This window comes from Phaethon aethereus (assembly GCF_964289735.1).
Source record: "Phaethon aethereus genome assembly, chromosome: 4".
Taxonomy (NCBI): domain Eukaryota; kingdom Metazoa; phylum Chordata; class Aves; order Phaethontiformes; family Phaethontidae; genus Phaethon; species Phaethon aethereus.
In genome coordinates, this window is record NC_138578.1 from 57,274,295 (window position 1) to 57,346,383 (window position 72,089).

General features: G+C 39.0%; 2 protein-coding genes across 2 annotated transcripts; one reads left to right on the forward strand and one right to left on the reverse strand.

Moving 5' to 3' along the window:
* Positions 1-23,312: 23,312 nt before the first annotated feature.
* Positions 23,313-28,798, forward strand: GNPDA2 (glucosamine-6-phosphate deaminase 2; the record flags this gene model as incomplete). The annotated part of the gene is made up of 6 exons (XM_081999731.1): positions 23,313-23,440; positions 23,746-23,843; positions 24,348-24,530; positions 24,859-25,043; positions 25,139-25,313; positions 28,740-28,798. The coding sequence occupies 6 exons, from the start codon at positions 23,313-23,315 to the stop codon at positions 28,796-28,798; spliced, it is 828 nt and encodes a 275-aa protein (XP_081855857.1).
* A 4,822-nt stretch (positions 28,799-33,620) lies between these two features.
* On the reverse strand, positions 33,621-58,245 carry GUF1 (GTP binding elongation factor GUF1; the record flags this gene model as incomplete). The annotated part of the gene is made up of 17 exons (XM_081999573.1): positions 33,621-33,758; positions 35,442-35,478; positions 36,388-36,507; positions 40,119-40,220; positions 41,653-41,786; positions 42,811-42,954; positions 44,492-44,624; positions 44,988-45,111; positions 46,264-46,403; positions 47,952-48,155; positions 49,126-49,190; positions 49,689-49,772; positions 52,852-52,929; positions 54,968-55,048; positions 55,252-55,400; positions 56,951-57,062; positions 58,108-58,245. 17 exons carry the CDS (start codon positions 58,243-58,245, stop codon positions 33,621-33,623), a joined length of 1,983 nt encoding a protein of 660 aa, XP_081855699.1.
* Positions 58,246-72,089: the final 13,844 nt, after the last annotated feature.

A 72,089-nucleotide genomic window follows, 5' to 3' on the forward strand; every position in this document is an offset into this window, starting at 1 on the left:
GGTGTGTGTGTCTGCACATTTTAAGATAATCTGGGCCTGGGAGCTGAGGAGACTGGACCTGAGCTCTGGATCACCCTTTGGGTTGTTCACCCTCCATGCAAGCAGCTGCTACCCCTCAGCTGCAACCACTGCCAAGTCCCCTCTCCTGCTCCTGTCACAGGCAGGCAGGAGGTAGGAGGATGGGCCAACAGCTGCTGCCCAAACCAAGCCCATCCCCAAAAAGACTAGGCAGAGAGGCTCCACATCAACCCTGCTTTTCTCAGTGACCAACAGTAGAGAAGACAGCACCAGGATCACCCCACCACAACCGCTCCTAGCTCCCCATCAGGCTTGAACTCACATCCACGTATCACACCCCTACACCAGGATGTCACCTCACCTACCACGCCAGCCACACACACCTGGAGAAAAGGACCTATATACATTTCTTCATTACTTTCCCCAACTGTGACAGCAGCTTTTACAGAAGGCTGTTCCTTACTCAGCAAAATAGCATATACTCTTCTTTGCTCAGAAGCGTGTGAAAAATCTTATTCATGATATCTGTGATTTTTCTCAGATGGCCTAAGAAAAATGAAGGCCTCCTCACAAAGTCTAAGAAACTGACATCAAATTATTTCCTAAAATTACTACTGCAAGGACTTAGGGTGTCACAATCATGGGAACAACAGGAAAAGCAGGACTGAGTAACTTGTCATTCTGAAAGTGGTGAGAGGGAAATTGGATCACTAGGCTGAGCAAAGCAGGAGAGCATGCTGCAGCTCCCATGGGAAAGGGGAGACTGAAAAAGCAAAGAAAGAGAAGTTTTGGGTTTGTTTGGTTTTTTTTTTTTAGGGAAAGAGACACCTTCTTTCTTCCCGTTTGTTCAGTGAGGCAAATAACATTGCACCAAGACATGCATAGGAAGATAAATCCATATTCAGTACATAGTACTGTACATACAGTACATAGGTCCATCAGGTTTGCACCAGCAGCATGTATATATATATATATATATGTATATAGCTGCTTTTAAGTCTCCTTTATGCCCAGGGTAAAAGCAGAACCTGTCTTCCCACCATGGGAAAGCAGTCCTGCCTCCTGTGAGAGGCAGCCTGCAGCAGGGATTATAAAGCCAGCTCTACAACGCTTGATAGGTCAAAGTAATGTTTATAGCTTCGGGTGTCAGTGTATCTCCTTGACACAATTTGTTGGGATACACTATTTCTCCAGACTCATTTCAAACTGTTCTAGCCCTGCCTGTTTTAACCTAGCCTCAGACAATGTTATTCAGGGCTCTAGTTTCAAAACAGCATAGAATACTATAAGCAAATCCAGCTACTTCATGTCTAATTTTCCTTGGGGCTCCTTCCCATCTAGTCAATTTGCAGAGACTTAAAACTAGTATTTCCTCAAGGCAGATTCTCTTTTTATCACAAATAGCCGTGGTGATGGAATAATCTATTATTACAGGGCCTTTAGCCTCTCTATCTCGCTCTTCTATAGAACCAAGATACATTTTATCTGGATTTTGTGGTTGGTTTGTTTGTTTTCTGCAGGACTGACTCTTAGTCCCTCCCTATCAGTTTGCATGTACCATTATTTGGGAGGAAAATCTGGCATACTTCTATACTGAGTCAAGAAACCCTTAAGAATCCTATCTCCCAGGACATGGTTACTTTCTTTTTACTTACATCTTTAACTATGGTAAGCAAAGAATTCTTTTAAATCACTTTTGCTACACAAGTGAAGAGATAAATTTTAACAGTTCAGGTTTTGATATTCTGCTACAGTATATACATTAAGCTACTGCACTTTTAAAACCCTAGCCTTGTGTTTTCAATGTTATTAACTTTAAGAATTACTTTAAAATTTGGTTTAGGCAGAGAAAATGAAAATTCAATATTCAATACTAAAAATGAATACAAAATTAAGACATTTATTTCAGGCAGTGTAATCTTGAGTATTTGCTGTCTCATACCCTTCACCCACACTCAGAAATGAACACCCACAAGAAGACTATTATTTCAAAAGATGTAAAAAAGATATATCTCTTTTTCTTACTTCCAGCACATGCTACATCTCTTCCATCCTGCAGTCTTTCTCAGTCACCTGAGGATCTGAGTTTCTATCCACACAGACAGCTACCACACACAGCTGCTCTCCCCACTTAGGAAATTTCAAGGGACAGGTGCTTTGAATTAATTTGGCTTGCAATGAAAGACAACTGTACTAACTCAAATCACTTGTTAAAGTGTAAGAGCAATGGCAAGTTTACCACAGATCAGTCTGCTTTTAAATACTCTGTTGGCATGCCTTAAGACTTGAAATAAAGGCTTTTCTTTAAACCATAGGTATTGAGAGTCAGGATGATTGTTTAAGTTAAAAATTGTAACTGTAGGTCAAGCCAGAGCTTAGTAATTCATGATCCTTGAAAAAGGAGGAGATAAGGCTGACTACAACCCAGTATTTCTCTATAGGGTAATGGCTATACTAACACCTGCTTGCTTTTTTTTCTTTTAATAATTCAGACTCTGAGAAAGAACAGATTTCCCCTCCTTATATGCCAAAGTTCTTCCCTATTGTTTTTCAAAGATACTTCTGCAAATACTATTTTGGTCAGTTTAATGACACTTGGTTGATCTTTCTACAAACTGGCTTGAAAATAATTATCCATGCCTGTGTCTGTTTTACAGTCTTTGTGCCCCATCTTGGTGACCAAGTGATACCATGACCAACTGTCATTGGACCTGGTTTCCAGAGACAGCCGGGATATGGATCGCTGACACCTCCCTACAGCCAGTTTACAGTAACAAGGGAGAGAAGGGCAATAGACAAGGGACCCTGATGTGCACCACTTTACAGACTTTATTCCACTAGTGGGGCTTCCAGGTGTACCAACACGAAAGAAAATGCTGGGAAGAGGGGAAGGTGAGTGTAGAACTTCTCCCGAATAAACCTGGGAAGTGGGGGATGCAAACTCAGGAAGTCAGGGAACATGGAGCAGAGAAGTGGGGATAGAAGGTGAAAGACAAGCAATGTGATGAAATCCTGTCTGTCTTCAAAGTGTGCAAGACTGCAACAAGCTCAAGGCTCTGGACTGTATGAAGATCTAAGGTGAATTTTCTGGATGTCCAATTTCTTTAGGAAGAGGATGTTCCACTATTTCTATGGCTGGATTAGCATAAAAGTGCTGATAAGAAAAGGAACTTTTCTCAGATCGACAGATAATGGGAAAAGGGGTAGAAGCTTTTCTGCACAAACCGTTTCTCTCTAGACCCGATTTATCTTAGTGTTTACCATATTTAAGAAATTAAAACCATAGTGCAACTACACTGTATTTTTAGTGCAATGGTATCTACTTACTAAGCTTATCCAAATTGTACTGATGTTTTCCCTGAAAAAGATCTCCCATTGCCTGCACACAAATCCACGTTCCTCTCACTTCTAAAAGACTTCAAGTACAGTGTGATCAACCTGTATTTCCTTGACAAGAAGTTACACTTCCAGTGATCCTCTTGGGATTACCTATTTTCACGTACTGAAAGTCTGCTGTCTTACTGACGTAAGACCCTTCTCTGCAACATACCAGAACTGCTTCCTGAAGCAAAGACCTAACAGACATATGTCTAAAGCCTTGTCTTCTAAGGACAATTTCCACACCAAAACTCATGCTCCATATTACTGTTTTCTCAGCATTAGACCCAGGGTAAGATCCTTTTTCCCCATCACTCATTCCTGACTTTGGTAGCAGATGTAGCATTTTTTATGGGAATGATTCTGTGGCAGTATTGTTAATGAAATCTGCTAAAAGAGCCACATATAACAGGTTGGGGGAGCCAGGAAGAAGGACTTCTGTTTTTTTCATTTTTAAATTGATCATTTAACAATCTGGCTACACACAAAATGCTGAATTGGCCCAACTGAGGGGACTAATAACACCTCGGAAGTGATGATGGGGAAGGGTTTGGAACTTCTTAAACCCAGTTGGTCACCAAAAGAACCATAACATGGATCTACAGTTTCTTTCACACTTTTGTAATATAGAAAGAAACTATATGGATACATTTGTAATTTATATTCATAGGTTTTTATTATGTCTCTGTAGATGTGTGTCAGTCACTCACTGATCCCTGTAAACTACATTTCAAAAAGCAGTTGGGCATGCAAATAGGATCTCTAACGGGAGCTAGTAGCACAGCTTACAGATGGCACAAGGTGAAGCAAGCAAGCAAGATATTATTAAAGAAATCATTACTTTTTTAATGTAACATTATCCACCTCTACAAACAAAGATAATGTGGTAGATTGCTGTGGCTGAGAGCTGCTCAAAATGAAAAAAAGCAAATTGAATACTTACTATTTTGAGATTTAATCATATATATTCATGTAGCAAAATGATGGCTTTTCCCAAAAGTCTGTGAATATCTATTTATTGCACTGTGTGTACCATGGGATTAACCTGAACAATCCCATAAAAAACCACTAACATGCACTTAGTTCCTGCTAAAGGTCAGTGTTAGCAACAGATATTGGTGCAGAGTTGCCCCTCTGCACATCCCAGGTGATGAGGAGACAGCTGCCTTAACACAGGCAGCTAGAGCTGGCTCGAACATTCATCCCCTCACCTTGCTGCTACCCCGTTAGCACCTGTACCTGGCAGTGTAGATTCCTTCCAATCATATATCACAGTTCTCTCCTTCACCCATAGAACATGTACGTTGTGTATAACCTGTGAGTAATAGTTCAGAGCCACCTTTATCCCTGACATTACTGTTTACAGGCCATTATTTCCAGGTAAGCCCAGATCACAATTCGGCTGCTGAAAGAGCTCAGAAAGCCAAGTTCTGGATGTGGCACAGCACTGCTCACCCTGTATTGTAAAAGCATGACCTTCACATAGCAATAACCCTAAAAGACCTCATTACATAGCAAGCTGCTCCCCAAAGGTCTTTCATAATGCAAAATATTTGTACACCGTACTCTTCATCAGAATGTGATGAAACAAAGTAGGAATGCCTGACGAGACTTGTGAGTTGAACTCAGATGTTTGGCTTAGAAATATACTTTTTACAAGTGCCAGAAAGTCCATGAAATCTACAGAGGAAGAATCCCAGCAATTGTATGAATCATTTTGTACTGAAACCTCAAACTAAGTAATGTCCAACGGCATTTACAGTATGCTCTCTCCAGCAGGTGAGAGTTAGTTATTAAGGCCTGAAGTCAAGATTTAAATTGAGTGACTGTGGGGAGAGTGTTGTGAGTGTGTGCAGTGCTTCTCAATGCTAGCTGAAATATAATTTAGCAATAGGCATAGTTGAAGAGCAGGATGGGAAGGCATAACAGCCGCTATATACCACTTTTCTTAGCATCTCACTTGTATGCAGTCCCCATAAGTAAAAAAAAATTTAAAAAATCAGATTTATCTTTTGTCTTGATCACTTCATTCTCTTTCTCTGAAATTTTCTGAGGTCTTCTCTCGCCACCCTTTCAGTCCTAAAATGCTGCTGTTATGTATGTGCTGCACTGGGGCCAGACTTTCAAAGCTGTTTCCTACATCCCTCATCCCACTTGTTTATTTGTTCTCTTCCCTGTTTTTTTCAAACCACCTTCCACATTATGTATTTTTCCATTCTTTAGTTTTGCTCTCTCCCTGATGGGATGTCTTCATCCTGCATGTTTCTAAATAATTAAAACTTCAGTACATGTAGCACTTTGTAATATATTTTTCATTCTTGCACCATTCCAGGAACTTCATTAGCATAATGGTAGGATAAATGCATATTGAACTAGAAGTTGATTTAGTACAGTGCTCTCAGTTCCTATTGTAAGGTCACAACTGGATTTCATTAGAGACTAAGAATAAAGCTGCTGGCATACACTGTCATTGTTTGGTTCTTATTTAATTCTTTGAAAACAAAAATTAGCATTTAAAATACTGAGAAGAGTAAATTACTAAGTCTCGAGGCACCAGAGATATTCACCTAGCAGGATTCAAGGTAGGTCAAGTCCCCCAGCTATACTGGTTTACCCTGGATTACCTTGGTGTCTGCACTAGGGACATACCATGCAGCAGGATTCTTTTCAGACGCAACTTTGTCGACACTGGCAGGCAACTGGTGTGTGCTTTTGCGCACCAGTGGGGCACTCAGATTGGATTCCCTCCAGCCAGAACCTGGCCTGGCACTGAACCACTACCACATAATCGCAGATTAATCCCAAAGCCATTCATGAAGAAACCTCTGTTCAACACATTAGTGCAACCCCATACCTAGAGATGATGACACACCAGTGCTGAATCTCCCCCTGGCCTCAGGAGCTTTGGATTTACTTTGCTTTACTTGTTTCTTTCAGGGCACAGTTTTTTGCCTGGTAGAAATGTAATAAAAAGAGTGACCAAGTAAAGATTTCTGGCTGTTAATTCAGATGACAGAATTAAGCTTTAATGTTGTTCAGTTACTTATTCAGTGGCTTCGACTTACGGCAAAGTGACGGATAAAATGTCTCAACAGAGTATAAGGTGATGGTTATGATAGATCATGATCAGGTAGTAGCTCATTAACTTTTTAAAACAAAACAGGGATGTGATTAATTTAAAGAAGTCCTCGACATGTTAGTGAATCTGGTTTTATCTTTGAAACAACCCTGTGGCAGTGGAAAGGTGGCACACGAGTGAAATCTTTCTTTCTCTTTCTGAGAAACCTGTGTATCATGTCACATACTGTTAGACCCCAGTGGGAACCATGACCAAGCTGTAGCAGTTGGCTGCATGTACAGACTCTACAGAAGATGGCAGTGCCCCAGCCTAGCTACAATCTTTCACCAGTTTCTTTGTACAGGACACAAGAGGCTCCAAAATGCATAGAACACTTTCAGTGCTGGCATCTCAATGATCTTCAGGTATATCCACCTTGCTGATAGCTTGACAAGTGCATGCTCCATCTTGCAGCATCAGAATGATGTCAAACTGTTGTCATCAGTCTGTCACTGTCCAGGTGTACCTTCATTATCCACCACGGAAGTGGATATGCAGGTTCTGCCATGGTGCAGACTGTCATCATGACAACATGTATTGTCCTCTCATTCTGAATTCTGGAGCTGGTGCTCCACCCCCCCTGCCCTAAGCACCACACAGACTGACAGGTTTTGCTGTTCACATGAGATGAAGCAAGCTGTATAGCCATATATTCAAACCGTGTGGAACCCTTGCTCCAAGACACACATTTGCAATAAAACTGTTAAGACTTACTCAACTTTGATTGAAAAGTCTTGCCAGTCTTCCCAAAACAGAATACTGAGCCGCAAGGACTAGAATCAATCAGACCATTGATCTCTGTAACCACAGCACTGTCCTGAGTACATGGTAGCAATTAAAGGTCTGCATAGTAAGATCAAAGAGGGGAAGACAGAGAAGGTGAGTTTTCCTAATTCTCAAGAGAATGAACAGACTGCAGAACAGACCAAGAGACAAGAAAGTTTTGGCTACAGAGACACACATCAGGGGCTGGCTGCCTCTGAGAGAGGCACACAGATGACTGCTTTGCATTGCCTGCTAGGTGGGAACACATGGTGTGCACCCAGGGCCAGCTGCTGGCACGCGCTTCACTGCTGGAAAACGCGTAAGGAGGATATAAAGTCCTCAGATCAAAAGAGTTCTCATGAAATTGAGCACAGGTCACTCCCTTCACTGCCTAATGTTCAGGCACCCTCTGTGATATACTGTCAACTGTTCAATCAGTACGCTACTCTTACTTTAAATACTGGATCTTTGGATTATTTTTAAACAGATAGGACTCCACTAGACATAACAGCTGAAGTACATACAGCAGAAGTAACACAAATTTCATCCAGTACAGCTTGCACACATCCATCATCTCTAGGGCACAGAAAAGTTTATTTTTCAACCTCTTTATTTAGATAGGCAAGCCGAGTGAAAAGGATCGGTAGATTTCTTGTAGCAAAGGTTTCCAGTCTCTCCTTTGGAGCAGCACAGTTGATGAAAAGGCAGTCTTTCACATATCCCTGTGGAAATAAAATATTCATCCCATCTTTTCAGTACTTAATCTTGATCATTTTCATCTTCACTGCTGGGGAAGGGAAATGGGTTGTGCTTCCTTTCTGACAGTGCAGGTGAGTGATTTCATCTTAACTGAGCATCACCGATTACTTTCCTTAGCTTTGTAGCTATCCTGAATCATTTCCTTCTATTCTGTGCTTTCACTGGAATTAGAGAAACTGAAATGCTTTGAAGGATCAAACTCAAAGACACTTGCACTGATGCTTACAGTTACAAAGGTTAGAAAAACAAGTGTACTAACTATTTGGTACTCATGAAAAATTCTTTGCGGCAGGAAGTGACACTAAGGTTTCTTTCCCTTCCTTCCCTCCTGCTCTGGCTTTATTGTCTTTCTGACATTTTTATTAACTCTTCAGCAGTTTGAGAGGAAGAAAAAACATTGTGGTTTTCCATCACAAAATCAAAAGCAGTATTTTTCTCTTATTTTTTATAATAGGTTTGAAAGCAACTTTTTGTAGCTGTAACCTTCTGTACTTTAACCATAATTCTCTTGCAGAAATGTTGCAAGAACCAGATGGGTCTTTAAAAAAACCACAGAAGATAGGAGAGGGATGGGAGGGAGAACCATTTCAGTGGTGAGGCAGAAGCTTCCTGCTTCTGAGATATCCCATGCACTTTTCACTTCACACACAACTCCTCCTTAGGCATTAAACTAAACTCTACATTCAAAGTTTGCATGTCCTTCTTTCTTCTCCTATGATTTTGGAGCAGCTTCTGCCTCTATCCCATCTTTGTTAGGTGGGTCTCAGGCCCACTCAGAAAGTTATGCCAAATGGCTATTGAACAGAAAAGGTGAAACATGCTTCATATTCTCAACATGAAGCTAGCCAGAGAAACAGGAAAAGAAAGCTGGTTTTCTTCTTTTACACAGAAGCAAGGAGAAAAAAATCTTATCATCGAGACTGAAAGACTGAGGGCTATTTTGTCTAGGGATGGGAGAACTGAGAGGAAATATCACCGTGGTCTTCAAACAGAAGAAAGGCTTCTGCAGTGACAAAAGGAATCCTTGATGCCATGACCTTTATGTAAGGAGCAAACGTAAATTGTATCAAATTACACAAAGTGGAAATTTAGGTTAGACATCAGAACAGACATTAAATAGCAAGGATAATTGAGCACTAGAGGAGACTATGAAATATCCATCAGAGAGAGGTTTAAAAAACAGGCTAGACAAGGTACAGTCTGGAAACACACGGGTACACCTGAAGCTGAGTAATGGACTAAATGTTCCCTTAAGGTCCCTCCCAGTCCAATACTTTTTAATGACTCTGTGATTCTAAATAGACTTATGGCCTATTCATCCTGAATTAATTCCTGGAAGTAAAACTAAACACCCAGAATTATTTAATCTGTATTCTATAAAAAACCCCATATACTGCAATTTTTCCTCCCGATTAAAACCACAAATGGGAAACTTTGATCCACGTTTTGTACCTGGAGGTACCAGCAAGTACCTTTCCTCTTGCTGCTCACCTGCAGCACCTGCAGTGTGCTACACAGTTCACTGCATTTTTTGGCCCTAAGATCTACCACCACATTTTCCAGAAGGTCTCATTTAGCCCCAAGTGGTCCAAATTTGTTCCTGGTATGCAACATGAGGTGACAGAGACAGCAGCAGAATGGTCAACAATTTAGCCATTTTATTAATGACTATGAGTGTTTTACCTCATATATTATGCAACTGTACTTAGACTGCATAGCTTCAACAACACCAGAAGAGAAAGGACAGCACAACACAATGGCAAAAGAAGGAAAACATGCACTTCCTTGAAACATGATCAAAAGATCTTGATTTCATGGTTGGGTTGCTGTTGTCTGAAGGCATCCTTATCATACAGCAAGTTATGTAAGCCAGCACTGGCAGCAGAAAACAGCGGACTAAAAAAGTACTCTCAAAGACAGATGCATAGCTTTCACACACTGAGTTTGCACAAAAAGTCCACATAAAATTTTTAGGTAGAAAAAGTGTTTAGAGAAAACAGACACCCCTATGTTCACAATAACAACCCAGAAAATCTCTGCCATTCTTGCCTCGGTTCTTGAAAACTGCAGAACACAGCTTTCTAATGTCCTGGTGTTCGTTTTCTGGCTGGAGCTGTTTGTAAGCCAGAAAGTCAGCCTTCAGATGCTAAATCTTCTAAGCGCCCAGTCTGCTGGGCACTTGCATTGCTGCCGGTCTCTTGATTGGCATTAACACATACAGAAAAAGCCCAACTATCCACTTTTGGGACTGACCACAAACTGATTATCTGTGATAAAGGTGGTATAATTTTACCCTGCTGTAGAAAGGAGCCTAGGATATTAATGACAGATCATCCCAGAACATGTGTTACTGGGAGATGGAGGGATCTGGGCACAACAGATCAAATCTTGGTGAAAACCCCAAGCTGCCTTGCACAGACCACTTATGTCCACATGGGTTTGAGAGGAACCGCCCACAGTCGCCTCTGTAATTTCCTTTGCAGTGATTTTGCCATTTTCCAAGGATATTACTTTCATCAATGAAAGGTCAGAGCTTCTCTTGGACGTTCTGCTGCATCTCCAACACATGGCCAAGAAACACCAGTGTAAACTTGTTGTAGCTTCAAGGAGTCTCAATAAGTTCCTGTAAGAAATAACCCTCCAGCCACAGAGTATCTGGAATGCTTTTGTCCTCCTACCTGCAAAGCAGCAGGAGAAGTGGTGTGAGATTGTGTGACTGTTTTCACTAGCCTGTGGCCTTCACAGCTAGGAGCATATGTAAACACAGACAAAAGGCCAAAGCCTGCGTCAATATGCTGACGGTCTCGCATGACTCTCATGTACGACGTGTATGATCCGCAATTGGGTCAGGAAGAGAGTTAGACGCTCATTGTCCAGTATGTGGTTTCCACAGAAGTTCTCAGCTGGCCATTTTTCTCTCCCACAGCTGTGGAAAAAAAAAAACAAAACAAACCCTCACCCCTTTTCTTTTTAAATATCACACTTTTTTTTTTTTTTTTTACTTCAGAAATATCCTCCTAGGATGATGCGAGCACCCCACTTTTAGCCAATGTCTGTGCCATAACAACATCTCTGTGACACAGCATTTATTGAAAATGACAGCCTGACAGATGGCAGGGCAAACCCTTTAATCCTAGTTCTCAACAGCGTAGTGCATTGCACATCTGATGCCAAAGAATGTTTTCCTCATGCACACAAAGCCACGTGCTCTCTGAAGCCTTCAATCTCCTAAAACTACAATGGAGGTGTCTCAGTTGTTGTAAAAAATATTATGCACCCCCAGATACAACATCTTTAGTATGACATATATGGCACAAGGGTATTATTGTGACAGGGTATAAGCGGAAGAGAACAACAATGATGGACTTTTGAGGAGAAATTGTCAAAAAGTTCGTTCCATGCAACTGCCAGGAAACAGCAGCCTACTGCTATAAGAGGCCACAGGAGACAAAATGGCCTTTCCTGGAACATCATTCAGGTCACCAGCTGCCAAAATTAGGAAATCAGAAAAATGAGATGCACAGGCAGTTTGTATAAATTATTCACTGCAAAGAAAAATGCACATTTTTCCCAGATAACAATAATTAGGCCCAAGGGGAAAAAAAAACAAACAACCAAAACCAAAGCAAAACCCAGTGACAATAATTTCTCAGTTTTTCTGCTTATCTCCATATGAATAACATAGATAAATTCAAAACGTAGTCTTGGAAATGCAGATTACAAACGATTTGACAAGCCTTTCTCTGAATCAGAATTTTACTTTACAATTACTGTCCAAATTAAAATTCCAGAATTTTAAATAGCATGGCATAAAATGTCTTTGTGATTCTCTGCACTGGAAGATCGCCAGAGGTACTTCCAAGGCAGAAGTTTGGGGTCTCCCAACTTGGGAGACAGGCAGGAAAGATGTACACTTCAAGCAAGTGCCGTGCCATTCAGAACAACCTCGGGGACCATGTGGCGAAATGTGTAATTGTTTAGTTGCCGCTTGCCCTAAACACATTGCTTTACCAGGGTGTCAGCAGCTGTGACTCAAGTGAGGAGTACCAGATTTGAAGGGTCTCTTGCCCAGTCCATTACCTCTCACTGAAGTGAGGGACATACATAGCTTGTTGTGTACATCCATTGCCCCCAAAACCACTATGGTCATGCAGAGAGCTGCTCTGTGAATTGGGGGAGAGGTGGAGCTAGGAGGCACTTGAACTGAATTAGAGAAGAGAAGGAAAACATTACATTTGGGCTTTGATGAGGAAACAGAAGGGTGAACTGGAAAAAGAGGTCAGGCAATCTCTCTTGGGAAAGTTCACTGGATAAGGTGGGTTAGTACAAGAAGCATGATGAAACTTGGACAGGTAAAAGGCTTTGCAAATTAAATGCATACACATGGCTGAAAACCTGTAAGAGTCCACCATGTAACTTAAACACTGATACAAACTTCTTTTCGGGCCATTGTTCACAGAGATGACACCCAACCACACATGATGGGTTCTCTGTTCTGGAAGCAGTGCAACCATTCTTCTTCTCCATATCACCTCCTCTCTCCAGTGGTTATATCCCGCAAGCCCATCTTCACTTTTTTCTTAGGGTCTCTCCAGCTTACACTGTTTTTCCACAGCATTGACCAACAGGATGTTCTTCTCTGCTGGCTTCTGCTGCATTAGGAATGCTTCCCAACTGTAGATGTTTGCAAGACAGCAAATTTTAATTTCTTTTTTATAAGAATGCAAGAACAGCTGTACCAGGTCAAACACCTAGTCCGGAAGAAGGTTTTATAATGGGAAAAGGAATTCAGCATTGTGTGTGCCATTTGTTTTTGAATTGGAAGTGGCTGAAAGGATGGAGGTAACTGTCCCTTATTCTTAGTCAAAGAGCATTTGACATAGCTCCAGAATGAACACAGGTGGTCTTCATTAAGCAAGAGTGGTCATCTGTATGCAAAAACAGTCCATGTGATTTGTTCTCAGTACATTCTTACTATACACCAGTGAATCAGTTAAGAGCTGACTTCTTCCAACCGTTTGTGGCTTCTTGTTTGTGGATTCATGCCTTGCCTAAATTGAAATCAGCAGGAGCATCTACTCCTAAACATAATCTGGCTGTGTCAGTTGCCAACAGCAATTACGGAAACTCATGGGGAACATTGGCTGCAGGTTACCGAAACAGATGTCAGTTGTAGCAACACAGGCATGAGACTGAATTTCAAAGTACAAGCAGCCCGATGTGCCACGTGTAAGTTCCATCAGCTCTGTCCACAAATCTGACCGACAGCTAAAAATCACAATTTGCAATCATCATTCACATTCAGAGCCTTCCCTACTTTCATTTGCCTCGTGGAATCACATACATATCTCAGTATTAAAATGCTTTTTTATTTCCTGGTAAAGTTTTGAAACCTTACCAGAAGTATGCAAAGCAGATAGGTGGAGATGTAACAACAAGCAATTAAAAACACAGGCTCATTCCTATTAGAGTAGGACAGTCATTCTAGGAATAAGGCTAATAAAATTTAGAGATGAATCGTACTGGCAGATTTTTTTTTTTTAATTTACTGAATTTTAAAGCACAAGGCAAGAAGTGTTTCTGCAAGTTTTGTGTTGTCATCACTCACAAATGTGCACCCTTTTTAATTCACATCTCTGCTTCTGCATAGGTGAAAAGAGGAAAACATTTTGAAAATGCTGAATACACTAATCAAAATAATGAGTACAAGTATGTCTACCTCAGGTTAAGGTCTGGCCTGAGTCTGCTCCTCCTTGTTCTCTATTCACAATCTTATTGTCACAAGCACGGTCTCCTGTCCTTCCAAGCTAAAAGCCCTAAGGAGACAACAGGATCAACACAGCAGAATGAGTTTTACCACAGCTTTGTATGCAGCACAAGTCAGGCCCAGGATCTACAAATTCTTCACTTTACAAACCCGCAGGTCACCCCAACTCTCTCAAAGTACCCCTTGTCCCTCAAAGAAAGCTACAGGAGGTAATATGCAGCCTGTTTTCTGCATTACCTAAACATCCTGCTAGAGCAGCCTGAAGAAAACAGCTCCCCACATACTAGCTGTTGCCCCACTAAACATAGGCAGCAACCAAGGTGAAACTTCTAAAATGAGTTCAGCACAAAGCTCAAGTTTTCCACTAACAAGCAAAACATCCCTATCACTGATCACATAAAAAGTAACGGATATGGGGCACTGTCGTAAACATTGCCTAACAATGAAAATAACCTGATGCCAACAAAGAGTGTGACAGCTCCAGAAGTCTGTGACTAGTTTTATATGGAACTAGACAAATTAGCCGCTGAAAACTGTCTTTGGTGGTTGCCTACATAGTTCAAAACAACACTAAGAGAGGCCCTATCCTTCCTGCCAAAGAAGGACGTCAAGCACGGTAAAGCCTCAGCAGAGGAAGGCTGTGAGAGGAAGGTGGAATAAGAATGAATGTAATTTTTAAGGATGGCACACTGATCATGGAGAGGCACACTCATATAAAGTCTTGTGTGCAAACTCCTAACCAAAGACCAGCGACATACCATAAGTCCCTGCTTGGATGAACCTTTGGCCATGCCTAAGCCACCCTTACATCCATGCTCACAGAGATGTTTCTCTTTTTGTCAAATAGTCTGTGGGTGCAACTCCAGGTGTCGAGAGCTCAGCAAACTGTAGCCATCCTAAATATTTGCCCATGCTTTCCTGCCTTTCCTGCTTTGTGACTTTGTGATTTGCCTCCCTCTGCTCCTAGAAGATGCAGGAGATGCTGGAGTGGCGGATTCTCTCTGCCTGCTCTGCCTACATAAGCCAGACCCTGGCATAGTTTCAAGCCTCCCTGAGTGGCTGTGAAAAACAACATTTAAAGCCAAAGGTAACATCAACCACAAACATATTTCCCTTCCCACTAACCTTGAGGTGAATTAAGGCATGCACATTTTTTCATATTCTCTCCTTTGTGCCAGGTATTATCCCACCTGTAGAATATGAATAGATTTTATATGTTTTGAAGTAAATGGGTTGCATTCTCTGTATTTTTAGATCTTCAAAAAAGAATATGTATTTGGAAAGCCTGCCTCTACAAGGACTTTGTTAAAGAAAGAAAGGATGCAGTGTTAGACAGTCAGGGACAATTCTGGCCTCAGGTCGTTCAACTCCTCTGCCTGCTGATCACCATCCCCTTAGCTTGAGAGGTGGCAATAGAAATCAGACAAGTCAAATAAAATAATGAGCTATTTCTGTTTGGCACAATAAAAGATACTTTCTGGAGGCATTGTCATGTCCAAATATCCTCTCTCATCCCATGTTTCATCACATGACCACTCAAACCAAACAGACTAAGGAAGCTTTAGGACATATAAACAGATTTCTTAAGGGAATTTTTAACTTTGTAATAATTTATATAGCTCAAAGTTCAAAATTATACTAACAAGTTGATGAGAACGATCAGTACTTTCCAGTGCCACAGTCTGAAAGAAGTTTTGACTGGTCCCAGGATGGGGGCAGGATGGGTAGGAACCACTCAGCCACACACCTCCATTCCCATAGGAGATCCCTGGGTCCTCATATGAGAACAAAAATACCAGAAAAAAAAAGTCACAGAATCATTAAGGTTGGAAAAGACCTTTAAGATCATCAAGTCCAACCATCAACCCAACACCACCATGCCCCCTAAACCATGTCCCGAAGTGCCACATCTACACGTTTTTTTGAACACTTCCAGTGATGGTGACTCCACCCCCTCCCTGGGCAGCCTGTTCCAATGCTTGACCACTCTTTCAGTAAAGAAATTTTTCCTGATATCTAGTCAGAACCTCCCCTGGCGCAGCTTGAGGCCATTTCCTCTCGTCCTAGCGCAGTTACTTGGGAGAAGAGACCAACACCCACCTCGCCACAAGCCCCTTTCAGGGCTCTGTAGAGGGCGATGAGGTCTCCCCGCAGCCTCCGCGCGGCGGCGGCCGGTCTGCGGCCCTCTGCTGCCACCTGGCGGTGCCGGCGCGCCTCCCTCTCGCAGGGGGACTGGGCGGCTCATTGCGCAAAAAGTCCGTCTGCTGAAGTAATGGCGTTTTAAGGGAGGAAACAAACAAACAAACAAAAAATCTTAGGGGAAAAAAAATACCGAGGATGATATTTGAAAGGTTTATTCAGTAAAGAGGAGAGATAATAATTCCAAACTACATTTCCTGAAGCAGCCTTACAACTCTGGTCTTTCCAAGCTTTTCTAAAAAAAAGGCAAAGTCGATTTAAAAAAAAGGAGCAATATTAAATGGGATGCAACATTTTCTCCTTACGAGTACTAATTAAAAACACTGGACATGATTTTTCCAGTTATCTCCCATCATCTTCGAAAGCCCAACATGAAACTTTAAATCCTGGTTTAGTTTTGTGCAAACACTGTCAAAGGAGAACACTTTCATTAGCACCAGGGACTTACAGAGTTTCTCGACACTCATGAATTACATATACCCAGAAACATTCCCAAGCACTGAGCTGACTGGCACAGGATGGCCTGTGTGTCAGCTAGTAAAAAATTTGCTGGCTGCAAAACAGGGAACCTATTTCCTATGTGCGTAGCTGGAACAGGATGGAATATTAAACATATCCAGCATATTTTTGCACCCAACCTCATTAATATCTCTACAGAAACACCTACCACCTCTGCTGCTTTCTCACTGGCTTTGTGCAGCACATAGCAATATGCCATTCTAGATGGAGCCGTCAACATCGGGGTCAGGCCCTCCCGTTCCTCTGTACTTTACCGTGGCCTCCCTATCCTCTCAAAACATGATGGCAGAGGAGGCAGAGAAGTGCAAGCAGCTGTCTATTTGCCTGACAGTATACTGCAACACAGGACTGCAGATACACCGTGTGCTTGCATTGTGACTTCCTGAGAGAAGATAATCAGAATATTGATATTCCCATCATGCGTGCAGTTAAAATTGAAAGTCTATTCATGTAAGAATCTGAAATGAACGATTCTAGCTAAGTTTTGAAACACTGCCACCTGGGCTGCAATTCATCTGACTCCATATTCATGTATTCACTCCATATGAATTTCCATATTCAGGCTATTCACATTTTTCTGAAGAAGATTCTTAAGATCAGCTAGAATTCAACCACCCAAGATTCTTATTCCCCCTCCATCACTCAGCGAACCACATTCTGGCGGCAGCCCTGTAGATGGTGTGAATCAGCCCACACATGCTTTAGTCAGGCTGCCAAACTGGGCAGACAAGTGTCGGCACACTGAGCAAACCCCTTGTCATTCACTCTTGCTCCTTAACAGCTATCACAGTACCCCTTGCAAAAACACCTCAAAAAATGACCAGTCTTCTTGACTTATAACACTTCCATGAAGCACTATACTGAACAGAGATTATCTGTAAAGAAAAAAAAAAAAGTGCCTTCCCTCCATCACAAGAAATTGAAATAGGGGCAACACTTTTGTCTTAAGCCTGCAAAGGACCCTGTGCTTCGTACCCTTTATTTCTACCTTAAGAAACAGCTTCAGTTCATAAAAGACACCATACGAGTCAAGCAGTCTACTTGTTGCGTGCATTTCAGCCCAGTCATACGCCTGGAAGGGCTCACTTGTTCAGCCCAGCAGTGGAAGAGCAGATAAGAAGAGAGGAGATAAGAAAGGACAGGAATGATAAACATCTAAACTGCCCACTCTGAAAGGGACAGGCTTAATCAACAGCTGAGAGCACTGTCAGAGATTTCTCTCAGCACCATCCCTGCCTACATCAAGAATGGTCCCCACTACAGGGGCGCAGCCAACCATCGATTTATGCGCTCATACATATGGGGCAGCTGACACTCAGATCAGTAAAGAGGGAAAGATCTGATCTGGAGGGGATACAGCAGACAGCTCTGCTTGTTGGTTCAGGCCAAGATGCTTGAAAGAGATACTTGTGGAGAAATATCCAAGCATTACAGCCACACACAGGAAAAAGATCAGCATCCACTCTCTCTACCTGGCCAAATGAAGTAGCACTGAGCAGCAAACTCCAGCACTGAACCCCTGTTCTGAAAAACTGAAGAGTTTACCCTCAATAAGGTAACAGGGTGATGGGACAATACTTAAGTCACATGCCTCTCCCCTCATCACATTTATTGCTTACTCTGTAGTGATCAGCTCTTGGGTACTGATATATTTATGTACTTTCTGGAAGGTTATTGATTACATGATTAGTTTAACTTTTAAAGATTTCTTTAGCCTACAACTATGTGATTATGTTTAACAGCCTACTCTCATAGTCCTTAGGCTATACTTGCCTCAGTGCTAACATTTCAGCTATGTGTAAAGTTAATCACAAGAAATGCATGCGTATAGAACCAAGAGGCCTCATTAAATTAAAACAAAACGTTAAGGAGTCAAGGACTGAGAGATTAATGAGTACAGAGAAGATATCTTAACCTTGAGAATAGAAACATCCTAGCAGGAGTGCTCAAACAGGATAAGAAAGAATCACTTGGCTGTACAACAGAAGGGGCAAACATCCAAGCAGAAGAAACTATGTTCAGGAGACCCATGACCATAAGAGGGAAAAAGGAGTAGGGGGCTAACTCCCCAAACGACCACTGATGACCACCTGAGACCCCCGTGCATGCATAGTGTAGTTTTGCAACGCCAGCATTATGTAAACGTAGTAGATAGGCAGGAAGGAGGAGATTTCTTGGAAAATGTGTGAATATTCATGTCTTTAAGGTATATAAAGGATGAACTTTTGTTTCATGGCACGCACGTTAGGTGGAACGATCCCCTGTGCATCTAGCGCTGCAATAAAGAATGCCTGCCTTCTAAAACCTCAAACTAAGTGTTAGATGGTTTTCTTATTGACTTTTTTTGGTAACAGTACAGAACCAGCTGATACTGGGTAACTGTCTGTTTTGGTATAGATTCCACTAGAATCCATGTAGGAAGCATGAACACATGGCAAGTAAGAACAGAAACAAAAAACAAAGGCGTGGGGTGCCTATTTGTTACTGTGTATAGCTTCACAAACTGACTCAAAGCCTTGCCTATGAGAATTAAGATGGTGCTAAATTCTAGCTAGATGCTTCACTTGTGTCTCTGTTGGCATATTCATGGCATCACGGAATCCAATGTTTCCTATTTCACTGGAAAATGGAATTGTTGCATAAAACATAAAACAAAAAGATATCCCATGCCATGTACTCCCTGGCATATAGAAACGTGGTGAGATCTAACCAAGGAAGCTTTGAAGAAAGCTGTGGACAAGTACAGTGATGCATGAGCATGCAGCCTTTGCGAGCAGTAAGCAAAGCTGCCAAGTGGATTCAGTCCCCTCAGGCTTGTATCCAGAAGTTACCAGAAATTCAGTATGCTTTACTCACAGGAAAACAGAAGGCTATTGACTCTGTGGCATTAAATGGAGAACCAGGGGTAACTATCACTCTCTTCACATTCTTTCAGAGCTCTGAAAATTAAAAAAAAAAAAAATCTTCTCTCCACTGCAGTTTTCCTCCTTCCCATACAGTTATCACTTTCAAAAACATTTCAGTTGCTATGTTATTTTGTATCCTTATTCTTGATTTGCACACCTGTTACACAGCAGAGTTTAATTCAGCAAGAGGTAATCTATTTTTTAAGTCTTTTCATCAATTACTTGTTTCTCAACCTCTACATTCAATGCCTTGGAAAATACCTTCATTGCATACATACAAGCTGGCAAATCTAAGGATGCAAAGAAAGCGAATAGACAATCCTAGCAGGATAGCAGGGAGCTAATGAAGACAGAAGCACAGACAGATACTTGACCATGAGAAAATAGTTAATTAATCTCTCACATTGAGCTTACATTTCTGAGAATGAGGCTCATCAGGGGAAGAAAAGGACCTCCTCTACAATTCTGAGAATGTAATTTCAGGCCTACTGGTATCCCTACACACCTAGGTACTTAAGACACATGTTAACTAGTCTGGGATACACAGAAGTAGTTTACCACTGAAGTGTTACACATGGTCCATACAGGTAGAAAAGAATGGAAATATAGAGGCACAACCTCGATTGTTACATAGGATCTGAAAATCACAACCTCCACTGCAGCATACTCTGAAACAATGAGAGCAGAAGAGATTCAGAGTGTGACTCAAGAAATGGTGCAAAAGAAGAGAATATCCTAGTAAAATTTCTTTTCCTATAAGGACTTTATAGGAAGAACAAGCATGAGCTAAATCAAGCTGCTGATATTTGAAAGTTAAATTAAAAAGAGGCAGGTTTTGAAACAAAGGGTATTTATATACAAAGGATATATATATTACCAAAATTATCAGAGGGATGGCACACCTCTCTTACAAAGACAGGCTGAGAGAGTTGGGGTTGTTCAGCCTGGAGAAAAAAAAAAGACTCTAGGGAGACCTTATTGAAGCTTTCCAGTACTTGAAGAGTGAAAGTATAAGATACAAGATAATGTAAGAAAGCTGGAGAAGGAATTTTTAGCAGGGCTTGTTGCAATAGGACAAAGGGTAATGGCTTTAAACTGAGAAAGAGTAGATTTAGATTAGGTACAAGGAAGAAATTCTTTACTATGTGGGTGGTGAAGCACTGGAACAGATTACCCAGAGAAGTTATGGATGCCCCATCCCTGGAAGTGTTCAAGGTCAGGTTGGATGGGGCTTCAAGCAACCTGGTCTGGTTGAAGATGCCCCTGCTCATTGCAGAGGCATTGGCCTAGATGACCTTTAAAGGTCCCTTCCAACCCAAATCATTCTATCATTCTATATTGGTTGTCTGCTAAATCCCAGAGACTCCAGCAAGATTTCTTTTTCCCTCACATGTTTGCAAAGGTACCTTTCATGCCCTTGGCAAAGCATTATTCAATCTTTCTAAACTACCATGCAGTAGTTCTAGTCAGATTACCAGAAAACAGATTACTGTTTTCATGTGAGTATGACTACTGATATCTAAGAAATTTTTTCCCCTTTTTATTAGCTTCTCTTCCATTCGCCTTCAATCATTACGTTTTTCCTCAGTCACTCCTGCCCAGAAAACAGCTTTATCCTGTTTTTCTAATATGGTAAGATCTCAGTGAAGCCTACAGCATGTACATACGCATATACTCAGAACGACAGAGCTCGCTCTTACTTCCCCACTCCCCACAGTTTTGAAGAAGCACCTTTTTCTAAAGCAAAAAGAAGTTGATGCTTTACAATTATTTCTGCAATAACTACGAACAGCATCTTTCATAGCCACTTCAAGCAGATACTTAAGTTAGAGAGGAACTTTTCTCCTGAAGATCTCAGTGTGCCACCTGCTCCCCCCAAAACAGGGGCTCCCAGGAAAGGCCTCACATAAAAGCACTACCCTGTTTTAGTCTATGAAGCAGGTCAGTATTTTCGCAGCAGTCTCTATCCACCCCGAGCCACCGGCAGCTTCCCAGGCCGTCCTCTGAGGGCAGGCATCTCCCACCGTTCCTGCCCTGCTCCCTGTCCCTGCAACGGGCGCCAGGAGAGACCCGAGAGCGCCCCAACACCCTCCCAGGGCACAGCCCTGTGAGCTCCAAACACCCGCCTTTAGGAGGCCGCTACACCGCGCATGCGCGGCACCGCCCACCCGTGAGGCTATTTCCGGTTCTCGGCAGGTGCTTCCGGGTTACGCGCCGGGTTCCAGTGGCGGGGCGCTCCGGCGGGTGGCGGATCCCCTCCTGCCTCCTGGTGCCGCTCTGCGCCGCCCGGGTTCTGCTTGTAAGTGCTGCGGGCTCTGCTGGGGGTGAGTAGGGCCGGGTGGGGCTCCGCCGCCGGCCGTGCGGGGTGCAGCGGTGCCCGCAGGCCCCTGGGCGGTGGGAAGGGGGAGGCCGCTGTGCCCGGGGCCGCCCAGGGGTGGTGGGGAGAAGCGCCGCGCTGGCGGGGCGGAGACTGTCCGGCAGTAGGTCTCTTCCTCTAACAATGCAGACTCATCAGCTGCCCGCCCAAGTACCACCAGCCGAAAATCCGCGGTCGTTATGGCCCCTGTTCGCGAGTCGTGCCTCTGCCTCTTGGAGGGCATCACCATGTTCTCTGGGTAGAGGCGTTAAAGCTTTATGAGGCTGCCCTAAAGCCGCGGGATCTCCTTCTGGTGGCCTGTTTTTCTGTCCTCCTCGAGGAAATGTGTTAACCTTTTCGGTACCTGTGGAATAGCATTTCCCCTGCAAAGGTAAGTTTGACTTGTCATAGTTTTTCTGTCCGAGGAGAGGAAGCAGTATAATCAGAAAAAGGTAGTGTTACCCTGTTAAGCACTGTTACAGTTTAATTCGTATTTATTCTAAAACTGATCTCTCATTTTGGGTCAACTAAGAGTAGCGTGTGCTCATGGTGGTTTGGCACGTAGCTGGCCTTAGGCTTCTGACAGCTATATTGCTTTCTGGCACGCTCAGACCTGGGAAGAAAAGAATAATACAGTGCAAACTGGCTAAACAGCCTCAGTCTTTATGATAATTACCTCATTCTGTTAAGCAGAAGGTTATAGAAGAATGAGTTTTACTTAAATGCAAGAGATGCTTACGTACTTTTAACAGCCAAACTTGTCTTCTAGATATTAATCTTAATTGTTGATATAGTTGTACTCAAAATCAGAGCCTTTAAAGAGTGACTGACTGACCTCTGTTTAAAGTTATGTTGAAAAGAAAAAATGTGACCTAATAGGTATTTTTCCTGTGAATTGTAAAGATTTCAAAGATCTCTAATGCTTCAGCATTTTTTTGCAGATTAATAAGCTTATGGGAGCATGGTTATGGAGCTAAAATGAGAGTGAAAGGAGTTTTAATTGTTTACTTCCAAGTATGTATTTTAAATATAGAAGCATGCAGTTATTCTGGGCTTTGCTTTTGAAATTTTAGGCATTCAGCTGGTCATAAGAAACAGGAGTTACTCTGTTTACTTGTTTGCTTTTATTTCAAGCTGAGTATTTTCTTCTTTCTAAGAGTAACAACTAATTACAAGATTGAACTGCAAAATGGCTCGTTCTCATTTTATTTCAGCTTTTTTCTACAAGTTACTTTAAATTAGTTTGTGAACTTTAAGTACTTTGACTGTAATCTATCAGTTGGATTCTGTAGCTTTTTCTGATTATCTCAGCAGTCCAGCTTGAACTAGGACTGCAAGAGTGTGATATGCTTATGCAAGTAAAATACCCTTTATTTAGCACTATATATTATCAGCATGAAAAAGTAATTTTTTATCTCTTCTGTAATATAAGAGTTTTACAGCTATTCATATGGTGCTTATTTTTAAAACTTTGATATTTTCTCCAGGTTTAAGTTTATTTTATCATACAAGTTCCTCACTGCCATAATGAGGCTAGTAATTCTTGAAGATTATGATCAGGCTAGTGAATGGGCAGCAAAATACATCTGTAATCGTATTATCCAATTCAAGCCAAGTCAAGGAAGATATTTCACGCTTGGTCTACCAACAGGCAAGTTTTATTCAAAGCCTATGTAAATTACTAAACCTGGAACTATGTTTGTATCATTGCTAATAGATACAGTATTTAAAAGAATATAAATATATTTTGGTAATACTCCAACATATGTCTATTTAAGTAGAAATTTTGTGTACAAAGTTGTGATAAAGTTTGAGAAGCTGAGAAATACTGACTGAGAAGTAACAGATTTCTTTTATGCTGAAAAGCACTGTAGCAAAATCTGACTGTCAAGAGATTTCAATACACTGAAAATGCTGTGCAGATACATAGAACAGTAAAAAAACTTTATTTAACAGGGAGTACACCGTTGGGATGCTACAAAAAGCTGATAGAGTATCACAAGAATGGAGATCTGTCATTCAAGTATGTAAAGACTTTCAACATGGATGAATATGTAGGTAAGGTGTGCTAATTGAGAACATGATACTGATAATTTTTTTCGTTTATTAAAACTGTTAAATATTTGACAAAGCACAAGATCAGTCTAGTATGTTTGTACTTCTAAGGTAGACTTATGTACATGGAGTCGTCTTAAGCATTTTTCTCTATTCCTTTATCCACAAAAATGCAAATAATAAACTAGTCCAGGTGGATCCTGGGCTAAACTCAGTGCTTGTAAATTAATTTACTTCTGTAGAAAGCATGTTGTCACATAGTGTTGTGACTGCGTTTCTTTTGAAGACTTTACACTCCCTGTGATAGGATGTATGTGAAGGAAATGTAAACCATTTACCTTGTGCATGCCAACAGGGATTTTTTTCTTAAAATAATTTCAAATACGGCTTTATCTGACTTCTTTCTTAGGCTTGTCTTGCATGCCCTACATTGGTTATACATAGACTAGAATTAAGGCAGTTTGCTTAAATATTGTAATATGTTAATTTCCCTCTAAATGATTTCAGGGCTTCCCAGAAATCATCCAGAAAGCTATCATTCCTATATGTGGAATAACTTCTTTAAACATATTGACATAGATCCAAATAATGCTCATATCCTTGATGGGAATGCTCCAGACTTACAGGCGGAATGTGATGCATTTGAAAAGAAAATTGAAGAAGCAGGGGGGATTGATCTGTTTGTTGGAGGTATGAGGAAATTCTCTGTGGTTAGTTATGATTCAAACAAATATACTGACTCTTTAATCACTATTTTCACAACTTGCCTAACCCACTTGCTTTTTCAATTATGATGTAAGAAAGTTCTGTGACTGTCAAAGAATCAGTATCAAAACAGAATGGTTGGTGTCCAAGCTTCTAGTAACTTAATTTCAAGTAAGTTTTGAATGCATTTTATTGAAAATGGGGAACCAAGATGAAAGAATGAGTCCTAAAACTTTTTTATTGATTTAAAATGTTTGAGGATATCTGTTAACTCGCAGGTCTGGAATGATTTACTTTTTTTAACTTTGAAAAGGCATTGGTCCAGATGGCCACATTGCATTCAATGAACCCGGATCAAGTTTGTCTTCAAGAACAAGATTAAAGACTTTAGCAATGGACACCATTCTGGCAAATGCTAAATACTTTGATGGAGACTTATCTAAAGTACCAACTATGGCGCTAACAGTTGGTGTGGGTACAGTGATGGATGCTAGAGAAGTAAGAACTCATTTAGTTCTAGTTGCATGTGTCTGTCTTCAAGACTAGTTGGTACTGATACTGGGGTTGAAAGTAAAGAGACCTTTCTTTTGCAGGTGATGATTCTTATAACAGGTGCACATAAGGCTTTTGCATTGTACAAAGCAATCGAAGAAGGAGTCAATCATATGTGGACAGTTTCTGCTTTCCAGCAACACCCTCGTACTATCTTTGTGTGTGATGAAGATGCTACTTTAGAACTGAGAGTTAAAACTGTGAAGTACTTTAAAGGTGAGCACTGAATCAGAGGTTACACATAGTTAAAAAACCACAAATTTTAAATGATACTGATTAAAGTCTGAGCCTTCCAACACCTTACAGTAGCCATTGTATAATGTTATCGATTCAAACTACTTAATGTTAACATTATTTCTTGTGAATGGAAAAGTGCTAGGAGGCATAACTTGTGTTTGTCACATTCCTGACAAATCTACTTTGGAAAAATACTTCCTCTGCTTCCAATTTGAAATGATGGTTTAGTAATTTTCATCTGTATGTAAAAGCAGCAGTCAGGTGTTCCAGAATACTTGTCTTAAATATACTGGAAAGTTTCACTTAAACTTGATACATCTATTAATCCTCATATTTTCATGCTGCTTTTGCTATGTGCTGTAATGTGCTGTCTAGTAAACTTGAAATGTGTGATACAGACTTTGAAGCCACCTGAGGACATTTTTCATACAGTGCAATTAGCATAACAATCTATACTGACCTTTATTACCTGCAGCCTTTTACTGAGCTTTTCATATTTGTAGTAGGTGTACTGAGGCAACCTTAAACGGGGGTTTTTTGATTGTCATTGAGAGTTCCTAGATGTGAATTCTGTTTCACTGAAACGGTAGAAGCTGAGAAAAGTAGTTTTCTAACTATTGCACAGAATAGAAAACTATTGTTTTCTCCTTACTGTTTGCACAGCAAATGCAATTGTGTAAATTAGTCACCTTTCTTCCTAGCATGGATATTTGTAGTAGTGAGGCATCTGAGATCAAGATTGTAATTTATGAAATTACTTTTTTAGAGCATTATACTACCAGTGTCCATATATGTGTTAGACTGAAATTCTGGCATTAATGTGATATTTATCCTGATACCATGTGTGACCACATTGTTAATTTTAGATTTTTTTCGGTATGCTGGTCTCTGCTGTGTATTGAGGGGGTGGAGTGTGTTAGTCTTTTTCCGTATCACACTGCTAGGTAGTACATACTGTTGTTTTCAAAGATTAACGGCTTGGAGAAATTTTAAACTTTATCCTGTATTTCATATAAACAAAAGCTTTGCTTAGGAAAGATGTAAGCCCAATGTAGAATTCCTGGGTATGAATGACACTGAACATTGCTTTAAAAAAGCAAGGGCTGCAGTATATGAGTGTGTGCTGTTGTGTCACAACTGTATTTAATTACCCTGTAATACAGAGCAATAGAATTCTTAAAGATTGCTTACTTCAAACTTGCTTTACTTTACCTATTCTCAAATCAGATTTTCCCCTTTTAAGATGGAGAAGAAATCAATGTTGGTCAAATTTGGCATGATTTCTGAATCTTGATCTGCAGGTTAGACTTCTTTGGAAGCTGGGTAGTTCTTAATGACTGCTAATTACGGCAGCTATTTACTGCCATTTTTCACCATTTAAAAAAATCTCAAGGTACTATATGAAACTTCAAATCTTGTTGATAATCAAGTACCACAGTGGCTGGTAACTAGAATAACCCTTACTCCCCTTCACTTTTTCTAACTTCCTGAAAATCTATTAGAGGTTAAAAATACCAAGTGTACTTAAATATTCTAATTGAAAAAGGGAAGGGTAACTTGCAGAATAAAGCAGAAAATGACTTTGGAATTTATGAATTAATCTGCAGATAAGTTACTTCAGGATAGTTTTTCCATACTTGTGCATGTTCTTAAAACTCTATGCAGAAATCTGTTTATTCAAAGTGTACTTGAATATACAGTGAGACTTTCCTTTGAAATAATTGTTTTGGCATCTATCAAGAAAGGACTCTGCATAGCTTTAAAAAAAAAAGCTTTTGTTTCTGTTTTTCCTGAAGTCATTTCACTGACAGGATTTAAATATCCTTCATTAAATATGGCAGAGGCAATACTTCGTAAGCATTTTTCATGCCTTTAGGAAATCAGTAATTACCTCCTTTTCATTTCCTTTTTTTGGAAGAAAAAAACATTGGTAGGAAGTGAAATGCTTTAAAGTTCAAAACATGGTTCTGGTTTAAGTAGTGTGCACAGCTGTTAGTCTTGCAGTACAAATGGCTTTGGTATCAAATGTGTACTTAATATTTTGTCACTTGCTGTTAAACTCATGAAAAATATTAGATTTGCTCTTTGCTATGTACATCAGCCCAATAGTTATCTTCCATGAAATCTAAAACTCTTCTTTTAGTTATGTTGCCTTCTAAGGTATTGGGGGTTTTTTGCACAAATATCTGAAGCTAAGTCATTACCTCTAGAGGTAGAATGAGCTGGGTTCTTGAGCCAGTTATAGGTGTGTTGGCTGTTCAGTATGGCTGAATGTGTCACTAAGTGGAGAAGGAAGTAGTAACATCTGCATTTTATATTAAATAATCACACCCTGATTAGAAATAGATGCTGCATAAAATGCCTTTTGTTGTGGTTGCCTACAGTAATAGCATCAGATTGTATAGTTACTCAAGTTTGATGTTGCTGTGGTGACACTAAGTTTGCCACCAGATGCATTATGTAGCAAAGGTATCTGAATATTCTTTGCCATAGATAATCACTAAAACGTGCACTACTGTCAGGCTTCTTCCATGGTTTTTACTTTTAATGTTGCATATTACTTAAGTTTGTAATTTTCAAAGTTAGTATTTAGTTTGGTGCTAAAATGGACTTTTACTTTGCAGATTGTGAACACGGATCAGTTACTCTTAGTCCTTAAGGTGAAATGAGGTTAAAAACATACCAGTGACAATGTCATACAGAGCTAGATGTAGGTAACAGTTTTACTGAGTTGTAACAAAGCAAGCAGTGCCTTTTTTTTTTATTGTTCTTCTCAGCACTTTTGAAAATTAAAAGTATCTGAATAGGAAAAAAATACTTCTCTAATCACAAGTGTGGATGACTTGTATATGACCGAAAAAAGCCCAGCTAGAATAGAAAACAGTTGAACTAATGTTCTGAATCTGCATTAACAGTCTGGATACTTTTAGTTTGGTTTTGCCTGTCTAGGACCACAAGTACGCTATTAATTACAAAGACAGTAATACCACAATACTAAACATTGCAATGCAAGCATCTGATTTTTATGACAAAATTGTGGTATGAAGGAATTTTATGTTGCTGTTATGCAGCTTTTAATACAAAGGAAGGATGGGTGGTTCTCATGCATTTAGTTCATTTGGAAGTATTCCAGATAGACTTTTTGCTGGGTCTGTTATCAGGGAACTGTCTCATCCCTCTCACTTTATACTAAAGATGTCAATAGTATTCAAGTGATACAGGAATATATATGCTGATTTTAACTTCTAACTTCTGATTTTAAACTACTTTAAATAGCAATTATTCTCTTCAGTGAACTATTTAAAATGTATACTTTGATGCAAACTCCAAATAAAAATGTGGAAAGAAAGACACGTTGAAAAAGTATAACTAATGTAAAGCTGGCATTATTGCTTTCCCCCCAAGGTTTAATGCATGTGCACAATAAGCTTGTGGACCCACTGTACAGTATGAAAGAAAACTGAAAGAAGAATTGAAGAGGAACTCCATGTGGGTCAACAGCAAGAGTTTTAGGTAGCAGATGAGTTCACTGCTATGCAATATGCTGAAAACTGTTTCAAATGGGGAATCCTAGGTACTGTATTTTTTAAAAGGTCCAATATCTGTACATTCACATTCCATTTGTTTGCTGTGTTGTGCATTTTGCTTTAACATTTGGAGCTCTGTTTTTGGCTGGTACATAACTAAATAGAACAGAACAAACCTGTGGGAGACTGCATGTTATGTAGGGGGGGAAAAGCAGAGCACTTATTCTAGCACAGCAATGTAATGCATCTGCCTTGGGTTAGAGAAAATATTTTATTTCCAGGAATTTGTAGGTTTTGGCTTGATTAGCGTAACTACATCTTGCATTTGTGTCTCTAGGCAGAATGGTTTTCGTCTTTGTCAATACTATGGACTTGTAATAGTTTGTACAATTTCTACTATGAAATATTCTGTTTACATATATCTAATGTACACTGAGCTTTTGCACTTGGTTGCCTTAAATTTATCTTAAACAGTTTTTGGGCATCTCAAGTCCTGCTGTACAATTCAGGCAAATAAAAATACAAAAACAGTGCCTAAAAATGCACCAAATTCTTGAAAGTTGTAACTTATTCCACAGATAAAAATATTAAACTTCTGCCATAGCACTTTTTCCTCTCATGTATTTCAAATTACTTTAGGATTTTTATATTTTTGGTAATTGAGCTTTATACATAAGGAAAAATCTAAATGTTCCTTTCTGGAGGTACCTGTTTAATTGTACCATTGATGTTACTATTAAATGCCTGAAAAGAAGTTAACTTACAGGAATACGATGTCTGCAAGTTTAATCCATGATCATTTGAAGTCAACTGTTAATTACTTTGCAATAGTTACCTCTCATTGTATCATTATAAACATTGAGCTGTTACAAGGAATGTTATTTCCTACTTTGAATATAAGTAAAACTTAAATATAAATCTGTAATTTCAAAATCATCTTGTTTCTAATATAAATACTTAAGCGTTTCATTGAGAGGTTAGGTATTTTGTGCTGCCTTCCACCTAAGGAGGAAATTAAGAGCTTATTTAGAATGTTGGGGGGATTTTTGGGGGGGTGGGTTGGGGAGAACTGTGCTGCTGTGTAAAATAGTCACTGGGAGAAAGTGCAACAAAGTAGAACTTCTACAATTTAACTTTTCACCTACATAGATGATGGCCAGGTAGCTGCATCCACAGGGGCATTACTAGCAGAGATAATGTGATTATGCTAGTTGGTGCTTGTCAGGCTGCACCTGGAGTACTGTGTCCAGTTCTGGTCCCCACAATTCAAGAAGGATGTGGACAGACTGGACAGGGCCCAAAGGAGGGCCATAAAGATGATCAAAGAGCTGGAGAACCTGCTGTATGAGGAGTTAGGTCTTTTCTCCCTGGAGAAAGCTTGGGGGGACCTCATCACAATATTCCAGTATTTAAAGGGTGACTACAAAGAGGATGGAGACTCTCTTTTCACAGGGAACCATGTGGAGAAAGCAAGGGGCAACAGATATGAGTTATACTGGGAAAGGTTTCATTGCAATATAAGAAATGATTTTTTTTTAATTGTAAGAATCATTCACTAGAACAACCACCCCAAGGGATGTGGTAGAGTCCCCCTATTGCTGGAGGTTTTCAAGATGTGCTTGGACAAGGCGCTCAGCTCACCTTTCCAATAAAAAGAGTTGGACGAGGTGGTCTTTTAAGGTCCTTTCAAACATGGACTGTTTATACCCTTCTATGAAATCAGAAAAGGATGGAAGAGTCTGTCTGAAGCAGTGTAGGAAGACAGGCCTAGTGTTCTAGTTCTTAACAGCTTGAACAAGCACAGATTTAAAACAGGCTCTCAGGTTTAATACTCAACTGTTGCACTTGTGTTTTTGAAGCATAATGCAACATTGAAGGGGGAAAGTTTAAATGACTGCTTCAGGAGAATGCTATTACAAATAGCATATGACCCACAAAATGCAGTTAGGCTTGCCATCCTTAGTCATCACAGCTAAGTAAAAGCTTTGCTTTATAAAATAAACACTTATATTACAAAAACTGTCAGACTAAAAATAATCTTGAATTTAGGTTACTATTGTAGCAATTCAACCATGTTTTTATCTTAATGATCATGATAGATCTTGTGGCAAAATTGGGAATTCTATTGAAACAATAGAGTTGAATTTCAAGAATGAGTGGAAATCCATAGCTTCTTTATCTACTTCTAAAAGCTTTTCTTCTTTGCAACTCATTTTTTTCTTCATTCCACAGCACCTTTCAGTCCTCTGCTTCTCTTGCCAACCTCACCAACTCAAGCCTTCTCTTGTGTTCTTTCAAGACATCTGAGACCACAGAATTAGCATTTCTTCTCCCTTTACAACCATTGGAACTCCTGTGAAACATAGGCCAGTTTGGTACAGTAGTACCAGTACTTGTCTGAGTGGGTGTAAGACTGTTTCTGCCCCTTTTCATGAATAGTCTTCAGTTGTTCTCTGAGTAGCTTCTGTTGTTTAAAGTTTTTTCTAAGTTACAGATTCTACTGGATGTAGAATTCTACTCTAGGCCTTGTAAATTCCTTACTTTTTTTATACTACTACTGTTTCTACCATTTTAGTCCTTAAGATACTTCCAATTACTTATGAAATACCAATTCTTCAATGACATTACCTTCCAAAATGGTCAGCTACTAAAACCCTGTAAGTTCATTAAGCTTTAACTGTTACCCTCCACTCTCTTATTAAAATCAAAATGGCAAGGCAAGCATTTTCAAGTTCAGCAAGTCTTAACTTATGGGTTCCTGGGTAAATGAGTAATTTCAAACTTAGCCTGGCACATCATCTAGCATTTTGTTCTCCTTTTTCTCAGGAAGATTTTAAAATAAGTTTCAAAGGGAGGGGGGAAGGGAAGAAGAAAAAAGTAGTATGTAACTAGAAAGAATCAAGTAATTTTGTGTCTAAAACTACTATTTCATTTACTGTTCTAACAGTAACAGTACTAACAGTTCATTTAGAGCAAGGACTTTCAAAACTGAGATTGTGTATATGTACTCTCAGAAGGACAAATTTGTATTTTTTTCTGCTTCAGATGACTATAATAAGGGTAAAAGACTGAGTTGTTCTAGTCTCATTCTCAAGGCACCTTTATTCCTGCATGTAACTTTAATTAGGTAACATATTTGATGTGCCATCATCAGCACCTTCATGAAAGACTTACTACTTGGATAAGCTCTGGCTTACCTTTAGCTTCTGCCTTATTCCTCAGTAGAGAGCCAGTACTTTCTCTTTTAGGTCTATTTAACAGGGAAAAAAAATAATCTTGCTTTAGTTCCTTTGCTTTTAGCACATTATTGTATCTGTACTTTCTTAAAGGTATCTCTGTACTTCCTTAAATGCTATCCTTCACGATGGCATTCCTGCTAGGTTTTTTTATGGGAGGAATAATAATGATGCTAATGATAGAGAGCCTTTATCCACAGCATTTTTCCTTTGTTTTCTCAGTACAGCTGAAACAGCTTCAAATAATTAAAAAATAAACAAAAAAACCCACAAAGCAACCCACAAAGCACTGAAGTATCAGAATTCCCTCCCTCCTTTTTCTGTAGACTCTGAGAGCAATATAGGTTGAAAGGGACCTCTGAAAGTACCCAGTTCAATTCCATGCCTGAAAGGATTTTCCCAATTCATCCTTGTACTCATCTTGTGGTAAAAGAAAGAACTAACTAACTTATGATTAATCAATCTCAAATTGTAGTTACAAGCCTAAATTTAAGAGCAGCCCTTCCTGGTGTTTGAGTACTTCAGTAGGTATTACTAAATATATTTTAGAGAATAAATTGTTAGTACCAAGAAATGAAGAGCCAAGTTAGTTCCTGAAGATCTAAAAAATAAAAGCAGCTTAAAAGCTTTTGGAGGTAGGCAGGCAGTTATGAACACAGTATATAGCATGGTCATTAGCTTGTGTTAATGATTGCTTTGTAATACTCTTCCAAAAGTAACAGCTTTCATTAAGCACACTTAACTACAGCTTTCAAGTGAGAACTCACTGACAAACTTTAGGATGTGAACAATATAAATAAAAGTTCAGCAAGTACACCAAGACATGTTCTAACCCCACCTTCATGCCAGAGGAATTCTTTAAGGCCTGAATTGGTCTTACTGGTGGAAGAGATACATATCTTGAGTTTTAATATATTAAAACTTAGGATTTCTTTGGAGATTAGCAAAGCTAGGCTGTATTCATGGTAGATGACACACTTTAACAAGTTTAAAATAAATGACATTAAAAAAAATCATGAATGGTTTTTCTTGATGTGATTTCCCAATATCATCATGATTTCCTAACAACAGCAACTTTAGAAAGTAAAACAGGAAGTAGCTTGATATTTTTATGGCAACAGTTCAGACTTTTTTTTTAAAGTATTGTTTTTCTATATATACCTTTCAGTCATTTTTATAAACTTTTGGCCACGTTGTTCCTGTTCTCTCACACAAAGACTTGCAAAGCAAAAATAAAGCATAATTATTTGAAATTTTAAGTGTTAAAAGTATGGAAACAATTAAATACAATGAAAACCAATACAATGAAAACTTTTACATTCAAATTAAATAACTTTAATTTCATAATCACAAGTGTCTGTACATTTTAAGTAAATAGTCCTTTCAAGTTATGTTCCCACATATATTTAATTTATATCATTTGAAGTCAAATGTTCCCCCTCACAGTGATAAATTATACATTAGCTCATTATGCTACTGTCTACAAAAAGTTGAGAGAAGAATCAGCTGCATGTCACTGATCTCTATTTGTCAGTTTGTCTCTTTAAAACACGTATAAAGGCATCTCTTGGTACTTCCACATTTCCAATTTTTCTCATCAACTTCTTCCCTTCTGCCTGCCTCTTTAAAAGCTTCATTCTTCTTGTAATGTCTCCACCATACTATGAAAATGAAAAATATTTTGGTAAGCTTAAATGCAACTATTGTACATTTCAGAAACATTAAACTCAAGGGCTTAAAAATAGTCAGAAAGGCTAGTTCTATTATGACAAAAGATTATTTTATACCCCAAATAGTATCCCAAAAGGCCACTAGTTAAAAAGAGCAAGCGAGCAAGTAAGCATGTTCATTGGTACAGCTGAGGGTTGAACAATGTGTGGCAGTGTGCGCTTGCAGCCCAGAAGGCCAACCGTATCCTTGGCTGCATGATAAGCAGCATGGTCAGACTGAGAGAGGTGATTCTGCCCCTCTGCTCTGGTGAGACCCCACCTGGAGTCCTGCATCCAGCTCTGGAGCCCAAAGCACAGGAAAGACATGGACCTGTTGGAGCAGGTCCAGAAGAGGGTCACAAAAATGATCAGAGGCATGGAACAGCTCTCCTCTGAGGACAGGCTGAGAGAGTTGGGGTTATTCAGCCTGGAGAAGAGAAGGCTCCAGTGAGACCTTACAGCAGCCTTCCAGTACCTGAATGGGGCCTACAGGAAAGCTGGAGACAGACTTTTTAGGACAAGGACAAGATAGGACAAGGGGTAATGGTTTTAAACTAAAAGAGGGTAGATTTAGATTGGACATAAGGAAGAAATTCTTCACTTAAGAGGGTGGCGAAACACTGGAACAGGTTGCCCAGAGAGGTGGTAAATGCCCCATCGCTGGAAGTGTTCAAGGCCAGGTTGGATGGGGCTTTGAGAAACCTGCTCTAGTGGAGGTGTCCCTGTCCATGGCAGGGGGCTTGTAACTAGATGATCTTTAAGGTCCCTTCCAACCCAAACCATTCTATGAATTCAGTTACCTAAATACATACATTCACGTAAGCCTGGCTGACATTAGACACAACCTATAGGATTTCCAAATCCCCTTGCAACAGCAGCAGGATGCCAGCTCAGATACACTGGGGCATCTTGACTAGCACCAGCTGCTTATGTCTAGATAAATTAACCAAACCCTTATACAATGTTAAAGAAACACTATCCTGTGTATGTGCCTAGCCAGAAAATTCTGTAATAGTTGTGAGAAAGGGATACTTCCTTAATTTTTTCCTACATGTTCACTTCAGAGAGCTAAAGACAAGATAAGTAAGAGGGATCCTGGGGTTTTTTTATAGGTTTGTCCAGTCTTGTTGCTAGTCAATTATCACATATTTAAGGCCTTGACATGATACATTACTGAAAACTCAAGTAAAAGTCTAATCACACTCAGTCTCTAAAGAAGCACTTCCATAGTTTCTTATATCACCTGGAAAAACGATTTAGGAAACGTACGAAGTTACATGTATGTGTGTGTATACATACACATACATTTACTATATGTCTACAACTATTAGAAAATGGTGAGAAGAGAGGAGTGAAGTCACACTCAGTTGAGTTCGCTCTAAGTGTGTAATTTTGAAGAAGCCATTAATCTTTCTGATCCACTCTTACTACACGCTGCAACTAGAGGTTACGTGAGTTGAATTTTAAAATAAAAGCCTAGAAGTATCTGTTAATATTCCACTGACACTTAGGAGCACAAGCAGAACATGTCTTTGTTGGGTTTCTAGGAAAAGACAGGCCTTTAGTCCTGTCCAATAGCAGGACTCTTAGGTTTTCATGCATCAGAAACATCAGAAAATGAAAAAAAATACCTACACATTTTGCTACAACATTTTTTCTGTAAGCTTTCAGCCTGTAAAATAACATAACATATATACATTAACACATTAGAACATCTCCTATATGTGAAACTAAATACCAACTTGTCAAAATGCTAAGAGTTGTTTTTCTACTAGTTTAGTAAGATGCACTGGAATCATGACATTTTCATATTTCGTATACAGAAGACAAAGTTTTAAACAGAAGATTTAATTCACATTTCTCAATTCTAGAAATACCGTTTAGGGTGTATAATATGTACATAAAAATTACAATCTTGCCTTTTTATCTACAATTTCTGCTATGATTCACAGTGTTACGTATATGCATATATAGACAGGTACACACAAATTCTCACAGTGCCTCTGCTTAGATACCTACCTTTAAATTCTTTTATCACAATTTAAATCCTATTTAAACAGCAACAGCAAAAATGTGACAAGAAACACAACATCAAGGAAACATTTTGCTCTTAAAGAAGTGAGCGCTGCTAAGAAATAGTTGTATATTCAGCTTGCAACATACTTCCTTTGGAATACCACAGTTCAGTTCTTTTTTTTGCTGACTCTCCCAGAGATTAAATTATTCCACAATTAGCTAGCTTTTTTCAGTAGTAAGAAACTTTTTCCACTGCCAAAGAGGAAGTGGCACATGGGTGTTACAAGTTACACTGCACACTAAGTGCAATGCTGGCCACAAGCAATTTCAAATAAAAATACATTTTCTCAATTACATTTATACAAAGTCCTTGGTTATAGTCACAGCTCAAATGTATTTTTTTTTCCCCAAGAAGTCCAGCAGCATATACAAGAAAAATATGACTTAACAGTAAAATCAAAGTACTGTAATGTATAAAACTAGGTAAGGCATTAAAAGGCCATATGTTAAGTAGCTTGAAATAAGGGGAAAAAAAAAAGAAGGGAAATAGAAGAGCTTCACTTACGTTTCTCTTGCAATGATCTTCTTGCCAATAGCAGCCTGAATGGCTATTTCAAACAATTGTCTAGGTATAGCATCTTTTAAACGTTCACACAGGAATTTGCCAGTAGCATATGCCTTATCACTGAGAAAGAAAGTCACCAGTGTTTTCAGAAAGAGCAATATAATCCCAAAAATATATTCATACACTAAACTGTTTGATAAAGAGCTTTTCCTCTTTTTAACCAAAAGATAAGCTGAACAGATCATAATTTTACATTTAATGAGTGGTCACTGTACGTTACTACCCGCTTCATAAAAACAGGTAATAAGATTGTATTAAAAGAAGGTCTTCAAATAAATGTAAAATATTTATAATAAAATTCCTGATTATCTACTACACAGAAGCTATTTGGAATACTGTCACAGCTTCAAATGCAATTTTAAACTAGAAGGACGAAGAGGATTTTCATTGATTGTAGGCTCAAAAGGTCAAAAGATCTACATATTACAGAAATATTTTTAAAACATCTGTTTTTATATAGCAAGGGAAAAAAGAAAAAAGGTTTTACTGTACTCTTGTCACCTGCTAATAAAAATTATCCAACTATATTCAGCATCTGCATATGCTTCAAATTTTGCAAAGAGAAAATGATAAAAGGTCTAAAGAATCACAGAATCACTAGGTTGGAAAGGACCTTCAAAATCATCAAGTCCAACCATTCATCCAGCCCGACCATGTCCCCTAAACCATGTCCTGAAGTGCCACATCCACACATTTTTTGAACACTTCCAGAGATGGCGACTCCACCACCTCCCTGGGCAGCCTGTTCCAATGCCTGACCACTCTCTCAGTGAAGAAATTTTTCCTAATATCCAATCTAAACCTCCCCTGGCACAACTTGAGGCCATTTCCTCTTGTCCTATCACTAGTTACTTGGGAGAAGAGGCCAACACCCTCGTCGCCACAACCCCCTTTCAGGTAGCTGTAGAGAGCGATAAGGTCTCCCTTCAGCCTCCTCTTCTCCAGACTAAACAACCCCAGTTCCCTCAGCCGCTCCTCATAAGACTTGTGCTCCAGACCCCTCACCAGCTTCGCTGCCCTTCTCTAGACACGCTCCAGCACCTCAACGTCCTTCTTGTAGTGAGGGGCCCAAAACTGAACACAGGATTCGAGGCGCAGCCTCACCAGTGCCGAGTACAGGGGCACGATCACTTCCCTACTCCTGCTGGCCACACTATTGCTGATACAGGCCAGGACGCTGTTGGCCTTCTTGGCCACCTGGGCACACTGCCGGCTCATGTTCAGCCAGCTGTCAACCAGCACCCCCAGGTCCCTTTCCGCCAGGCAGCTCTCCAGCCACTCCTCCCCAAGCCTGTAGCGTTGCATGGGGTTGTTGTGGCCAAAGTGCAGGACCCGGCATTTGGCCTTATTAAACCTCATACAATTGGCCTCTGCCCATCGATCCAGCCTGTCCAGATCCCTCTGCAGAGCCCTCCTACCCTCCAGCAGATCAACACTCCCACCCAACTTGGTGTCATCTGCAAACTTACTGAGGGAGCACTCAGGCCCCATAGACTTGTGGGTGTCCAGGTGGTTTAGCATGTCCTTGACTGCTTCCTCCTGGATTATGAGGAGTTTATTGTGCTCTCCATCCCCATCTTCCAGCTCAGGGGGCTGAATACCCTGTGGATACCTGGACTGGCTATTAAAGACTGAGGCAAAGAAGGCATTAAGTACCTCAGCCTTGTCCTCGTCCTTGGAGACACTGTTCCCCGCCATATCCAGTAGGGATGGAGATTCTCCTTGCCTCTCTTCTTGTTGTTAATATATTTATAAAAACATTTTTTATTATCCTTTACGACTGTAGCCAGACTGAGCTCTAGCTGGGCTTTTGCCTTTCTAATTTTGTCCCTGCTTGACCTAACGAGATCCTTGTACTCTTCGTGAGTTGCCTGCCCCTTCTTCCAGAGGTCAGAAACTCTCCTCTTTTCCCTGAGTCCCAGCAAAATCTCCCTGTTCAGCCAGGCAGGTCGCCTTCCCCACCAGCTCTTCTTACGGCACATGGGGACCGCCTGCTCCTGCGCCTTTAAGATTTCCTTCTTGAAGACTGTCCAGCCTTCCTGGACCCCTTTGTCCTTCAGGACTGTCTCCCAAGCGACTCTCTCAACCAATGACCTGAACAAGGCCAAAGTCTGCCCTCCGGAAGTCCATGGTAGCAGTTTTGCTGACCTCTCTCCTTACTTCACTCACAACTGAGAATTCTATCATATCGTGGACGCTAAGCCCAAGATGGCCTCCGACCACCACATCTCTCACCAGTTACTGAACAGGTACTTTCATAAGCCACTGAAAACAAATGGGTCTCTGTCTAAAACCATCCATATTCAACGCACATTTTTTAGCAATATACAGCTAAAAATAGTTTTACGTGTTTTCATGTAGCAACAATGTGAATCCCTCCTACCTGTATAAAAGCAAACAGTTCAAGCATGAAGTACTAAAACTGTAATGTTTATCAACATTACTTAAGAAAATACAGATATTTATTTTTATAATTATGACAAATAATAATGGCTTAATACTGAGCTTACATTAATCTCAGTAATTCTTTCTCTATAAATGTAATTCATCATAATTCTTTTTATATGGACAGATGTAGTCTATTTACAGTGAGAGGACTCTCAGAATACCTGAAGCTGGAGCAGAATGAATGCTACCTACAAGTTAAAAAAAAAATCTGTAATCTAAAGCTAAAAGAAAGGGCATCATTAGTTTTAGTGAGTGAAACAGTTCAGGGGTGCAAGCCAAATTGATCAAGAAACACACGTAAAAGCAACTTTTGCAAGGTTGTCCACTCCATTTTGCATCTTTTCAAAGTAAGAGATGCAGGTAGACTGCTAAACACTGCATATTTATGACAAATTAAGTAGAAAATATATATGAGCGAGTTATTCCACGCCAGCCCCATGATCTTTCTGAACAAATCAAAGACTTCATTTTCCTATTTCAACCTTCTGAAATTAAGGAATTCGGAGGACTTCAGGATTTCAGTTATGTAAAAAATATGAAAAAATTTTTAGCAACTACAAGTTAGTATTTTAAGGACAACAAAAAACCAAAACAAAACACAACTCCAAAAAAGTTGATCTCGGGATTACTGGAAAGGGATGCTGAAGTTACAGAAGGGAGCCTTGTATGACTTTGTGAGAAAAAAGCAAGAAGAGAGGCTAGAAACTTGAAAGCATTATTCTCACCAGCAAACCAGTAATTCCTGAGAATCTTAGAGAAACTCAATCATTTTAGCAAAAAAAATCTGAGATAATTACATCCAGTAAGTATTTACTTTCTCCTGGCACTCTGGCTGGAGAAAAGATAAACAAACTTCTCTAAAGAACTGGAATTATTGGGAGCATAATTTTTTTTTTTTTTCAGTGGTAAATAGTAAGTGCCATAAATGATTTATCTTGCATCATTTAGACTGGTCTGTATTTACATTTTTTCAGCTCCTTAAGACATTGGCATTTTGCATTTCCTTCTCCTCCCTGACCTACATTACCGCAATAATATATCTAGCACTTAAATGCCTCTCATTTTCAGATCATCTCCAAAAGTGGTGAAATCCGCAATGCCCTTTTCATACATATGTATCATATATTAGTGATAGATATATATATATATAGAGAGAGATATGTTTTCCTTGTACATTCACAGGAAGTCTTATTTCTTTGGAATAGCGAATGCGGTCAACCTACTTGTGTATGATCGTTGCCAGTTCTTCAACTGGGTTTCCATTTAGAAGAATATCCATTTTGAGAAGGTCTGCTGCCTGGTATCCTGCATCTTCATAATCAAAACTGAACAAAAGGAGTTTAGAAGTTACTGATGGTTTTGTAAAAATTGTATTCTGCATTCTTTTTCCATAAATCTTAAGTTTTAGACACATTTCTTAATAAAACACTCAAATGTTTTATTAAAATAGGAGCACAGTTTTTAATAGTCTCTCAGTACATTTCTCTTATGCAAGACTGGACTAGAAATTTACTGCAGATAAATCTCAAGGTAGCAGAAGACATTATCCTGTCTTCCAGCTACTGAGCAAGGTAAACCAATCAAAAATCTACATTCTTACTGCAATCTCTTTAAGAGTTTATTTTATTCAAACACTTCTATCAGCTGGAAGTTCCTTAAAGCTCCAGGCAACAGAACCCTTCAACACAGCTTCTGAACAGTAAATATCGTTGATGTTACATAAATCAAACACTAACACTGGATTGTTTTCTTTTCATCCTCTCATTTTACTGACTCTTTATATAACCCCTATTATCATTCTCTCTGACAACCACGTTTTTCTCTTCATTTCCAAACCATATTTCTCCTTTGGTAGGTATGGGCCTACCTTGCTGTCTGTGTGTCAGTTTGCAAAAAGTCTTAAGATGGAGGAGATGCAGAGATATATCTATAAAATATATCTCTGCATCTTTTCCACTTTAAGAATATATATTTAATTTATATACATATATCTTGTATGTAAGTATAAATGCAGAGAATGCCAATACCACTAATCTGGTAAGATCTGAAATATCAGAACAGAGAAGAAAAAAAAAATCATTTGAGAGTATTTGAAAGTACTTCTATCTTAATTGGCTTAGATAAACCATAGTTGTGTGAATAGATTCATGTAACAGATTGAGAGCATTAAATGCACAAGCAACATTACGGAGTCAACTAGGAAACTACAAAAAAAAAAAAAAAAAATCAAGAAATAAGACAATGCAACATTGTTTGCAATCACACCTGAATCAAAGAAAACCCAGCATAATTCTGCTAATGAGATAGCTTCTTGATAAACAGATTGGTTGTCATCTAGTTAGAGCTCTAGATCCTGAGAGAAAATTCAAAATCTCCATCCCCCTGTTTCTTCTACCTGTTCTCCTTGCCTCACCATTTTTGCTTATGCTTCTACTTCAAATATACACAAACTGGGCAAAACACATCTTACCTTATCTTTGTAAGGCATATTTAAGAAAACACAAACTCAGACCTAATTCAGTACTTCAGTGATGCATTTTTAGTGTTTTTCAGATGTATTTCCATCAATTTTCACAGTGAATCTAATTCATTAAAAGTGAATTAAGACTCCATTTGCAGCATCATTATAAAAGAATATTTTTCATTTGTGCTCTTCCATATCTTCTCAGATCTTCTTTTTGTTCCCCACCTCAGCGTCTGGGCGGGGGGTGGGGGGGAGAGGGGTGGAGTGGAAGGGGCTAGAAATGAGGTGGTTACCTTGCATAACCAGAAGACAGAGACTTAAGAGCATCGTAAAAATCCACGACAATTTCATTCAGTGGAAAGAGGTATTTTAACATAACCCTGTGTTCATCAATGTACAACATATCCTTCTGGACTGCCCTACGATCCTAGACAAATAAAAATTGTTTCAGTTCCCCTTAACAGGAAGTTTTCAACAAATAAATACAAAGTAAATTAAAATAAACAGCTATCCAGTTACACAAGAGAACTCCTGTACTTCAAGCCCCAAAGTAACTTTCTTATTGGTAGTTTGCTGAAGTCCTAGAACAAATTGCAGCACCATCATAAATTCAGTGGATGTAACTTAACTGGAAAAATTATTCAAGCCTATCCTCTCTAAAAGTTGAATTTCTGAAATCCTTAACAGCTTCTGCTTACTGCTGCCTTTTAAATGTATAATTATTTGTCCATAAATCTCACTGAAATTAGATTTTCACACACATTGGAGTATTACACAGTAGGACTCGCAGGCTCATCTTTCCTGCCAGGAAGGTGTTCTTAAAGTTATTTTATATTTTTATATTTATATTTTTCATAGATTTTATACTTCACTATACTGTCATATACACACAAAAGTGCTGTACTCTTTTGTATTATGTATTTTGAAATGTTAAAAGCTAAGAAAAATATTGCGAAGAAATTATATAAAGACAACATGCATGACAGTCAAAACATTTGTAGTTAAAAGTATTCCAAATACACTTGGGGAAATGTGATTGGCCATCCCTATCATAAATGTACTCCAGTGAAGTACTGAAGACATCTATGAAGGTGAGGTGTTGACAGAAGTTTTATTTCCACGAATATACTTCTAAAAACCAATAGATCTTATTCCCTTGCTGCAGATTCCATTCTTTCAGGATGAATTTGTCTAGCACAGGATGCTTGACTAGGTACTTCAGTGTCACTGAGCTTCATCACTAACTTTCACAATAAGGATTTCGTAGTTCAGAAGTAATTTTACACATTAAAAGTTTAAACACTCTTGAAAGAAAAAAAAATTGTTATAACTACTGTCAGAGATACTATTTAAGTACTAATATCTAGTATCTTACTATCTAGTATCTTCACTTTAAGTATGATATGAAAAGCTTAAAAATGCAAATGACAAAACTAAAACTATACACCAACCTGACATAAAGCAATTATTTTCCCAATGTATTCATGAGGTGTTACAATAGTACCAAGAACAGTTGGTTCTAAATATTCAGATACTGAAAGTTTATCAGGAAACTGAGCAGGGTTGATAACAGTAATCTCTGCTTTACCATACTCCTGAAAACAAACAAATAAAACAGATACAGTAATTTTACAAATAAGTAGACTGAATAGCAAAGGAGACAAAAATAGCATAGAAAAAATGCTAAAAAATGTTTCAGTTGCTTGGAAACACTTGTGAATTACACAACTCAAATTTATACCACACACAATTTTAAAAGAGATTTCTACATGAAATGATGAGCACCTCTTTAAATATTATTATGCAGAAATATTATAGGAATTACTTTCACTAGGAATTTTTTGTTTTTAAATTCCCTGAATAGAATGCTTTAAACAGAAGAAGTACTTAGAACTAGGACAACAACCTAGGGTTATTCATAGAAATCAAAAAGTCTTTCTGTCCATCTTTGCATCTCTCCTGCCTGTCGAGCAAGGATCTTCCTTCTTACTCCATCCTGACCCGGTAAGGTATAAAGCACAGTTTCAGCAAAAGATCTGCCCCAAGTATTCTGCAGTTTGGCGCTGGGGACATTCTTCTCTAAATAGAACTTTGGGTTCAGCCTCCCTTACAGGCTGAAGTGGGCTTAGAAATTAAGTTTTCGATTCCTATGCAAGTGCTTTCATTTCCTATTTCTTGTAGTCCAACATCCCAACAAAGGTTGGAGTTATCCTTCTGAAGTAAGAATAAAAGGAAGGTCATGCTTCTTACATACATACAACCTCATCCACGCACAAAAGCAAGTGATAATATCACTGCCACTGATAAGGCAGTGTTCTTGAACAACAACCCAACTTCCAGCACTGTTTGAAAACAGCGTCCCGCATCAACAATCCAGAATCACTTATGCACCTAAGGTGTCAGTTACTTCATTCATAGCTGCTATGCTGCCTAAGGAAGAAACCAAAACAACTGGAGAGAAAAGGGGCATATGCTTTACACCTTGCAAGTACAGCAACCTTTCTTAAACAAGCTGTTTGGAATCTACAGATTTTCCGCAGTGTTTAGAGATACATGTTGGATAATAGTGGGCTTCTGCTCATTATAATAACAATAAGTTTGCAGCCTCCTTTCAGCAGGTGTTCCCAAGTCCACCTCTCTCTCAATCTCTCTGAAACTCAAGCACAGTAATTTTTTTGCCCTCAATCCAATGAAGTTTGCGCATGTCTATTTCACTGTGATCAAAACCTCACTTGTCTTCACCAGCCCCTGCCATTCTACAGTAGCATTACAAGCTATTCCTAAAAATGTTAACGTTTTCTGATTGATAAAACCTGGAAGATTATTTCATCTGCTTTAAACTCAGTCCAGTCAGTATGCACTTAAAAAAATATAGCAAGAAATGTGTCCTTTATTCCCATTTTCAAGGATGGGTATAAGATGTTAAAAAAAAAAAAAAAAAAAAAAAAAAGGTGCTTGACGTGGAAGAGGGAAGGAAAGTTAAAATGCCTTAAAAAAAAAAAATCCATTAAAAGAAGTTTTAAGTTAACCATAAAGTAAAGTACTACTCTATATTAAAAAAATAGTGCAGATGTTTATTATAGGAGGCTTTTAAGCTGCCATTTACATAAAGCTGTAATAAATTTAACATACCTTTATCAACTTTCCTGAGGAAAGAATAGCTTTATATGGAACCGTAGGTGCAGTCAAAATGACAGACATGTTATACTCTTGCTCCAAACGCTGATTAAAAACTTCCATATGTAAAAGACCAAGGAAACCTAACCTGGGGAAAAAAATATCTTATTGGTGAAAGTATTTGTATATCCCCTAGAATTTCACAGTGGTTTGTTTTTCTTTTCCTCTCCAGCATGTTTACACTGCTAGTCTGGCAATACCAGGCACAGCAAACAATCTCCAAATGATCCTACAGTTGAATAGTATGAGTCTTTGAGAACAAAAACTATCAATCACAACAAATTGCATACTCTGTGGAAATACAGAATGTAAGAAAATCAAATGCTTTTGATCTTTACCCACCATTAATTTGAATTAAAGCTCCTAATTTTGAATTCATTTTAATTCAACCTTCAGTTGCCCTAAACTTGTACTCTCAATTTACAAAATGAAAGCAGTATAAAAGTCTCACCTCCACCCAGCTCCTAAAGCAAGACTACTGTCACGATGAACAGTTACACTGGAGTCATTCAATGTCAGCCTTTCCAGAGCACTTTTAAGATTATTATATTCTGTTTGATCTACAGGATACATTCCTGTCAAAACATATTAGATAAAGTTTTCTATAACATCAGTTCTATCTAGTGTGTACTTGGCTTTCAAACATGCCTCTTATAGTGAGCACAGTAATACAATCAGAAATAGCTTACTTTCTGTTCCAACTTTAAAACAATATAAGGAATTTCCCCCCACCTTTAGTTAAAATGTAATAAAGTTTTAGATTGCCTCATCAAAACAGGAATTAACATTCAAACCATAATGGTAGGGATAGTGTACTCATCTAATCCTTCACAGGTGTGGAAGATGCACAATTGAGTATAACCACTATTTTGTTTACACTGCAGACCTACAAAATAGTGGCTTTATTTATTTAAATTAATAAAAGCAGCTGTCTGTATAATTACTACCTGAAATAAATTCTACTGTATCACTTTTCACATCACCACGTGTTCCGAAAATGTTGATTACTCTACACCAAGAAGCAACACATGTGCATACAGAAAACATTATTTACAGGATTACACTTTTCTACATTCACTGACAGACCACCTAATCTCCATAAGACAGTTCAAGTGAGTTTTATACATTCCCTCACAATAAGTCTAGGAAGTGACTTCCAGAATTTTTTTTTTTCTAAAGCCATCTTCCATAGTATTTGTAGTAGTTACTGAAGCTGGTGGAAACAGCTCAACAGAACTATATAAGCTTAAAATGTCAAATATTTTACAGAATCCTTCTGAATATTAGCTTTGGCAGTTTACCATGTTTAATGAAAAAGAAACAGCTGCTAATTTTTAAAAGTTAAAAAAAAAATCAGAGTAATTATGCAAACCTGATTATCTAGATGAAGAACTGCCAAAAATGGACATACTTTTTTAAAGCCTCAACACTTCTTTTCCAGCTATCAAGAGTTTACTGGCATTAGAAGCAATAATCATGGCTAAAAATATATGTTAGTCTTGTACTCATATAAAACCAGTCTGCAACTATTATTAATCCTGTCTGTTAAGTCACAGGGAAAATTACACAAAGCTATATAAATGACATGCCTCTTTAGCTTAACTTTGCTAAAATTCTAATCCTCACAACTCTTAACATACATGTACATTGTTTTAAAAGCTCTAACAGCTCTCTTACTCTTGTTACTGGAAAGAAGTAATTCCACTTTATATCAGTCTACTCCTCACCTGCAAAAACCATTGGCTTCGCTGACTTAAAGCCAGGCAAAGGCTCCACTGGCTGTTTATACAAAAACAGTGTGTCTCCTATTTGGGCTTCTGTTACTTCTTTCATCCCAGCAATCAGGTAGCCCACCTGTCCAGCATATCTAAATAAAATTGGCATTATACGGACATGCTTCTTGGCATTATCAGTATTTCTACTATTTTTCCCACTTGACTTAGCTCAGTCAGAAATTCAAATAAATCACCCCCCGCTAAAAGCCCATAAGCCATAATTAAGTTGTTCCTCCTCGGAGTTGTGAACTTTGTCTCAAGGGACAAAGTATCTGTTGACTCAAGTAGCCATATTTCTGTTACATTTAAAGAGTACATTTATAGTTCTGGATTTTGAATGCTGTGCTACACCCATTTGAAAGCTGGAGCTAGAGGGGAGTTTTCAGGGATCTAAGACAGAACCAGAACAGTTCCCAGCTGCCAGCACAGCAAGGTTCATGTACGCAATGGCAGAAACAACAAAAGACAAATACCTTCCATCAGCACATAATGCTGTCAGGAGGGGAACCCATGGTAGACTGAGTAAAAAAAAGTGGACTGGTTTAGACTGGAATGCAGTTCCAATTTGTCTGGAACTGGAGCCCTGTATGGTGCTACATTTTAGATTTGTGACTAAAACAGTATTGACAACATACCAATGTTTCTGCTGTTGCTGAATAGTACTTTCTGTTTCTCACTCTGTCACCCCAGCAAATGGGCTAGAGGTGGGCAAGAGGCTGAGAGGTGACAAAGCCGGGACAGAGGACTTGAACTGACCAAAGGCATATTCCATGCCATATAATGTCATGCTTGGCAATAAAAAACAAGGACTGTAGTCTTTCCAAGGTGGCTATTATTTGTAGACTAGCAGGGCATCAGTCTTCTTGTGGGAGGTGGTGAGTAATCGATTGCCTTTGCACACTTATTTTTATTTCTTTTTCCTTCATTTATGAGACTGTCTTTAGCTCAAGCCAGGAGTTGTTCCTCACTTTTGCTCTTCCAATTCTCTCCCCCAGCCCACTGGGGTTGAGGGAGTGAGCTACGTGGCTGGTCATAGCTCAGTTGCTGGCTGGGTTCAACCCACCACACACAGTAACCTAGTCTCACTGAGAATCTCCCAAGAAACTCATTAACACATACTTGGATGCAAACTGATAAAGCTTCTCCACTAATTCTAAGTACCTGATTTTCTTCCCACTGCTGCCATGAGGAGCCAGTTTCTGGAAGCTGTTGCATTCATGGATTTTAAGTTTTCCACCCTCAAAATATGCTGCAGCAATAACTAAGATGAAGCCCCATTACCTTCCACTCTCAAACAAGGTAGTTCCTAGAAATAAATTGGACAGCTGAATATTAAATGCTAGTCTTAAAAAAACCTAGCTGTCCAGATGTTCCATGAACTATAGATGATAGAATGGCTTCCTCCCCCTAGCAGTGCCCAAAAAGCAGTCCCCAAAAGCTTCTGCCTCAGCATGCCCAAAATGAAAAAGACTGACATTGAGCATTAAATTACAAATCATAATCATAAAAAACCTCACTATCAAAGAACAAAAAGACACCTCCCAGCCTTTATCACTCAAATCAAAACCCAAATTGAAATGCAACATTATGTATCTTACACCAATTTATGATTTGTTCCACTGTAAGAAATTTTTACTTACAGCTTATGAGTTGGCTGTTCATTTGGAGTCAGAATTCCAACTTCATTAACTTCGTATCTTTTATTTGTGTGCGCAGACACGATTTTATGCCCTTTCTGAATCTCCCCACCAAAGAGCGCAATGTTAGCGATGACGCCTCGGTAGTGGTCAAAGGTCGAGTCAAACACTAACGCTTTCAATGGATCAGCAGTATTACATTGGGGTCTGTCAATAAAAATTAGAACACTATATTAAGCAGTGTGTTTTTTCATTCAATAATAAATGAGCAAGCACCCCCACCCCAAAAACTTTCATATTAATATAGATAAAACTATCAAGTAACTTTCAGTAAACACTTACCAGACATCATTTCAGTGTTTCACTATTATGCAGCAAATATTTATATTTTGTTTCCCCCATGTTCAATAGCAGTATAAACAGAAAAAAAACAAATGAGTAGCCATCATACCCATTTCACAACAGGTGAAACTGATGCTTAAAATATTGTATTATGGGGGACAACAAAAATTCAAGTTACATTCTAAGAGCTGAGTTTAAAAACAAGTCCACTTATATTTTGGTTTTGCGATCTTTCATAAAAAACTAATCTTTTTTTAACTGTAATGATTAACTAATACAAGGACTACAATTATTAGCCAATAGTAGGAAAAAAGAATGAAAAGCAATATGCTGATTGAAACAACTTCAATTTAGCAGCTTTGTCATCAAAATCTCAGATAAAAGTCTATTTTAAAGGTTGGGTTCAGGATATGAAACTCTAAACGCAGCAGATTTCAGTTACCTTTACCATTTTAAGAATGCAATGTGCAAAAGGAGCAACGGCATCCATCATCAAACACTGAGATTCATGGAAGCTATATGAACAGTCAAAAAAAGTATCACCTTTAGTGGCTCACCTCTCATCTTTCATTTCAGACACATTAATTTTCCTTTCACACTTCTTCAGAATAAAGAAGTCTTCTCCACTGATATTCACACATTCGTTTTTTAAAAGGTATCTCAAATCTGGTGTCATTTTTTCTCAGCTCTGACATTAGATTTCTCACATCTCTTTATAAACTATTGACTTTAAATCACATGAATATTAAGTGCAAAACTACTGCCAATACTGTATACATGCAACTCATGTTTTCCTAATAGTCTTATAAGGTTTCATAACTAAACACAGACTTACGGTGGAATCTTCTCAATGACCTTTTGAAGAACTTTTTCAACATTTGTTCCTTGTTTAGCAGAAATCTAAAACAAGTCCAACAACAATTTTATAAGCTATGTTTCTTACACTCATTCAGTATCTATTAAATAGTGTCACATTTACTTAGACAGTTTTGGTGGCCACAGATAATACTACCCATCAAAGCACTCTGAAGCACGCTTTAGAATGCTATTACTATGAAATGCTTATTTGATTATAAGTTATTCCGATAACTCTTTTTTTTTTGTCTCCTGAATGGCAATTATGGTAAAAATGAAAACAATTTATGGATCCACAATGAGAAATAATTTAAAATCTACCTGATGCCATTCATCAGGACATTTCTTGGTTAAAAATTCTAGTATACATTCTCCAGTCTTGTTTTCCAAGAGACAATCTTAAAAGAAATTCATGTATGTCACACAAAGACAGGCAGACAGATGACACCCTGTTGATTTACTACATGTACATGTCTTTCATTAGCTACAAAGTAGTCATAGTTTTACAATCAGCCATGTTACAAAACTTTTAAGAGATCTTACCCTTACACATTCATCTACTGGGATATCAAACAGCTTCTCAATTTGTTTTTCAACTCTTTCAGGGTCCGCATTCTTCAAGTCAATCTGGAAAACAATAAACTGCTAAATATACAGGCAACCATGTCTTCCACATGATCCAGCACTTCCAAATATACAAGTCAAGGAACTTTTATGTATTTATAAGTAATACTGGATGTCTTCAGGAAGAGAACTTTAGCCAGATTCAATTTAGAAATAGCCTTCCTTGCTTGACTTCAGGAAGGATCCCCTCTGTAACTAGACTATTTTTTGTTTGTTTCACTAAGCAAAACACCTTTGTCCAAAAGCTGGTAAAAAAACCTTTATTTTACAAAGTAATTCAAAAGCATAAGTGCTACCTATACTGTTTATAGGATCAAACATTAAGTACAATATACATCTACAAAAAGCAATTAATTTAAGCTGAGCAACAACTAATCTTGTGATTCCAATCATACAGCCCCCCAAAATTGTATAAACCACAACATTTGGATTTAAAACTAAGACTACACTTCTAAAATATTGTGCTGCGACATGTTATCCCCTCTGTGTAACACCATTAACAAAAAAAAAACCAAAACCCACACTAAAGCACATGAAGGAATATATGGATTATCATAGCAAGAACCTTTAAAGTTATTTCTGTAAAAAGTCACTTGAAGACTCACCCAAAAAAAGCATTTCAAATGGAGGGAATTCCAATGTTCATAAACTGGTGCATTTAAATTATGATGAGCTACAGGACTGTTACATATATACCAAATTATCTAAGTCCTTCCTATCCACAGATAGGAGTCTCAAGTGTTCTCAGGTTAAAGGGTCAACCAAGAAGTGACACAGAAATTAAACAAGTTACACATCACTAAGGCAAGTGTATACGCATAAATACAAGACAACCTAAGCTTATGCTGACAGCATTCTTAAATTGCTCACATCTGCAATTTCCAATTTGAAAACCACAGCTGTTAAAATTTTGGTATTTCAAAAAGCAGGATTAGAAGAATCATAGAATCATTTAGGTTGGAAAAGACCCTTAAGATCATCAAGTCCAACCATTAACTTAGCACTGCCAAGTCCACAACTAAACCACATCCGTAAGCAACACATCCACACGTCTTTTAAATATCTCCAGGGATGGTGCTTCTACCACTTCCCCAGGCAGCCTGTTCCAATGCTTGACAACCCTTTCAGTGAAGAAATTTTCCTAATATCGAATCTAAACCTCCCCTGGCGCAACTTGAGGTCATTTCCTCTTGGCCTATTTCTTATTACTTGGGAAAAGAGACCAACACCCACCTCGCTATGACCTCCTTTCAGGGAGTTGTAGAGAGCAATAAGGTCTCCCCTCAGCCTCCTTTGCTCTAGGCTGAACAACCCCAGTTCCCTCAGCCGCTATCCATAAGACTTGTGCTCCAGACCCTTCACCAGCTTCTTTGCCCTTCTCTGGACACTCCAGCACCTCAGCATCTTTCTTGTAGTGAGAGGCCCAAAACTGAACACAGGATTCAAGGCACGGCCTCACCAGTGCCGAGTACAGGGGCACAATCACTTCCCTACTCCTGCTGGCCACACTATTTCTGATACAGGCCAGGACGCTGTTGGCCTTCTTGGCCACCTGGGCACACTGCTGGCTCATGTTCAGCCGGCTGTCAACCAGCACCCCCAGGTCCCTTTCCGCCAGGCAGCTCTCCAGCCACTCCTCCCCAAGCCTGTAGCATTGCATGGGGTTGTTGTGACCCCAGTGCAGGACCTAGCACCTCACCTTGTTGAGCCTCACCCATTGATCCCGCCTGTCCTCTGCAGACCCTTCCTCCCCTCAAGCAGATCAACGCTCCTGCCCAACTTGGTGGTGTCTGCAAACTTACTGAGGGAACACTCAATCCCCTCATCCAGATCATTGATAAAGACATTAAATAGAACCGAGCCCAATACTGAGCCCTGAGGAACACCACTTGTGACCAGCCACCAACTGGATTTAACTCTATACATCATAACTCTTTGGGCCTGGAAATCCAGTCAGTTTTTTTACACAGCAAAGACCCATGAGCAGCCAGCTGACACCCATCTATCCCCTGAGCAGCCAGTTTCTCCAGGAGAATGCTGTGGGAGACAGTGTCAAAGGCTTTACTAAAGTCTAGGCAGACAATGTCCACAGCCTTCCCTTAATCCACTAAGTGGGTCACCTTGTCACAGACAGAGATCAGGTTGATCAGGCAGGACCCGCCTTTCATAAACCCATGATGACTGGGCCTGATCTCCTGGTTGTCCTGTACGTGCCATGTGATGCTGCTCAAGATTATATGCTCCATAACCTTCCCAAGCACCGAGGTCAGACTGACAGGCCTGTGGTTCCCCAGATCCTCCTTCCAGCCCTTCTTGTAGATGACCGTCATATTTGCTAACCTCCAGTCAACTGGGACCTCCCCAGTTAGCCAGCACTGCTGATAAATGATTGAAAGTGACCTGGTGAGGCAGCTCCCTCAGTACTCTTGGGTGGATCCCATCCGGCCCCATAGACTTGTGTGTGTCTAAGTGGTGCAGCAGGTCGCTAACCATTTCCCCTTTGATTACGGGGCTGTCCAAAAGCCACATCACAACCAGTCTGCTTGGAGCATGGCAGAGCACATGTAGGTTCATCTGCAACCTTCTGTCCATTCATGTCCAAATGCCTATAGCAGCTAAACATTCTCATCTGTAATTAACATCAAGTCAATCTAACACCCTGGAAAATGCCACAGGTTCAGCTTGTTCTCATTAGGATAAAATACCGAGTACTGAGTATTACCTAAGTGGTCAGTTGTTTCTCATACCATAGCTCTTGTTTGCTTCAAGCTTATTTGTTTGCTAACCATAGCTGGTTCAGACTTCCTGCTCAAGATACAATTTACACAATGCTTCTGACTATACTGACTACAACAGTAATTTTTCAGTGCTGCTTGTAAAATGTTTCTACCTGTATTTTATGAAATGGAAACTGAAGTTCCCAGCAATTACTGTAAAATATTAAACAGACAGCAAATACACAAAATTATTATTACATTCTAGTTATTTTTTCATTATATACTTCTATTTGAGGACACATTTCTTATCAGTCTTCTACACATTTAAACAACCATTTAATATGAAACTCTAAAACCTCTATTACCTTATTTATGACAGGAATTATTGCAAGCTGTGCTTCAAAAGCAAGATAGAAATTGGCCACTGTCTGAGCCTGAATACCCTAGAAAATAAGCATTAAAAAAGTTTAACATGGAATCTTCCTGAGTTTTGGTGGTTTGGTTTGTTTGGGGTTTTTTCGGCATACTCCACAACATAAGATTACTTTGTTATTCTATCCACTCCTTCATTTGGGGAATGGAAAACTAGTAAAGGTTATTGATTATACACATTGCTGAGAAAGAACACAACATTCTCATAATCTGAATATAAGCAGAAAAACTAGTAACGCTGTATGTGTGATCTTACTTCCACTTACATGGAATTATTTATAGATGACACAGTATTATGCACACACTATGCACCAAGTACATATTTTTGTATATGATATTTATTTCTGAATAGCCAAGATCATAACAGGTCATAACCTTAAAAAACAGATTCTTTGTCCACAACAAACTATTCACAAATGGACTAAGACAAAGGGATGTTTATCATGATCATGAGACTGTAGTTACTCCAGAGGGCAGGAACATACCTTCAACTTACCTTACAGTTATTTCCAAAAAGAAAACAAATTATAAGGTTTGTACCTCACATTTCTTTCAAAAGGATGGCAAAAGAACAGCTCTGATTAGAAAAGAAAAGGAAGACTACCTTCCAGATCCAAGTACCAGGCAAGTGAAAACAAAGAGATACAGATGACAATGAATGAGAGCATAAAGCCTAACATCACAATTAGCCTGCCCATAATTAGGGTAGAAGAGAGGATGAAGGGGAACAGATGGGGAAAAAAAAGTAGCTACTTATTGTCTTTCCCTTTTTTTACAACAGATCAAGTGGAAAATTACTTATACAGGGATATTCACTATAGATATACGAGCCTAACTTTTTAGGCATGTAAAGAAGCAGCAAAGAACATGTATTAAAAAAAACAAACAAACAAAAAAAAAAAAGACCTAAATCTTGAAAATTACCTCCAGAATTCAGGCTGGCAGGAAAAACACTAAAACACTAACAATTACAACGAAAAAGTTGAGTTTGTAAGCATTCTGATTGAAAGGCAATACAGAATACCAAATAATCACATAATACTTAAATATGACATCAAAAAATATATACACATTAAATATAAAAACATCCGCACATTCCGAAAACATATTTATTACCAAAGCTTACTTAAGAAGTCCACTTGGCCATCAGCTAGGAAAGAGCAAGTGTTCATAATCATTGAAAGTCAGTCAGTTAGTTGTTGGTGGGTTTTTTCATATAACAAGGAAAAAAGTAGCATTCATTTGACCCTCGTACAAGCCAATCATAAATATGCCATAGAGAAAATTATCATCAAAATACTTTGTGAGACTGTATCCATGTTTAAAATCATGATCCCATAACCTTCCTATTTTAGTCTGTTAACTGATTCTTTAAAATGTTTCTAACACTGTATAAATAAAAGTACAACTCTTAATTTCACTCCCCTCCTAGTATGTTATTTGTCTGTAAATTTGAGTATCACCTTACAGACATTTTACTCCCCCACTCTCCTGCTTCTCCTGCAAGATCAGTCAAGAACCCATTAATCTAGTGAATATACATCTTCCCAAGTTTCTAGAATAAGTTTATTCACGTTTGGCTTATAATGTCCTTTAGCTTTAATGTTGCCAGTATCAGTATAGATGACCAAAAACACAACAGCAGTTAGTTAAAACTAACAGTGTGGTTGGTTGAACGAATCGTCAAGCTTTCCAACAAGAAACTGAAAGTACTCCAATGGGTATTAGTACAACAGCTTAAAGTTCTCCAGACTGCCATCTGCAAAGTTCATACTCTGTAAAAAAGTAAAATCTGATTCTTCATTAATCCTGTGCTTTTATTGCTATGTCATGGAACTGCAGTACCTATCACCACACAAGTATTTGTCTCTAGAATTTTTTTTCAACTCCGATTATTCTTCTTCTGCAATGTACAACTTTTATGGAGAAAGACCAGGAGCAAAAACACTGATGGAAAAAATAATAAAAAACCCCAATCTAGTCTTCTCTCTAGCTTTCTTAAAGAAATTGCTGAAATTCTAAGTAGAAAACAAGAATTAAGAACTCCACCTCATTTGCATCCACTACAAGTATGACACCTTGACAGGCAGACAGTGATCGTGATACTTCATAGCTGAAATCTACGTGGCCCTGTGGAAAAAAATAAATGTTTACAATTTAAGGTGTTCCTAGAGTCTTTTGCAAAGATTTCTATATTATGATGTTTCATTTGTATATATGTTCACAATTCTTACAAAAAAAAAGAAACTGAATAAATGCAAGAAGCCAGAAATCTCTCACTTTTAAAGACATTTAGTTTTATGTGATTTAAACACTGTTTATACTTAACTTACTGGTGTGTCAATAAGATTTAAGAGGTAGTTTACTCCTTCGTGATTGTAAAAGAGAGATGCAGATTGTGCTTTAACTGTAATTCCTCTTTCACGTTCCACTTGCAGTTTATCCAGCACTTGTTTATTATGGTCAGTTTTAGCAATTGTTCCTAAAATTTAAAAAAAAAAACAGTTTTATTACCTCATTTAGTACATTAGCTCTCAAAATAAATAATTCTTGAAAATGCCATTAACAGGAAAACATGGGACTTGCAGCTGCAAATGAAGCTTTACCATCTGATTAAACTAAACGTAGATTTTCATTTAAAAATAAAATTATGCTTCAATTCTTAACATTTGTTAAATAAATTTTTACGTATGAATTTATATAAAATATTTTACTGAATAAACAGGATATAAAGCATCATGTAAGTCTAAATCAGAGATTAAGAAGCAGCAAAGATTCCATTCAGTGCTAAATAATTTTGTTGTTTAAAGAAAATTCACCTCTTATCATTGGAGAGCAGCTCCACAGCCCACGGCTCCAACCAGTGCCAATCTCAAGTGCAAAAAGAGCACTATCATAGAGCTTGACAGACCTGAATTCAAAACTCTATTCTATCACAGGCATCAGGTACAATTGCCCGTAGTGACACACAGGAGATAATCATAAAGAATAACTTTGATCAAAAGCTTCTCTCCCAGGTTTTGTTTTGCTCAGCCCTTAAAGAGAAAAGCAAGACTGTTCCAGAAGGTATTTCTGAGTATCTATTTTAAGCTCTGCCCCAAAATTAGTCTTCTGTTGGGAGATACAGTAATTGCTTTACAGCCTACCTTAGCGAACCCTCTAAGGCAACCTCTGTCTCCCTCTTCCAAGGAACGTCTAGTTTCAGTCACTTATAGTTATGAAGATCCCTTAGCATTTCTGTTTCTCACTTTCACATTAAAGGGGGATAGCTTTCCTTATCCTCAACAGTATCACAGAAATAAAAACACTGAAGTCCAAGAAGCACTCCAATAAGGACACAATAAACACCTCAGAAGATGAAAGTAACACAACTTGACCAATATGTAAAGAGTGAAGGAAAAGCCAAGCTGAGAATCCATGGAATTTACACTTAATTACTAGCAGTTATTCTACACAATAAATCTAAATCAAGATAGGGTTGTACACTTCTAAAACTTACTATGCAGCATCATACCAGCTTCAGTATCAGTGAGCTTCACCACCATGAAAGGCAGCTGTTTATGGTTCACTCAGAAGAGGACATATCATTACTTCCATCTAAGCACAAGCAGCTGAAGTTCCTCCCTGTTTCAATAACTCTTTTGAAAACTACTCTGCCCAGAATTCCTACCTCATGACAGTCCCCTTCTGACCATCCCCAAACACTGGCAGTAAACATCAAAAACTTGGTGTGTACTGGTCTAATGGACAATTGGAATTACAGGAGTAGCATCTTGAACAAAGAAGTACACTCCTTTTCAGTCTCCTTCCAAAATACATACTTCCTTACACCTACTTGTAGGCAAATCTCAATCAGAAAGAAAGTGCATCATATTTGCATCTGTAACACTACACAACTGGCAGCCTAAAAGTACAAGCAACCTGGCACTAGAAGAGCAAAGATATTAGAAATCTTATTAATAATGAAAGACGCAAAAACTTACATGTCACCTTACATGTCAAGAAAAAGTAGTATAAAATGAGAACACTTACCTGTAATTTCCAACAACCTGTCTGCTAGTGTACTTTTGCCATGATCTACATGAGCTATAATACTGAAGTTTCTAATGTTTTCAACAGGATATGTTGACATATCTAATTTTTCCTGAAAAACAGAAATTTATTTTAATAGCCCATGGTTACAGTCTCTACGTACAATGACTTAGTCTTTAAAAAATAATTAACTCTCTCCTCTAGAAGAGGCATAGCTTGAACAGAGATACAAAAACTTAAATTGTCATCAGTGTTTAAAATGCTATCGTTTCATTTTAGTCATACATATATATATTTATTTATTACTGAATAATCAGTAAGTATGCTGGAAAGCACTGTGAAAGGTACTGTGTTCTTATGCATATAAGAAGTTGGTAATTAGCACAGTTTCAAGTTTGTTAAAATACTAAATTTAAGGTTTAAGAAAACCGGATTCAGGTGACCATTAAGGACATTATTCTTCACAAGCATGATAAGAATACAGCGACATTACCTAGCAGCTCAGGCAGCAGTGACCTTATCACAAGGAGCAAGCAGACTTTGTGGAAAAGGAAGCTACAGGTAACAGTTATCTCGGCTAAACTAAAAAAATGCAGAAAACCAGCCTGACTTCCTTGGTTCACACACAGAAAGGTCCAACACTACGAAACTTTTCTTTGTGTTATTCCTGCTCATTCCAAGTAATATGACATTTTGAAGAAAACCGGCTTCTTCGCTTTTCAAAGCTTTCAGCATCAGGAACCAGGACACCTCTAACACCAATCAGTAACACTTCACTGATGAAGTCCGGGCACAGATTTTAGAGATACACGAAGCTCATGTCTCTTACACGGACCATGCATGGCAGCTCCGAGCCAGGCAGAGGAGAAAACAAGCGCAGAGTTCTTTGCTAGCATCCATACACAGCATCGGGCAGCATTATCTGCCGTGCCCCTTGCAGCATGCCTCGGCTCGGAAGGGCAAGTCCTCTTACTGCCAAGGGGACGCAAAGGCCCCTGCAGGCGGGAAATGGAAGCACAAGGATGACATCGCCTGTCCGAAAAGGCCACCTCCTACACGCAGGACCATCGCCTTTGACAACTCGCTGCAGGCCAGCTTCTGGCAAGACGAAACGACTCCCCGCACCCCGTACCTCCCGGGCAGCCCTGCGGACTCACCTTGCCGCCAGAGCTGTACAGCCGCTCGCAGCCCACGGGCCCCGCGGGCAGCCGGGGCGGGAGGCATCGCGGGGCGGCAGCCGGGCAGGAGCTCCGCAGCCGGGCCCACCACACCGCCGTCCTGCCAGCGAGAGTCATCCCGCTTCGGGCTGGGCTCACACCTTCACCGTGCGGAGGGGCGCTCGGCAGCCTCAAGCCCCCATCGCTGCTCCTCTCCCCGCGGGGCGGCCCTTCCCCAACGGCTCTGCAGCCGCCGCGATGTCGCCTAGCAACCGCCGCACGCGCGGGAGGTGGGGGAATTACCACTGCACGAGTCGAAGACGACCGGTCGCCCGGCCGAAGACGGCACCACACGCGCCGGAAGCGCTCCCCGGCGGCGGCGGAAGTGGTCAGAGTGCCGCCCCTCCCCTCGCGCAAGGGCGGCACCGGACAGGCGGTCGCGGTGATCTGACTTGTCGCGTGCCACGTCCCCGCTCTCCCGCCTGGCCGGCGGCTCCGGAGCTAAATTTCAAGCCTCGCCGCAGTAGGACCTGCGCCGCCCGCGGTGGCTGTTGGGGGCCTGCGGCCTGCTGGGTCGCATCTTCGCCTGTAGTTGCGTGGCTGCTGTCCGCACGTTCGGTGTCGGGTCCCTGCCGGAGCGGGCCCGGCTGCCGACCCGGCTGGGCAGGGTTCTTGCCCGAGTCCGAGATGTGCTGGAGTCTCCTGGAGCGAACCCGTAAAGCTGCCTTAGAAGGGCAGCAGTCTCGGGGGAGAGCCTCCGCAGGGCTTCCCACTTGGCTGTCCTCAAAAAAAGAAACCATAACCCACAGCAGTTTGGTCCAGTTGCTGTTACTCGATGTCCTTAGTAACTGTTGTTGCATCTCGCCTGTATATATTTTTCTAGGTCCCGTTAACTATAGAGAGCACAAATTGTATTTTTTCAAGGTTTAAAAGTTGTTTTGGAATTTTGTTTTCCTTTTTTTGATATGAAATAGCTTACAAGAATAACTTCGTTTCTGATTGCAATATATTGGTACTGCTGCAAGGCATAGACTACTGCTGTCTTGAAACCAGAATCAGAATCACAGAATCATTAAGGTTGGAAAAGACCTTTAAGATCGTAAAGGCCACCCATCAACCCAACACCACCATGCCCCCTAAACCATGTCCTGAAGTGCCACGTCTATGTTTTTTGAATATTTGTTAAGTGGCATTACAGAGGGATGTACTGCCTTGTATGTCTGCTGCTTTGCTGCCATACTGCTGTTCTACCCTTGCAAAATTCTAGAAGCAGAAGAATGTCATATTTTCAAACATGTTTTCTGTATGTTAGTTTTTATCAAAGTCTTTGTACGTTGACATTGTCTTTTCCAGATGTTTTTCTAGCTTATATTTTTCCTAGTTTACCTTTTTTTACCACCTGCACATTCCTCTGTTTTTTTCTTACTTGAAAATTTTGCATTAAGGTTTCACAGACCTCAAAGAACCTTCAGGCCTGGGGTCAGCTGCTCAGTTTACATGTGTTGGCTTTATCTTTTTCATTTGCTCAAATCTAACCAGGGTGTCAGCTGTAGTTACATAAAATATATCAGAAATGCCAGCAGACCACTTAGCTAAGAAAACTGCAAATATTTTCATCAGATTCACAATCTAGAGATCTGCCAAATAAAACAAGATGAAGTATATTTTGAGGGTAAAACCATTTAATGGAGGTTTAATTTCAGATTATCAATATAAAATTCATACTCCTTTTTAAGTTGCAGTGATTTGGTCTCAAAAGGCTGCATAGAAGTATCTGATACCTGGTGCAGAGGGCACAGGAGTTCTGCATATGCTGGCTTGGGAGTGTGTGGTGGTGAACTTGCTAGCATAGGTCACTGTCCTGTGCTAATCACATTGAATTTGGGTAGTAATGGTCAAAGAGAGTCCTTCAGCAAATTCATGAAAACATATAGGGAAAGAGAAGCATGTCCTTGAATGGAGAAAGTGTGACAGGAGCCATGAATCCAAAGTCATGATCCAGAGCATACATATGAGTATAGCAGCCATATTTGGAGGAAGATGTTGGTCCTGCAATACACAGATTAAGTTTGATGCATTGTAGGTACTGGCTTACCCATGTGCAATAAACGGAGAACATAGCAATCCTATAATTGTTAAATGGATATTGTCTTCACTGTCCCAAGAGGCAAGAATACTAACAAATCTAAGAAGGCACTCTATTAGCAGGAATTAAACTAATATGCTTTACAGAATATCTTCAAATGTCACCACTACAGAGCAGGGTATATAGATACCACATTTGAGGAATTCCAAAAAAGCAACTGCAGAGGTAGCTAAATCGCACATCTGCACTAGCAACGCACGTTTTTCATTATATGACATGCGTAAAATCATGTAGTCACAAAAATACCTGCAAAAGCAGATGTTATTACAAACCAAATGGCATGATTGAAGGTTGCACTTGCACTCCATATCTACTCGTTAGAGAACCAAGACTTGTATTTGCACCATCCGCACACCAAGCTGGCTGAATACAGCCAAGATTCAAGGAGGTGTGCTGGAGTAGTTGTTGAATAAGCTTAAGCGCTGCGTCTTCATGCTGGAACTTGTTCTTATCATGCTGGGGTGGGGTGGCCACCTGTGGAGTGAGTGCTGGTCTATGCAGGGAGACTGTTCTTTGTGTTAAGCTATTGGCAAGTCCACATATGTGAGAATTCTGAACTAAATGAGGAAAAGCAGGAATGGAACTGCATCTCAAATATGACTCCCTAGTCATGTGGACACAGTATGTTAACTAAAAGTTTAGATCGTGATCCATCAGTAAACCAGGACATAGGACAGTAAAAATGTCACCTGTCCTTACCTTCACTTTTCAGCTTGGATAAATATATGAAGCAAATACTAAGATTTTTGATCAGTTTGCTTTGAGCCCCATAGGTAATCAAACACACTTAGAAAAACAATTACGGAAGTATGTCCAGTTCAGCAAAATAATAAAATGTTAAAGTATTCAGAATCATAAAATCATAGAATCATAGAATAGTTTGGGTTGGAAGGGACCTTTGAAGGCCATCTAGTCCAACCCCCCTGCAATGAGCAGGGACATCTTCAACTAGATCAGGCTGCTCAGAGCCCAGCCTGACCTGGAATGTTTCCAGGGATGGGGCATCTACCACCTCTCTGGGCCAGTGTTTCAGCACCCTCATTGTGAAAAATTTCTTCGTTATATCTAGTCTAAATCTACCCTCTTTCAGTTTAAAGCCATTACCCCCTTGCCCTATCACAACAGGGATGGAAAAGCATTTACAGGGCAGCAAATCAGTAGCATAGACATGAATTTTCAGGTGATCCATTTACATGTCAGAATATGATGGATGTATGTACAGAATTAACATTTCCTGTACTTCAAAAGCCATTAGTTATAATGAAGATAAATTAAATGTACCTATCATTTGCTATATTGAGTAACATTGAAGACAACCCCATAAAATGGTAAATTCAAATATTTACAGATTCATGACTGAAAAACATGAAAACAACATATAAGCATGAATTTCTTGTATTCCGAATACCTCATTATAGCTACACATGAATGCAGCATTGAGTGTCCTATCAATAATTATTTCAGTTGAAGACTTAATGTGTCTGTCATAATTGCAAGTTAGTCAGTTATGTGTTATTTCCTGGCTGTTGTGTTCCATGGAAGCAAATACATTCCCTGATTGACATGGTGTCATAGACTGAGTTTGAACAGGGGTTGCATGTTTTCCTATAAACTGACAAAATGGCAGAAGTAAGCATTTACACAGTCATCTGCTAAGTGTGACGGTCACACAGAATGGAATAGCATACCATAATGCAGTGAATAATGTAAAAGGTAAAGCAGCATTTCCCCAATAGTAAAATACAAGCTGATAAAATGCAGCTAAAATTTCTTAGTGTAATATATAGATATATGCATGCACAAGGCCAGCAGATCGGTAATCAATGGTCTCTGTGAAACACAGCAGAGACTGTACCACTTGCTATTCAACCAGCAGTGCACCTCATTTGGAGGCAGTCTTTGGTAGCACTGTCAGACTCTGGAAATGTAGAAACAAAACCAGAACAAGATTCCATGGTAGTAGTTAAAAAAAAAAAAAAAGAGGAGGGTGTATTTCTTTCTCTCATTTGTGAGGATTTCTGTAACAGAAGCGTGGGAATGGAATTCTCCACAAGTAGTTACTGTGCAAATGGAGTAGCCATGACAAAAACCTTTCCTGTCACTAGGAAGTGCTGCTGCCAGCAGATGCTAAAAGGGAATTACTTCCTTAAAGATAACATTAGCAGAAATTTCCCCTTTCTGTAAAATGTATTCTCCTAAGCCAAATTCACAGGCTTTACATTACACAGTAATGAATTGAATTAAAAGGACAAAATTTACCTTGAAAAAAAGAAAAAAGCCCAACCCAAAACCAAGCAAACAAAACCAAGCATAATGAATTTCAGCCTTGGAACTCCTAAACTAAACATGATATGTATGTTAGTGGCAGGTCACTAACACTCATCTCCTAAATATATGTCTATGTGGCAAAGTGAGGTGCCTGAACAGATACCTGAATTAACTAACCTGGTCTGCGAGTTTCTTACCCAGAAGATAATTCACACAGTTTTCCTCAGGCTGTCTGTTTGAGTTTGACAGGACCTTATTGTTCTTGGGAGGACAAAAACTAGCAAATCCTTTCCTTTTTTCCTTTTTTTCCTTGTTTTTTTTCCCCCTTTTTTTCCATTTTTCTTCTTTTTTTTTTCTGCAATCAAAAAATGCCAAGTGCAATGTCCACATAGTACTTGCCGTCATATCTGCTACAGACTTTTCTTAACCAAAGTTATGATGAAGGGAGAATGGTGCAAAGGGACAGCAGTGTTTTGCTTCAGGCGGACAGTGAATTTCTGTTTTGTGGCCTTTCCTTGACATAATGTCACGTTACCGCAATATGTCAAGTTCTTCTCCATTTGTGCTTGAAAATGCAGCTTAAACTTTTATTTCTTGGCACTTTGTGGTGATGATGGCCAAACATTTCTGTCACAGCCAAGCTGACAAAATAGAATACACATATGTATTTCTTGCCTTAAAAATAAAGCAGGAAAGGTAGTGAGAATCTTCTGGTCTAATCTTCAAAGGGGACAGTAGAATCCAAGTGAAATAGCAGTGATTTAGCCTGTGAAAGAAAACACCTGAGGTCATTATAGTCTGTCTAATAAAAAGAAAAAACAGAATGTTTCCTTTTTTCTATGAGCAATGCCAAATTACATGCTTCTAGGTCATAGCCAACAGAGGAAAAAGGGTATACAGTGAAATACATAACAGAATAATTACTATTTTGCTTTATATTGGAAACCTATGTAATTTAAGACATTCATCTTCTACATTCTACTTGCTAGAAAGACAGTATTTTAGAATTATATTCTGTTTACTTCCCTGAGTTCATAATTCCAATGTGTTTTAATAAGCAATGATCAAGAATATTTCTTTCCCTTCCTTTCCCCCATATTAAGTTCTCAGTATGTAGACTCTGATTAGCAGCTTTGCATGAGTTTACCAGTCTAATGGAAGATTGCCTATTATAAGATTTTCTTGGGAAGACTTAATGAATATTAGATGAATTCCTGTTAGCTTGATTTGTGTTTACAAAATTGTTCAAACATGTTTAATAGGTTGCATCATTTTCCCAAACTGCATAGTGAGAAAAATGCTTGAACAGTAAAAGTTACTGATGAGAAGAGTTTTATTTCTAATGAGATATCTTCTGCATAGAACCATGGCATTTTAAAGGGTGTTTTCACCCTTGTATTATCCATTTTGTTTTACAGGAGTGTTCTAAATCTTGGAACTAAAGAACTAAAGAACTAATACTTAGGGGATACTTTGTAAGTGATATATTATAACATACTGAATGGATAAAGTGTATATTTATTAAAGTACATTGTCTTACAGGACATATGACCCTGAACTAAAATTCAGTCTAGATATTTTGAAATACTAAAAAAGTATCACATCTATCTGGACAAAAAGACCAAAAAAGGGAAGACATTCTTTATGATTCAGCTGTACATAATGAAGTTTCTAAGACTTTCTGGATTTACTACTTCTTTGCACTAGAACATGATTATTAATAAAAAGCAAGGAGTCTTGATTTAGAAGGCTGTCAGTGATGCAGAATCTTTTTCCACATGGGACAATTACTCTAACAGCTGCCTTTACATCTTTAAAAAAGTGGATTTATTTCTATTCTGAATTACTCTATTATCAGCTGCCTGCTGCCAAGACTGACAAGACCATCATGAAAGTTTCTCTCCCATATAAATTCTTACCTGATCAGTAGGACTCCCTTAATCTCTTCTTTGTAAGCCAGCCTAAGTTCCCTGAGTTTTTAATGGAAGGAATTAAATTTCTTTTATTGTTTTTCTTTCTTTATTTCTCAATTAATTGATTTTCCTATCATATTTGCATAATTCTCTAGAAATGATTTTTCAATAAGAAAAGGCTAGTAGCATAGCCTTGCCTTTCCCATTATTGACCTGTTTGGGTGTTCAAGAATAATTGTTTTTCCACTGAGTTTCCAAAGCTGATGCTGCCACCATGTAAGCAGACACCACTTTTTTTGTTTTAAATGTGTAACTTTACCTTTGGCTACATCATATGTACCTGGTTTTATTATGCCTACCTTACAGTGCAATTCAGATTGCTTTGTATCAGTGACTTGTCCTTCTCATTATCTAAACAATCCTTAATCTTTGCCTTATTTTTACGTCTATTAGAAATGAATTTGTTCCCAGAGCTACTAGACAGAATTGTTAAAATGTACACAGCCAAGAAGAAACTCTGCTAGACTTCTCTTAGAAACACAAGTATTTGATGATCATTTCCTCTCACCATACATTTGAGACCTAACAAGTAGCCTAATCCATTTGATGTGCAATGTAAAAGTTGTTTTGTTGCAGTTTCTTAACCACATATTGCATGTTATCAAAGTCACATACTGTATAGAAATCTACATATTTTATATTGAGAGTGTTATCTACCACCTCTGTCAACCTAACTTGTAACCGCATTTTAAATAAGAAATCAAGTTACTTTGATGGATATATTTTTCACAAATGCAGGTTGATTGGCATTAATTATGTTATCCTCCTTTAATTCTTAATGGTAGTCCTGTAGCATCCATTCCATTATTTTGCATATGATTGACATCCAGCTGACAGGTCTATAATTGCCCTCTTTAAAAGCTGAAACACCTTTGCTCTCTACCACTCTTCTGGAACTGATAGAGTGTTTCAGGAGTTACTGAAAAACAATGTTAATGGTGCACAGAGCTTGTCAGGCAGCACTTTTAAAAGTTTTGTATGCAAATTTTCTGGAGACAGTGATTTTAAAATTTAAGTCTGCAAATTTTCTGGTATTGCTATTAGAATGTAAAGAGTTCAACCCTCATTACCATATGACATACACATATAAATATTTCTGGTTTGTATTTCGACAGAAATTAACTGTTCTGTATCATAAATATTATTTTTCATATAATCACCTAATGGATCAATATGATGGGAGGTTTTTTCTACTGAGGAATGGATTTCATTCCCCAAAAGCATTAAAGAGTTAGCACTGACCATCTTTAATTCTGCTGATGTGTAGATACTCTTAACAAGTATCTATACTTCTTATCTTCTTGTTTACAGTAATTATTATCAGCTTACTTTTTTTTTTTCATGTTTCAATTATTTTTTCTTATACCTTCTCTTCCCTTCTAAGGCTAATGGTTTGTTTAACCATTGTGGCCTTTGTTGACTGCCCTGTGGCTCTTTGGGCAGCTAGCAAGTTGTTTGTCGATGTTCTGGATTGCATTCAGAGCTCTGTATCCTAGGCCTGTGTTTATTTTCTGTTATTGTTAATGGGTATTAAAGTCATAGTTCCCTACAGTTAATTTATTTTAAAATATTTGGAGTAATCTTCTGCTTTCAAAAACAAATCAAGTCTATGAAACTGCCATATCAAAGCAGCCCAGCCTTAGCAATTCTTCAAGGAATCCTGGTTTTAGGTTTGCACTCTGCATTTTTTCCTTTCCCCATCCTTTCAAAAAAGGTATAAAAAGACTGCTCATTTCTCAAAAAAAACATTTTCTTTCTCTTCCAGAGAAAAGTAAGTGGCACTGACAGAATTAAAGAGCCCAGATTCACCATGCGGGCCACCAGTAAATGGGTCATCCTGAAGAAGATATAGTTTGATTAATTTTGTAGTTCTGGCTACAAAATGATGAGATGAAGGACAGCAAAGTACTTTTCAAGAACGTCTTAAAATGCCTCACAAAAGTAGTGTCTTGTCTCTACACCTGTTTTGGTTTTTAAAAGCTGTTAATAGTTGTAAGGTCGTGAGTTACATTGTGTGTAGTTATGGTGAAAGAAAACTAGTTAGAAAGCCTAAGGGCCTGATGTGCAATCGTAGAATTGTTATGTTTTGGGATGCCTGGACTCGGTAAATGACAAATCAATAAATGGAATATTATTTGCCTTGTATTTTCTTCCATTTATATGGGATGGACTAAAATATTGCACCTTATTTAGTACAGGAACCATTTTTCATCTCTTTCCTTTAGTCAGAGCTGTTCTGTTTCAGCTGATGTTTTGCTCTTTCTGTAATTCAGTGATTATTTTTCTGAGTTAATATTGAATAGGAATACTGGAAAAGACGTTCTGTAATTAGGTATGAGTAAACAGAGTTAGGAAAGGCAACAGATTGGCTCGTTACTATAGAAGATTGATTTTCTGTGCTTGGGTTCCTAGCTGTAGAACATAAAAGTGAGCCTCTGTCTTTCTTTTAACTGTTCAGTAAATATGTTGCCTGAATATTTTAAAAATAATAACAATCTCTTCTAAGGATGGGGCCTCATAAACGTTAAAAAAACCCACTCTCTATCTTTTCCATATTGCACGTATTTTCCTTATCTTCCACCAATGTGGAGAAAGGCTATGGCTTTTTTACACTACTTGCAAGTTGACCTGATTTTTTCCAAATTAGCAGCTCTGATTCTGATTTTTCATAGGGACATTCAACGAACGTAAGTCAGTGTGAACTGACTTTCAGGACAAAATTCACTTCAAAAATAACCTTGTTATAACCTAGTATTAGGTTATATATATATAACCTCATGTTATTTTACATTTATATCATCACAATAGTTGCCTGGTTCAACAGAAAGCAGAAAAAAAGAAAGAACAAATTATTTAAAAAAAACAACAATGCTGTATGTATGAAAATATTAGTTAAATTAATTTTATTAAATTAAAAATTAATTTTATTTTAAAATATTACCTCAGTCAGGCAAAGAGTGGGTAGGTCACTGAAGCAGCAATGCTTTTCAGCTACCAGCAGTATGTGGGAATCGGTACCTACTAGTTAAAGATATATTGAACAGTACAGAACCTGCAACATCAAAGTGATAATCAATTCCACATTTTTTGTCTTACTTTGTACTAAACCTGGGGTTTTTCTACAAGTTTGCCTTTGATATAGAACTGTAAGTGCCTCTGTACATGTTGTGATTTTAATTACCTCTGCTTTAGTGAGAGTAAACGTTGCTGCTAAACTATATTATGCTGTGTACTCTGTAATATGCAAGGCCTGGAGATGCCTTTTCGGAATGGCAGAGGTCTGCTCAGGCATGCACTGATCAGTGTATTTTACCTACTCCTAAAAGCGCCTGTTCTGTGGCACTGAAAGAATTAGATTATGAAGGGTGAGAGTCTACGGAGGAGACAGATAGTCCATTTGCATTATTGTTTGTCTTTGAGATGTCGTGGAAGACAGACAGGTCTCATTAGAGAAGGACAGACTTAAAAGGGAGAAGAGCAAGACCTGATAATCACTCACTGTGATACCCAGAAAAACATTAGTGCTATTTAATTTGTAATGTCTATTAAAAAAAAAAAAAAAAAAGAAAACAGATGGGATGGATTCATGGAGAAAATTACATCAAGTGAGATAGTTATCTTTTCACAGGCTGCTTGGCCTGATGAATACGGGGGGGAAATCAAAGTATGCAGCTCACTTTCAACTTCAGCAGGGTTTTTGACAATCTCTGCTTCTTACAGGAAGCTACAGCTACATTGTCACAAGCAGTGATTCCCATGCACCTGTATATTTGTAGTTAATATTTATAGTTAATATTGACAGCCATCCTGAAGAGCTCCTGGTCCATCTCCACCTTCAAAAGACAATTTCCGAGCTACTGCAGCCTGTTGAGCTTTTGGTATATTTTCAGTTTCTCTAAGGTATTGGCCTTTTGGCCCGATGTGCAAGTCTGAGCAAACCCTGTGTTACTAAGCTCCCCAGGAAAACAGGTATTTCCTTTGCCGTCGCTGTCCGTAAGACAGTCACTGTCTGCTGCAGCCGCTAGTTCATCAGGCTTCCTTCCAGGACACGTCTGCTGCCTGTCCCTCTTTCGGGGGTTCCTTGGCTGTGTGCTGTAGGACCAAAATCTCTGTGCGCCATGCGGTGTGGCGTGCTGTGGCACATTGCCACGTCCCCATTTCTCCCCACCCCGAGGTCTTTTGTCTTCTGTGGTTGGATCCGTTCCATCTGCTGCCCAACTGTTACCGGAGGTTAACCCTTCCTTTGTATTTGATAGTTATAAAAACAGTCGGAGTCACAATTGCATTAACCAGGAATATTTGTAGGAATGTGATACTGCAGTCATTCTGCTTCCTTCCATACAGATGTCTCGGGGACTCCGTACGTTCCCATGACAGGCCTAGCAAATAAAGAACATTTTCTCAAAACTAGCATTCAGTTTGGAGCAGCACAGCTTCGAAACGTTTCTGACTGAATGGAGGAACTCCAGAGAATAGGAACAACGATACTAAGAGGTTTAGAAAATAACTTTGCCAAGATGTTAAAAGAATGACTTTAGATTCTTCTAGAAAAGGGAAAGCTAGCCAGCCTGGGATTGCATGGCCTGTGCGCTTAGCAATACTATGATAGACAGATATGCAGAACATATCTGATGGGTTTCTGTAGTGCAAATCTTAAGGTTCATCATCGCTTCCCGCCATCTCAGCCACCCGCACAACCATACAATAGCTCTCAACACTTTAGTGAACCGTGAGCTGCTAGGTTTTTCTCTCAAAAAAGCATCAGCAAATCTTGCGGGCCAATTCACACTGTGTAAATACAGCATACAGCGGTAGCAGGAAGCAGGAGGTTGATGGGAACACTAGCATTTCTTAAAGTCAAGAAAATCAAAGGGGATGTATACAGGTTAATATAGCTAAATTGATTATCCACAAAAAATGGCCTCACTTTAATTTCCACATACGTCTGATAGAACAAAATCTTACATAACTCGATAGACCTAAATCACCCCCATCTTTCCATTGATTAAAGATATACTTTAAGGTAATTTCCCACAGTAGCTGAAAGTAGTAAGAACATAAGAAACACGTCGTTGGATGAGATGCATGGTTTGCCCAGCCCAATATTTGTCCTTCAGCAGCAGTAGAAGGAGGTACTATTTACTGGGAGCATGCAGGCTTGGCAGTCTATTCCCTTTGCTCTTGGGTCATGCCCCGCTTTGCCTTCTCACCAGTGTGAGGAATCCCAGCCTCCATCCCTTCCATCGTTTTTCTTGCCATTCGTTACCTCCTTTTTAACTCTAGTGTCTCTCTCACCATCTTTTCTTAACTTATCTTCCAGAAGCAAAAAAGAACAAACATGAGATCCCAATGTATGGGACAGTGCTGAGGATGACAACAGTAATCAAACAGGGCATATGAACCATATCTGGAGGAACAAAATCCATGTTCCTTGCTACTTCTATTCAATTCCCTCCAGACATAGATCAGGCCAAGGTCATTAATCCCAATTTTAATTGCTTTTCTCTCTCATTAAGTTCTGTGGTAGAAAGCTAGATCATCCAGCTGTGGAGAAGGGACAATTAAAATCTTCTTTACAGTTATTGCCTAACAAGAGTTGAAAATAAAGAAATTGTTTCTGAGAAGAAGAGAAAGGATTGTTCATATTGGACATAAGTATTAAAGGTATTCCAAAGGACAGCTTTGTGGATTTGTTTTTTAAAATATGGTACCTTATGAATGACAGTTGTAGCCTTACTTTTTATTTTCAGTTACTATAGAAGAATGCAAGTCGTCTGTACCATTGTGTTTAATTTTTTATTATGCATGTTTCCCATGAGCTAGGAATATCTATGCTGTATGACTTGTCCAGCCAGATAAATGAATGTCTCTGAAAATTACATGATCTATTTCTGGGTACTTCTTCAATCTATAGCAATAAATAAGAATTGCGTAATAATACAATTCATTACATGCTTTTCTTTTTTTATCTTCAGAAAGGAGTTTTAAAAGGAGAAAACTGATATACAGTAAGGACTCTAGTAAACATTGCCAGAAAATTTTTACATTTTTTCCTTTCTTAGTTGTCCTAGAAGACTGTTAGCTTGATGCTAAAATAAAGCTAATAATGAACAGCGATCATTTCAATAAGCACTTCCAAAAGCAATTCACCTGTTAGAATTTTGACTCTGATATTTGTACGCCTATAGTTGTAGTATTTATTTATGTTTTATTTATTTTGCTGTGGAACTTTTCTCTGACAAAGATACCTTGTCCCCATGTTTGTTGAGCTTCTGCTGTTGGCTTTTATAGCCAATAAATTTTACCTTGTTTCTATATCCAACTCTTATAATGGCTACTGTGATATAGAGTAACAACACATAAAACCTGGTCTAAGCAAATGTTAACTGTGAAGTCTGAAAAGTTTGAAAGCATTGAGAGTGAGATTCTTTTTACAGGTATGATTTAAATTAGTTCTGCTCATTGATTTTCATATTTGATCAAATACTTTTTCTTTCATAAACCATATCTTATCTTTTCCTAAAATGTTTCTCAGAAGATAGTGAGCATTTTTTAACTGAATTTTCATTGCTTTGAAAATAAAAGGCACAGAAAGTCTAAGCCCATATACTTAAGATTTTACAAATTTATAAGGTCATTATATAAGGCCTTTAATTACAGGCACTAATCCGTTGCTTGGATTACGGCTGGAGCGTACACTCAGTGACACGACAAGCGTGCAACCTGGATGACCTCAGCTGGGATGAATCCTGAAGTCACAGATCCCTGCTGCTCCATTTTGGCATCCAGCTTTGTGTCAATGTGTGGAATTTGCTTTGGCACAAATGCAGTTTGTCTATCATTTTCCCATTCGAAATGGTCTGGGCCCAGGAGGGTCTCGTTTGTGACGGCAGGTTTTGGTGCAGAAGGGAATAGACCCGGTGCCGCTATCCCCTTCCTTCCTTTTAGTAACTCGCAGGATCCACGTGGCATCTGTCTGACTTCTTCCAAGGTCAGGATATACTCAGATAAATAGAAATTCATTAGGAGGCCCAGATTAATTATTAGTAAAATCTTTCTCTGGTGATATAGGTTTATTTCCAAGATTTGGATTTATTTCAACTTTCCTCCCCTCCTGTGGGAGCAAAATAATGGCAACCAGTAGAGGCTTTTACCATGTGCTTTTCTTTTAACATTTTAACATTTAACATCTTAACAGTTTAACATTTCTGTCCTATTCCACCCCTATATGTGTAAAATAACCAGAGCAAAGCAGCAGATATCTCCAGAGGCCTATTGCATGTTGTACAAATCACCAACACCTTTTTTCTGCTCCTTATCTGGCTCCAAGCCTAGCTACGCTCCTCTGTCCGTATTTATTCTAGGCAGAGGAAGGAAGCTGAAATTTTGCCTGAGAAGCCCTTTAAGGATGCCACATTCATCTATGTGTTTTTCCAAAAAGTAGAACTTACTTTCCAGAGTTAATATTCCCTTTAGGAAGCTTGTGAACCATAGATTATTGACACAAAACGCTGTAGGTGCTCTTTTGAAACCTTTATGGCATACAGAGCCTGTGTGTGCTTATTCTAAAGAAATAATTACAGTTTGTCCTTAGG